The sequence below is a fragment of the Hordeum vulgare genome, chromosome 7H (assembly GCF_904849725.1).
Source record: "Hordeum vulgare subsp. vulgare chromosome 7H, MorexV3_pseudomolecules_assembly, whole genome shotgun sequence".
Lineage (NCBI taxonomy): Eukaryota > Viridiplantae > Streptophyta > Magnoliopsida > Poales > Poaceae > Hordeum > Hordeum vulgare.
This window is the reverse complement of record NC_058524.1, coordinates 259,086,247-259,158,335: the sequence shown is the minus strand read 5'-3', so window position 1 is coordinate 259,158,335 and position 72,089 is coordinate 259,086,247.

Genomic DNA, 72,089 nt, shown 5'->3' with positions numbered 1-72,089 from the left:
ACCTTGGAGCCTGTGTTAGTGTTATGCCTCTCTCTTTATATCGTAGACTTGAATTGGATAAGTTGACACCCACTGAAATGTCTTTGCAAATGGCCAACAAATCAACTGCTTTTCCTATCGGCATTTGCAAGGATGTGCCTATTGTGGTTGCGAACGTTACTATCTTAACGGACTTTGTTATTCTGGATATTCCCGAGTATGATGCCATGGCGGTCATCCTTGGAAGACCCTTTTTAAACACTACAGGGGCTGTTATTGATTGCAACAAAAGCAATGTCACTTTCCATGTTAATGGTAATGAGCACACCATGCACTTTCTGAAGAAACAATATCGAGTTCATTGCATCAATGCTATTGAGAAATCTTCATCAATTATTATTGGAAGCTTTGAATGCCCTATACCTACTTTCAAGATGAAGTATGATTTACTTGTTGGGGATATGCACATCCCCGTTGAGGTAACCTAGTGATTATTCAAAAATTCTCCGATTTATGTGATTTGAATTTTTTTTGTCAAGGAAACTTGATCAACCTCATTGACGGATTTCTTTTGATGACCATGAGATGGATGAATCTAGATGTCACAACCTTCTGTTCCCAACTTTTACTTTCTGTTGTTTAGAAGAAAAATGATAAATTTAGCTTTATTTTTCCTGTTTTCTACGTTTTCCGTTCAATAGAAAAGTTACCCGAAAATATAAGTTCTCCAAATGCCCTGAAATTCAAGTATGATTTTTTCTGGAATATTTTAAAATTTCTGAGATAGAAAGCTAGTCATGGGGATGCACTAGTGGGCCACAAGCCCAGGAGGCGCGGCCACCCCCCTGGCCATGCCTGGCAGTCTTGTGGGTCCCACGTGGCCCCCCTCCTCTTATTCTAGCTCCCTTCTCCTTCGTTTACCTCCAGAAAAACTCATTGCACAGCTCAAACACGTGTTCTTGCTCTTCTTGCTGTATTTTTCGATCACCTTGTGCAAAGCCCCATTCACCAAACTGTTTTTTGGGAATTGTTCCTTGGTATGTGACTCCTCCATTGGTCCAATTAGTTTTTGTTCTTGTGCATTATTCGTTGCATAGTTTTGCTGCCTTGGTGACCCTGTTCTTGAGCTTTGCATGTTAATATTAGTTGGTCCCAAGTAATTTCGATGCGTGATATGGCCTCTAGGCACTTGCAGGAGTAGTTGGTATGAGTTCTGTTGAGCCTTCTTCACTTTTCTTTTGAGTCACTAAAAATTTCGGAAAAAGAAGATGTTCAGGAAAAACTATAATGGTGGTTCCTCAAGCAAAAGGGGTCCCCGTCTCGTGATTCGGGAGCCCGATCCTTATCAGCCGAGGAACGCACAGGTACAACCATGTGAATGGCCTGCCGATGAATTCATGATTGATGCAGGTTTCAAGGACGAGTTTGATACATTTGTTCACAACGGCGGGCTCGAAGAATTCATCTCCAATAAATGTGAATAGTATACTTCACTCACTGCCTCTTTTGTTCGTAGATTCAAATTTTCAGTAGGCCATGACACATCCATACTGTTTGATCTTTATGCCAAATCGGTTACCATGGATTTAGAGGATTTTAATAGAATTTGCAGGATACCTGATTGGGGTAGGCCCAATGATCCTCCTATGTCTTTGGTTAGAGATTTTATTTCTAGTATAACTGTTGGAGAAACTAGAGATATTACGCAGGCTACCATGGGGACCATTCATTTTCATGCCTTACATTATTTTGCCCTCTTCATAGGTAGATGCATTAACGGCAAGAATGAGCATTGTCACCTCTGCGCACCTGACCTTAGTATTCTTAAGAGCGCAGTAACGGGTGATAGAAGTTTTAACATGGGAGCTATAATTGCGAGGAGGCTAAATAATAGTGCTAATTAAGGGGATTTCTTTGGTGGGATCTATGCCACTCGCATAGCAAATTTTCTTGGAATACCCTTCCACGAAGGAGATCCCCCGCTCCATACAACTTTCCTTGATCACGCCGCTATGATACGTTATCAGCTCCTTGAGATGGATAATTAATCCCTCCTATACCAGTTAATATTTAACCGACAGCGTGTTTTCCATATTACCCTTCCTGCTCCCGCCTTCTTTGACTTTCAGGTAAAATGGATATATTACATAACCAGAGGAGAGGCACAGGAGTATGAGAGGGAGGCGACGGTTGCTCGCCTCCGTGAGGCAGCTATTCAGGCGGTAGCTGTCGCGTTCCCGTACAACCCCCATTATGTTTTTGGATATCGCCCGGACCAGCCGCGGGAGTAGACCAACTTAGGCCAAAAGCCTAAGCTTGAGGGAGTACGTGTTTCTCACCGACTTTATATTCATGCTCACACATTCACTTTGTTAGTCGGTGTTCACACTTTGCCATTGTATCATCCATGCTAGTTTATTTCTTTTTCTCGCTTTCTTCTCGTGTGCTTGTTTAAATTGACAAAAACAAAAAACAATAGATGTAAGTTTACTTTCCATCTTGCTTAGTGGTAATTAAAAAGAAAACCCAAAAAGATTTCTCGTTCTTCTTTTGCTTGTTGGGAGCTTTCCCGTGTAAATAGTTTTCTTTTTCTTTGGGTCGAGGTAGAAGATCATGATTAAAATGTTTAGTGGCTCTCATGTGCACTATTGTTTATCTGTCAAAGAGCCATATTACTTTGTCTTCTCTTCTGAGTTTGCTTGTAGATTCTAGCTTAGTCCAATGCACGAACACTCTCATTATTATTGACATCTTTCGGTCGTGCAAGTGAAAGGCAATACTGATGATATATGATGAAGTGACTGAGATTGGAAAAGCTGGTATGAACTCGACCTATTTTGTTTTTGTAAATATGACTAGCTCATTATTCCTAATACAGCATTGTTATGAGAGAAACATGTTTGCAATGACAACTTAGAGATCATAGTTTCTGATGCCATGCTTAATTAGCTAGGAGCTTATAATGGTTTGTCTTGGATGCCAACATGAATTTCAAAATAATTATGACGTAGTATGATAGGATGGTATCCTCCTTTGAATGATTCAAGTGGCTTGACTTGGCACATGTTCATGCATGTAGTTGAAACAAAGTCAACATAGCCTCTATGATATTCATGTTTATGGTGATTTATATCCTACTCATGTTTGCACTCAATGTTGGTTAATTTCAATGCATATTGATAACTGTTGTCGCTCTCTAGTTGGTCGCTTCCTAGTCTTTTGCTAGCCTTCACTTGTATACTGCTTGTGCATCCACTTCCATAAACCCAAAGTTGTTCCATATGAGTCCACCATACCTACCTATATGCGTATCTACCTGTCGTTCCAATTAAATTTGCATGTGCCACTCTCTAAATCTTCAAATAATAATCTGTTTTGTATGCCCGAACCGCTCATGTGGTGACAGGGGGCGGTCAGTATCTTCCATGCTAGGCGTGTTATCCTCGATACGTGTTTATTCACTATCAGTCACGAGAAAGGTGCCGGTAATCGGAATGCCCAGTTGCATGCTCAAATCGAAAATATAATTGCAAACAAAACTCCCCCTGGATTGTTGTTGGTATGGACGGCACCCGAGGATTCAGCTAGTCGTGGAGTGTGATTGATCGTTGGTGGGGGAGTCAAAACTTTACTTCTTTGTTTGGGAACTGCCTATAATATGTGTAGCATGGAATATGGTGAAAACTCTTGGTTATCGCGTTGACAATGAGAGCATACCACCCAAAATTATTTATCTCTGTTTTAAAAGCTTGAGCTATGGCACCTCTGCAAATCAATGCTTCGCTCTGCAAAGGGCCTCTCTATTTACGTTTCTGTTGAGTCATCCTCTTCTTATAAAAGCACCAGTTAGAGAGCACCTACGTCATTTTTATGCTTTGCTATTAATTGATATTTAGTATGACTGTGGCTGGATCTTCTTTGCCATGAATTACAATGTTCAGTCAGCCCTTGGTCTTTGAAGGTACTCCGCATTTATGTTTTGCGGTCTCAGAAAGGGCTAGCGAGATACCATCTGTTAATGTTGTATTATGATTGTTTTGATTGAAGTGTTGATGTTTGAAACTTATTATTATTGCTCGCTAGTTGATTATGTCATTGATATGAGTACATCATGAGACCTAAATGTTATTACTTATGTGGTTAGCTTATGATCTTGCTGAAAATCTGAATATGAGTTAGACATAATTACAACAACAAGATCAAACATAGTTCGTAAAAGTTTTTCTTTTGTTTCTTTCAGTTTGTCAACTAAATTGCTTGAGGACAAGCAAGACTTTAAGCTTGGGGGAGTAGATACGTCTCCATCGTATCTACTTTTACAAACTCTTTTGCCCTTGTTTTGGACTCTAATTTCCATGATTTGAATGGAACTAACCCGTACTGACGCTGTTTTCAGCAGAATTGCCATGGTGTTGTTTTGCGCAGAAATAAAAGTTCTCGCAATGACCTGGAAATTTACAGAGTATTTTTTGTGGAATATATAAAAAATACTGGCGCAAGAATTACCTGGAGACACGGAGCCAGGAGCCCACAAGCCCACGAGGGCCCCCCTAGGTCGCGCCTGGCAGGCTTGTGAGGCCCTCATGGTTCCGCAGCCTCCAACTCCAGCTCTATATATTCTCTCTCGCTCGGAAAAAATAGGAGATAATAGTTCATCGCGTTTCACAACACGGAGCTGACGCCCCACCTGTTCTTCCTCTGAAGGGCAGATCTGGAGTCCATTCTGGGCTCTGGAGAGGGGAAATCTACGTCGTCGTCATCACCAACCATCCTTCATCGCCAATTCCATGATACTCTTCATAATTCGTGAGTAATCTCATCGTAGGCTTGCTGGACGGTGGTGGGTTGGATGAGATCTATCATGTAATCGAGTTAGTTTTGATGGGGTTTGATCCCTAGTATCCACTATGTTCTAAGATTGATGTTGCTTGTCACTAGGGCCCGAGTGCCATGATTTCAGATCTGAACCTATTATGTTTTCATCAATATATGTGGGTTCTTGATCCCTTAGTTTCCATTAGGACCCCGCTGCCACAGGAGAGATGGAGAATAGATGTCATGCAAATTCTTTTCCATAAGCACGTATGACTAAATACGGAATACATGCCCACATTTCATTGCCGAACTGGAGCTAGTTGCATATCGCCCCATGTTATAACTGTTACATGATGAATGTCATCCGATATAATTATCCATCACCGATCCAATGCCTACGAGCTTTTCCTACTGGTCCTTGCTAAGTTACTTTACCGCTACTACTGTCACTACTGCTACTGTTACCGTTCCTACCGTTACTATCACACTACTTTGCTACTGAAACTTTGCTGCAGATACTAAGTCTCTCAGGTGCGGTTGAATTGACAACTCAACTGCTAATACTCGAGAATATTCTTTGCCTCCCCTTGTGTCGAACCAACAAATTTGGGTCGAATACTCTACCCTCGAAAACTGTTGCGATCCCCTATACTTGTGCCCTTGTTATATGAGATGTTCCAAGAGATGTTATATGAGATGTTCAAGAGATGAAATTGGGATTTCATGCTAGTGCCCTTGTTGATAGGTATGAGACCTTCGACAAGATTCTTTGTCTACAAAGTAAGGGAGAAAAGCTCAATCATTGAGCATGTTCTCAGATTGTCTGAGTGCTACAATTGCTTGAATCGAGTGGGAGTTAATCTTCCAAATGAGATAGTGATGGTTCTCCAAAGTCACTTCCACCAAGCTAATAGAGCTTCATGATGAACTATAACATATCAGGGATAGATATGATGATCCTTGACCTATTCGTGATGTTTGAAATTGCAAAAGTAGAAATAAAAAAGGAGCATCAATTTTTTATGGTTAGTAGAACCACTAGTTTCAAGAAGGGCAAGGGCAAGAAGGTATAGTTCATGAAACGGAAAACCAGTTGCTACTCTATTAAAGAGACCCAAGGTTGAACCCAAACCCGAGACTAAGTGCTTCTGTAATGAGGGGAACAGTCATTGAAGAGTAACTACCCTAGATACTTGGTAGATGAGAAGGCTGGCAAAGTCGACAAATGTTTATTGGATATGCATGATATTGATGTGTACTTTACTAGTACTCCTAGTAGCACCAAGGTATTAGATACCGATTCGGTTGCTAAGTGTTAGTAACTCGAAATAAAAACTACGGAATAAACGTAGACCAACTAAAGGCGAGGTGACGATATGTGTTGGAAGTGATCAAAAGGTCACAAGGTTGATGTGATCAAACCTCGCACGCTCCCTCTACCATCGGGATTAGTGTTAAACCTAAATAATTGTTATTTGGTGTTTGCGTTGAGCAAAGACATGATTAGATTGTGTTTATGGCAACACAGTTATTCATTTAAAGAAAATAATAGTTACTCTGTTTATTTCAATAATACCTTCAATGGTCTTGCACCTAAAATGAATGGTTTATTGAATCTCGATCTTAGTGGTACACAAGTTTATAATATTGTTCCCAAAATATACAAAGTAGTAATGATAGTACCACTTACTTGTGGCACTATCGCTTGAGTCATATTGGTGTATAACTCATGAAGAATCTCCGTACTGATGGTTATTTGGACTCACTCGTTTTTGAATCATTTGAGATATGCAGACAATGCCTATTGGTGTAAATGCATGAAGAAACTCCATGGAGATGGATTGTTGACACTCATTTGATTTTGAATCACTTAAGACATGCAAATCATGCTAGTCGGGCAAGATGACTGAAGGCCTCGTTTTCAGTGAGATGGAAGAAGAAAGTAACTTATTGGAAGTAATACATTTTTATGTATGCAGTCCAATGAGTACTCAGGCATGCAGTGGATATCGTTATGTTCTAACTTCAGTGTGAAGTTCAAGATCGTCGTGACAAGAGGATAAAAATGTCTACGATATGATCATAGAGATGAATATCTGAGTTGGAGGTTTGGTACACAATTAAGACAATGTGAAAATTGTTTTACAACACATGCCGCCAGGAACACCATAGTGTGATGGTGTGTCCGAACGTCATAGTCGCGCCCTATTGGATATGGTGCATACTATGATGTCTCTTCTTGAATTATCATTATCGTTTTTGGGTCAGGAATTAGAGACAACCGCATTCAATTTAAATAGGGCACCACATAATTCCGTTGAGATGACACCGTATGAACTATGGTTTGGAGAAACCTAAGTTGTCGTTTCTTAAAAGTTTGGGGTTGCGATGCTTATGTGAAAAAGTTTCAGCCTGATGAGCTCGAACCCAGAGCGGATAAATGCATCTTCATAGAATACCCAAAATAGTTGGGTACAACTCCTATCTCAGATCCGGAAGCAAAGTGTTTGTTTCTAGAAATGGATCCTTTCTCGAGATATTTTTTCTCTCGAAAGAATTGAGTGGGAGGATGGTGGAAACTTGATGAGGTTATTGAACCTTCACTTCACCTAGTGTGTAGTAGGGCGCAGGAAGTTGTTCCTGTTGCTCCTACGCCAATTGAAGTGAAAGCTGATGATAGTAATCATGAAGCTTTAGATGAAGTTACTAAAAACCTCGTAGGTTGACAAGGTCACGTACTGCTCCAGAGTGGTACGGTAACCATGTCTTGGAGGTCATGTTGTTGGACAACAATGAACCTACGAACTATGGAGAAGCGATGGTGGGCCCAGATTCCGATAAAGGGCTGGAGGCCATGAAATGTGAGATATGAACCATATATGAAAACAAAGTGTAGACTTTGGAAGAACTACTTGATGGTCATAAGAGTGTTAAGTATAGATGGGTGTTTAAAAGGAAGACAAACGATGATGGTGAAAAGTCACCATTAAGAAAGCTCGACTTGTCGCAAAGATGTTTCCTGCAAGTTCAAGGTCTTGACTACGATGAGACTTTCTCACTCGTAGCAATGCTAAAAGTCTGTTGGAATTATGTTAGAAGTTGTTGCATTATTTATGAAATCTTGTGGATAGGATGTCAAAACATTGTTTCCTCAACGAATGTTTGTATGTGATACAACCTGAAGGTTTTGTCAATCCTAAGGATGCTTACAAGTATGCAAGATCCAGCGATCCTTCTATGGACTGGAGCAAGCATCTCGGAGTTGAAATATATGCTTTGATGAGATGATCAAAGTTTTGGGTTTTATACAAAGTTTATGAGAAACTTGTATTTCCACAGAAGTGAGTGGGAGCACTATAGAATTTCTGGTTAGTATATGTAATTGACATATTTTTGATCGGAAATAATGTAGAATGTCTGGAAAGCATAAAGGGTTGTTTGAAAGGAGTTTTTCAAAGGAAAACTTGGATTAAGCTACTTGAACATTGAGCATCAAGTTCTATGGAAATTGATCAAAGCGCTTAATAGAACTTTTAATGAAATGCATGCATTGACAAGTTTTTGAAGGAGTTCAAATAGATCAACAAAGAAGGAGTTCTTGGCTGTGTTGTAAGGTGTGAATTTGAGTAAGACTCAAAGCCCGACCACAGCAGAAGAAAGAGAAAGGACGAAGGTCGTCCCCTATGCTTTAGCCATAGGCTCTAAAGTTTGCTATGTTGTGTACCGCACGTGATGTGTGCCTTGCCATGCATCTATCAAGGGGTACAAAAGTGATCCAGGAATGGATTACTCGACAACGGTCAAAAGTTATCCTTAGTAGTGGACTAAGGAATTTTTCTCGATTATGGAGATGATTAAAGATTTTGTCATACAGGGTTACGTCGATTCAAGCTTCGACACTAATCCGCATAACACTGAGTTGGAAACCGGATTCATATAGTGAAGCAATCATTTGGAATATTTCCAAATAGCGCGTGGTAGCAACATCTATAGGAACACATAGAGATTTCTAAAGCGCACACGGAACTGAAAGGTTTAGACCTCCTGACTAAAAACCTCTCCCACAAGAAAGACATGATCGAACCCCACAACTGTATGGGTGTTAGATTCATTACAATCACATAGTAATGTGAACTAGATTATTGACTCTAGTGCAAGTGGGAGACTGTTGGAAATATGCCCTAGAGGTAATAATGAAATGGTTATTGTTATATTTCCTTGTTCATAATAATCATTTATTATCCATGCTAGAATTGTATTGATTGGAAACTCAAATACATGTGTGGATACATAAATTACACACGTACTGTCCCTAGTGAGTCTCTTGTTGACTAGCTCGTTGATCAAAGATGGTCAAAGTTTCCTGGCCATAGAAAAGTGTTGTCACTTGATAATGAGATCACATCATTAGGAGAATGATGTGATGGACAAGACCGAAATTATAAACAGAGCATATGATCGTCGTAGTTTATTGCTACTGTTTTCTTCATGTAAATGTATCTGTTCCTATGACCATGAGATCAAGCATCTCCTGGACACCAGAGGAATACCTTGTGTGTATCAAACGTCGGAACGTTTCTGGGTGACTATAAAGGTGCTTTGCAGGTATCTCCGAAGGTGTCTATTGGGTTGGCATAGATAAATACTAGAATTTGTCACTCCGTGTAACGGAGAGGTATCTCGGGGGCCACTCAGTAATACAACATCACAACAAGCCTTGCAAGAAATGTGACTAAAGAGTTATCCACGGGATCTTATATTACGGAACGAGTAAAGACACTTGTTGGTAACGAGACTGAACTAGGTATGGAGATACCGACGATCAAATCTTGGGCAAGTAACATATGGAAGGACAAAGGGAACAACATACGGGATTAACTTAATCATTGACATAGAGGTTCAACCGATAGATATATTCGTAGAATATGAAGGAGAGAATATAGACATCCAGGTCTCGATATTAGTTATTGACCGGGGAGTGTCTCAGGTCATGTATGCATAGTTCTCGAACCCGGAGGGTCTACACACTTAAGGTTCGGTGATGTCTCGGTATAGTTGAGTTATAGGTGTTGGCGATTGAAGTTTGTTTGGAGTCCCGGATGAGATCTGGATATCACGAGGAGCTCCAGAATGGTCTGGAGGTACAGATTGATATATAGGAAGTCCTGTTTTGGTCATCGGAAAGGTTTCAGACTCATCGGTAGTGTACCGGGAGTGTCGGGAGGGTACCGGGGGCCATCGGGAGGGGTGTATCGACCCAAAAGACCTCATGGGCTATGGGAGGAGTCAAACCAGCCCATAGTGGTCTGGCCAAACCAACCAATAAGGCCCATGCGGAGAGAGGTGGGAAAAACCCAAAGGATGGGAAGGATTCCAAGTAGGAAAGGAATCCTACTAGGACTAGGATTGGAGGTGGACTCTTCCACCTCCACCTAGTTCGGCCGAACCCCTAGAGGGTTTTTTGGCTGCCTCCTCCCCTCCCTCCCAACTATATATACTAGAGGATTTAGAGGGAAGAGCAGACCCTAATTGCCACGTGCTCCCTCTACTTCTCTCTATATCTGTTTCTCCTCTAGTCTAGTTCGGTGGTGCTTAGGCGAAGCCCTGTCAGAATAGTTCACCACCACCACCACCACCCCGTCGTGCTGGAGAACTCATCTACCTCTCCTCCCCTGTTGCTGGATTAACAAAGTGGAGATCTTCATCGAGATGTACGTGTGCTGAATGTGGATGTGCCGTATGTTCGGCACTAGATCAGTATGGATCATGATGGGATCGTGGGAAGGACCGTGATGAGATCCCGGGACGGGATGTGATTTGAATCCCTAAGATATTCTACTACATCAACCGTGTTATATACACTCTCTTAGCAATCTACAAGGGTATGTAGATTCACTCTCCCCTCTCATAGATAATTGTGTGTGCGTAGGAATTTTTTTGTTTCGCATGCAACTTCCAAAAGTCCTTCCGATATGCCAGGAATCCCACACAACCTTGTCGAGGATAACCTCGAGATAATTGAAGGCTTCAAGTCCGGCAAAAAGGCCCTCCGTCATTTTTACGAGCCCAAGCGTCATGCCATGGTTTAGGGATTGCAAAGTAGCTCCAAGCTGGATTCATCAGAGATATAAAATAAGTTGAATGGCTAGCTAACCTAGTCATGGTGCCCAACAAACAAAATTCATGGCGCCTTTGCATCGACTTGAAAGAAGTCAACAAAGCATGCCCCAAAGATCCTTTACCACTACCACGAATTGATCGAATTGTCAATGGCACGGCCGGGCTTGACTCATTAAATTTTATGTAGGCCTATTCGGGGTATCATCCGATAAAAATTAAAGAATTTGATCAAGTCGCCACAACCTTCATAACACCATACGGGTCATTATATTACAACACAATGCCTTTCGAAAATAAGAATGTTGGCGCCACATACCAACACATCATCCAAATATGCCTAGAAAAACAAATTGGCAAAAGAGTGGAAGCATATGTGGATGATGTGGTTGTCAAAACAAGAAACATCAACCACCTGGTTGACGACCTTCACAAAACATTCGCTAGCCTAGAAGTATATAAAAAATCTCAATAAGGAGAAGTGTTTCTTAGTAGTACATGTGGGTAAACTTCTTGGGTTTAACAAATCCCGTAGAGGGATAGACTCTAACCTTTATGAAATCTGAGCCCTAGCTCGAATAGAGGTGACCATCGAATTGAAACCCATCCAAAGGCTGGCAGGATGTGTGGGTGCTCTGAGCCAATTTATCTTTCGCCTCGGGGATAAAGATTTAACTCTCTATAAGCTTGTGAAGCAAACCAAAAAAATTAAATGGACAAATGAGACAGGCACCGCTCTGGAAGAGATTAAGTCCCTACTTGCCACTAAGCCAATAATTGTTGCACCTGCATGTAGTGACGCGATATTACTATACATAGTGGCTACAAACCAGGCCGTCAATATGGTCCTTATTATCGATCGCAACATGTAAGGCCATAAATTCCAGGTCCAAATACATGTATACTATGCTTTCGAGTTGCTCACTCTGTGCAAAGCGAGGTAGCCTCACTATTGAAAGATAGCATATGCAATATCCAAGGCATCTCAAAAACTGAGGCATTACTTTCAGGAATGCTCGGTCATCTTCGCGTCCGAGGTTCACCTTAATGATATAATAAAATACAGGGATGCCACGGGACAACTCGCCAAATGGGAAATAGAACTTCTGCCCTTCGAAACTGCATGTTGCCATCCGAGATATTAAATTATAGGTACTAGTCAACTTCATGGAAAAATATACGGAGGTAAAGCTCCCTCGAGAGCATAGTACATACTCTCATTGGGCCAATGTACTTTGACGACCCCAAAATGCTCGCTGGATTAGGATCTAGAGTGGTCCTTACATCAACTGTCGACGACAATACTCAGTATGTACTACATATCATGTACACTGACTCGAACAATGTTCCTGAGTATTAGGCACTTCTGCATGGCCTGTGGATAGGAAGTTCAATGGGAGTCTCATGCATGGAAGTCCGAGGTGATTATAACCTCGAATCTCGCAAGTTGTCAGTGAGTTTGACGCAAAGGACCCCAAAATGGCCACATACGAGAATGCAGTTTTGACGATCTCAATCCAGTTTGAGGGACTAGATCTTCACCATATCTCGAGGGATAACAATCAAGCTCCGGTGCTTCCTCACCAGGATGGGTGCTAGAGATGACCCCGTCCCTAAGTTTACCTTCCTCGAAAGGCTATTTAGGACATCAATGGTATCACAAGAAGGGGGGTCCTATACCCATGTCTGAGAAAACCAAACACACACTACAGTAGGGAGGTTCAAAGACGACACATCAATCAGAGACTCTTTGCCTAAACTGTGTGCGATCGAGCCATCACAAATGGTATAGTTATAGCTTCATCGCCAATAAGGAAAACTATGTGCAGTGACTAGTCCATCAGGCAAGACTGAGATTAGACTAGCGTGTGTGATGCAGGGCATACATTCGGTTCTTATGAACTATTTGCAAAAAGACAAGATAATACAAACGGTTCACAAAATACACATGTGTGCAAAGTATGGCATACAGTTCGCTCTAACAAACTGTTTGAGTTGATACAGCTAGAACACAAATGAGTTACCATAACAAAGTGTGTGTGATACCTAGCAAACAGTTCATTCATCGGAATTGTGTGGGATGGCCAATATTAACCCAAACAATTCATACATACAAGTTGTATGTGTTGTGGGCACATGGTTGCTGCTAAACAATTGTATGAGATGTGATTTGCTCTGTTTGCACAACATCTATGCTCGGACTACAGAACACCCCAACATTATTGTTGCATAAACAACTTTAACATCCAATTACATAAATGACTGCACAACACGTATACATTCCTCAATGTAAATTTACAATAAGTAGATGATCACTAAATCATATTGTTCTTCTGATGACAGTTGCCACCAATACTCTGATTTTGTCTATCTCTCGCCATCTACAGGAAGGAGGCACTTCCTCATGTCAACGATTCTCGTGTACATCTTGTTGCTTGTGTATGTGTACTTGGCCGCATACTTGATGTGTTCTTCATCCAGTTCGTTCATCTAGGCCTAGTGATAGACAGAGTTTTCCTTTCCGCACACATACTTCATGTCTCTGTAGTAGGGATCGATCATGGTCGCGGCAAGGTCAAACAAGGAGTCCTTTTGCTTCTTCTCCATGCCGCCCCAGACCGTGTACTGACCATGGATATTGACAACCTTCTCGCAGGACAAACCTGAAGTCTTGAGGACCTTGAGATCGTTAGTGGTGTCCACCATTGTGATCTTGTAGTCAGGGTTGTTGACAAACCTAGCGAAATGCTCGCAAGGACTTGTGGCCATGCAGTAGTGGTATACGAGCACGTAATGGCGCAGGCACAACTGGGCGACGACAACCATCTGATTATGCCCGGCATGATCGTCGGTGTACTCGAGGTCGAAGTTGACCACTTTGTACTTGTTGTCCTCAGCAAGCAGTTGATCCAACGTGTTGATGAATTTCTCCACAATGACCGATTTATTGGTGTACACTGTCGAGAGGTCTATTTTGACAATACTGGCAAAGTGCCGCTTGGCGTCGACCAGCACCATTGGATCCGCACGGGAGGATTAAAGCAATGAATAGATGTGCATCCTCTCTCTCTTATTTGTTATCATCGGTGTGCTTCTTGTGTTGTATGGTGAGATCCAAATGTGGAAGAGATGAAGGTAAATGTGCATGGAATAAATGGGTGGGCACTAGACAACATGGAATTTGGGCACGTCCGCATGGCAGTTTTTTGAACGCTTAACTGTATGGGGCGCATGTATAACTGCATTGTGGCGCCTGGTGTGGTGCAATGATTCCGTGACAACAGACCTTCCCCTGCAACGGCACCAGAAGAACGCTGCTAGCACTTCCTGGCAATAAAACTAGAAGAACGTTGTTGACGGCCCACCAGCGCGTGGGATCGCAGTAGTTTTCGAGGGTAGAGTATTCGACCCAATTTTTTGATTCGCCAGACAGGAGGTGAGAGAATACTCTCGAGTATTAGCAGCTGAATTTATTAGATTCAACCACACCTGAAAGATTAGTATCTGCAAGCAAAGTATCTGCAAGCAAAGTAGTATGATAACAATGGTGTCAGAAACGATCTGTTGATGGCAGACTATTCCTAACGATTGTATCAATTGCGCCAGAAGTTACCCGTGGACGGAAAATATTCTTTCCCGTCAACGGCGCGAGCAAAAGAATTGTAGCAGGTAGCAGCAGTGTAACGAGTAATAGCAGTGTCAAGGAACAACAGTAGTGACAGCAGTAGCAAGTAGCAACAGTAGCAAGCGACATTAGTAGCAACAGTAGCAGCAGAGCAAGACACGTAACAGCAGCAGAGCAAGTCAAGTAACAGCAGCAGTAGGACAAACTCGTAGGCAATGGGTCGGTGATTTGTTTGCATGATATTCATCATGCAACAGTTATAACACAGAGAGATATGTGGCTAGCTCCCGTTCGTCAATGTGCTGTAGGCATGCATTCCGTGTGTCGTCATACGTGCTTAGGGAAAAGAACTTGCATGACATCTATTGTCCATCCCTCCCGTGGTAGCGGGGTCCAAAAGGAAACTACGGGATATTAAGGTTCTCCTTTTAATAAAGAACCGGACCAACGCATTAGCACTTGGTGAACACATGAACTCCTCAAACTATGGTCATCACCGGGAGTTGTTCCGGTTATTGTCACTCCCGGGTTGCTGGACCATAACACATAGTAGGTAACTACAACTTGCAAGATCATATCTAAAACACACATATATTGGTGACAACATAATAATTTCAGATCTGAATTCATTGCACTCGAGCCCTAGTGACAAGCATTAAGCATGGCAAAGTAGTAGCAACATCAATCTCAGAACATAGTGGATACTAGGGATCAATCCCCGTCAAAACTAACTCGATTACATGATAGATCTCATCCTACTCATCACCGCCCAGCGAGCCTACGAATAGATTACTCACGAACGACGAAGAGCTTCATGTAATTGGAGAGGGAAGAAGGTTGATGATGACAATGGCGACGATTTCCCCTCTCCGGAGCCCAAAACGGACTCCAGATCTGCCCTCCAGATGAAGAACGGGATGTGGCGGCGCCTCTGTATCGCAAACGCGACGGAATCTTCTCTCTTGATTTTTTCTGGGACGCAAGTGAACTTATAGAGCTGAGATCGAGGGCGGCAGAGCCACGTGGGCCCCACAAGCTTGCCATCCGCCACCAGGGGGTGGCGGCTACAGGGCTTGTGGCCCACTGGCCCACCCCGTCAGGTGGATCTTTGTGCAGGTATTTTTCATTTTCCAAAAATATTCTCCGTAAATTTTCAGGACGTTATGAGAACTTTGATTTCTGCACAAAAAACAACACCAAGGCAATTCTGCTGAAAACATTGTCAGTCCAGGTTAATTTCATTCAAATCATGCAAATTAGAGTCCAAAACAAGGTCAAAAGAGTTTGGAAAAGTAGATACGATGGATACGTATCAACTCCCCCAAGCTTAAAACCTTGCTTGTCCTCAAGCAACTCAGTTGACAAACTAAGAGAGAAAGAAAAACTTTGACGAACTCTGTTTGATCTTGTTGTTGCAACTATGTCTAACTCATAACCAGAATTTCAGCAAGATCACAAGTTAACCACATAAGCAAGTAACACAAAGGTCTCACGGTAAACTAATATCAATGGCATAATCAGCTAACGAGCAAATAATAATGAGTTCCAAATACCAACACTTCAATCAAAACAAGCATGAAGCAATATGAATAGGTGGTATCTCACTAGCTCTTTCTGAGACAGCAAAACATAAATGCAGAGCACTTTCAAAGATCAGGGGCTGACTAAACATTGTAATTCATAGTAACGAAGATCCAGTCATAGTCATACTCAATATCAATCAAAAGAAAAGCATAAAAAATGATAGAGGTGCTCTCTAATTGGTGCTTATATAAGAAGAGGATGACTCGACAGGAAAATAAATAGACAGGCCCTTCGGAGAGGGAAGCATTGATTTGCAGAGGTGCCAGAGCTCAAGCTTTGAAAACAGAGATAATAATTTTGGGTGGCATGCTTTCATTGTCAACGCAATGACCAAGAGTTCTTAATATCTTCCATGCTACTCATGCTATAGGCGGTTCCCAAACAGAAAAGTAAAGTTTTAACTCCCCCACCACCAATCAATCACACTCCACGGCTAGCCGAATCCTCGGGTACCGTCCATACTAACATCAATCCGGGGGGAGACTTGTATTATAGTTATGTTTTCGATTTAAGCGTCGAACTGGGCATTCCAATTACCGGTCCCTTTCTCGTGAATGATAGTGAATAAACACATGTCGAGGATAACACTCCTAGCATGGAAGATACCAATAGCCCCCTGTCACCACATGAGCGGTTCGGGCATGCAAAACATATTATTTCTTCAAGGTTTAGAGAGTGGCACATGCAAATTTACTTGGAACGGCAGGTAGATACCGCAAATAGGTAGGTATGGTGGACTCTCATGGAAAAACTTTTGGGTTTATGGAAGTGTATGCACAAGCAGTATTCCGCTTAGTACAAGTGAAGGCTAGCAAAAGACTGGGAAGCGACCAACTAGAGAGCGACAACAGTCATCAAGATGCAATGAGTTTGACTAACATTGAATGCAAGCATGAACATGATATAAATCACTATGAACACAAACATCATAGAGGCTATGTTGATTTTGTTTCAACTACATGCATGAACATGCGCGAAGTCAAGCCACTTGAATCATTCAAAGGAGAATACCATCCTATCATACCACATCATAGTCATCTCAAAATCTATGTTGGCATGCAAGACAAACCATTATAAGCTCCTAGCTAAATAAGCATGGCATCAGAAACTATGATCTCTAAGTTGTCATTGCAAACATGGTTCTCTCACAACAAAGCTGAATCTGGTTTGACAACCTAGTCATATTTACAAAAACAAAATAGATAGAGTTCATACCAGCTTTTCAGTCTCAGTCACTTCATCATATATCATCATTATTGCCTTTCACTTGCACGATCGAACGATGTGAACAATAATAAGAGTGCTCATGCATTGGACTAAGCTAAATCTGCAGGCAAACACAGAGGAGAACACAAAGTAATATGGCTCTTTGAAAGCTAAACAGGTATGCATGCAAGAACCAATAAACATTGTAACCAATATCTTCTACCTTGACCCAAAGAAAAAGAAAACTATTTACACGGGAAAACTCCCAACAAGCAAAAGAAGAAAGAAAAATCTTTTTGGGTTTTCTCAAAAGGACACAAAATAAGAAAAGAAAATAAACTAGCATGGATAATAAGTGGCAAAGTGTGAACACCGGCTAACAAAGTGAAATCATAAGCATGAATGTAAAGTCGGTGAGAACACGTACTCCCCCAAGCTTAGGATTTTGGTCTAGCTTGGTCTACTCCCATGGATGGTCCTGGCGAAACCCTAAATCAAAATTGGTGTTATACGGGAGTGCTGCAGCCACTGCTTGAATAGCTGCCTCACGTAGTCGAGCAGTCGTCGCCTCCCTCTCATACTCCTCTACCTCTCCTATGGTTATGTAGTATCTTCGTTTTACCTGAAAGTCAAATAAAGAAGGAGCAGGAAGGGTAATATGGAAAACACGCTGCCGGTTAAATATCAAGCGGTATAGGAGGGATCCATGATCTCTCTCAAGTAACTGGTAGCGTGTTAGAGCGACACGATCAAGGTAGGCTGTACGGAGAGGAGGGTCTTCTGAACGGATGGATACTCCAAGAAAATTTGCTAAGCGTGTAGCATAAACTCCACCAAAGAAATCCCCCTCACTGACATTATTATTCAGCCTCCTTGCTATTATAGCTCCCATATTGAAGCTCCTATCACCTGTTACTGCGCTTTTAAGGATACTAAGGTCAGAAGCGCATAGGTGACAATGTGCACCCTTGCCGTTAATGCACCTGCATATGAAGAGGGCAAAGTAGTGCAAGGTAGGGAAATGGATGCTTCCTATGGTGGCCTGTGTGATATCTCTGGTTTCTCCAACAGTTGTACTGGACACAAAGTCTCTGACCGAAGACTTAGAAGGATCATTAATACTACCCCCATCGGGTATCTTGCAAATCCTATTGAAATCCTCCAAATCCTTGGCGTAGGATTTATCGTACAGATCAAACAGTATGGATGAGTCACGACCAACTAAAAATTTAAATCTACGCACGAAAGAGGAAGTGAGCATAGCATACTGTTCACATTTATCTGAGAGGAATTCTTCTAACCCGACATTGCGGACAAGTGTATCAAACTCATCCTTGAAACCTGCTTCGATCATGAACTCATCGGAAGGCCATTCACATGGTTGTACCGGTGCGGCCCTTAGTTGAAAAGGTTCGGGCTCCCGAAAATAAAGACGGGTACCCTTCTAACTTGAGGAACCACCATGAAACTTCCTCCTGAACATAATTTCCTTTTGCTGAAATTTTTGAAGTTCAAGAGAAAAGTGAATGAAGACCAACCACACCTTGTAGCAACTACTCCTACTAGTGCCTAGAGACCGTATCACGCGCTAAAACTACCTGGGACTAGCTAAAATCAACATTTCTATCTCAAGAACAGGGTCACCAAGGTAGCAAGAATACAAGAAGGATAAAGCACTAGAGCAAAAACAAATTGGACCAATGGAGGAGTCACTTACGTGGAGTAATTTCCCCAAAACGGTTCGGAGAAGGGTGCTTTGAGCAAGGAGATCGAAAATCACAGCCAAATGAGCAAGAACACGGGTTTGAGCTGCGAAACAATTATTTCTAGAGGTGGAAGAAGAGGATGGGAGCTGGAACACGGCCCAATATTTTTCAAATATTGCAGAAAAAATCATACTAAATTTTCACGACCATCGGAGAACTTTTATGTTCGAGGTATTTTTCTCCGGGATGCTAAAAGAGAAAACAGGAAAACTAAACTAAATCTATCATTTTTCTTATTAGCAACAGAAAATGAAAGCTCAAAACAGAGGTAGGTGACTCTTTGATTCATCCATTTCATGGTCATCTAAAGAAATCCGTCAATGGGGTTGATCAAGTCCTCATGACAAAACCTTCTCGAATCGCAAGAGAGAACGGAGAATTTTCGAGCAGCCCCTAAGTCACCTCAATGGGGATATGTATCTCCCCAAAAAGCAAATCATACTTCATCTTGACACGAGGAATAGGGCATTCAAAGCTCCCAATAAGAATCAATGAATTCTTTTCGATAGCATTGATGCAATGTACTTGATATCGTTTCTTCGGAAAGTGCACCATGTGCTCATTACCGTTGACATGGAAAGTGAAATTGCCTTTGTTGCAATCTATAACAGCCACTGCAGTATTTAAAAAGGGTCTTCCGAGGATGACAGCCATGGCATCGTTCTCGGGAATATCCAAGATAACAAAGTCAGTTAAGATAGTGGTGTTAGCAACCACAACAGGGACATCCTCTCAAATGCTGATAGGGAAAGCAGTTGATTTGTCGACCATTTGCAGAGAAATTTCAGTGGGTGTCAACTTATCAGATTCAAGTCTACGATAAAGAGATAGCGGCATAACACTAACACCGGCTCCAAGGTCACATAAGGCAGTTCTTACCTACTTTCCTTTAATGGAGCAAGGTATAGTGTACACTCCGGGATCACCAAGTTCCTTAGGAGTTCCACCTTTGAAAGTGTAGTTGGCAAGCATGGTGGAGATCTCAAGATCTAGTGTCTTCCGTTTATTAGTCACGATATCTTTCATGTACTTGGCATACGGAGACATCTTGAGCATATTAGTTAACCGCATTTGCAGAAAGACGGGTCTTATCATCTCAACGAAGCGCTCAAAATCCTCATCATCCTTTTTCTTGGATGGCTTAGGAGGAAAGGGCATAGATATCTGAACCCATGGCTCCCTTTCTTTACCATGCTTCCTAGCAGTGAAGTCATTCTTATCGTATCTCTTAGGTTGTGGGTTATCAGGATGAACTGTAGGTTCAGTCTCCACATCATCATTATTGCTAGGTTGAGCATTATTATGAACATCACTATCCATATTGTCACCAGGTTCATCTTCATCACCAGATTGTGTTTGTGCATCAGACGCAGAAATATCATTATGTTCTTCAGGTGTGACAGTATTTGGTGAACTAGCATGTAGGTTTCTGTCATCCTTCTTCTTCGCCTTAGGATGACTGGGTGTATAAGCATTGATTCCTTGAGAATCTTGATCAATTCTCTTAGGATGACCTTTAGGATACAAAGGTTCCTGAGTCATTTTGCGTCCTCTAGTAATGACTCTGACAGAGTTGTCATTTAATTCATTGAGTAGGTCATTTTGATCTTTAAGTACTTGTTCTACCTGAGTAGTAATCATAGAGGCATGTTTACTCTGAAGCTTCAGATCATTGACATTTCTGTCTATACAAGCACTTAGATGGCTAAGCATACGAGTACTTTGTTCCAAATGTCTGCTAACATAATCATTGAAACTCTGTTGTTTGGCAACAAGGTTGTCAAATTCATCAAAGCATAGGCTAGCAGGTTTGTCAAAAGGAATATCACTTTCATCAAACCTACACAGATAATTCACTTCTACTACTTGTATCAGGTTATCGAGACAATGGATCTCTTCGATAGGTGGTAGATTTTTGACATCTTCAGATCTAATGCCTTTCTCTTACATAGATTTCTTGGCTTCTTGCATATCTTCGGGACCGAGGAATAGAATACCTCTTTTCTTAGGAGTTGTCTTAGGAGGTGGTTCATGAATAGTCCAAGCATTATCGTTGATCAAGATGTTATTCAGTAGAGTCTCAGCTTGTTCTACAGTTCGTTCCCTAAAAACACAACCGGCACAACTATCTAGGTGGTCTCTAGAAGCATCGGTAAGTCCGTTATAGAAGATATCAAGTATCTCGTTCTTCTTAAGAGGGTGATCAGGCAAAGCATTCTCTAGCTGGACGAGCCTCCCCCAAGCTTGTGGGAGATTCTCTTCTTGGAGTTGAGCAAAGTTGTATATTTCCTGCAAGGCAGCTTGCTTCTTATGGGCAGGGAAATATTTTTCACACAAGTAATAGGACATATCATGGGGACTACTCAAATAGCAAGAGAGGTGAACCCGGCTTTATCGTCATCCTTTAAAGAGAAAGGAAACAACTTAAGGATGTAGTAGTGGCGGATCTTCTTCTCACTAGTGAAATGGGTGGCTATATCGAGTAGTTTTGTAAGATGGGCTACGACCTTCCCAGACTCATAACCATGGAAAGGATCCGATTCGACTAGAGAGATTATCTCAGGATCGACAAAGAATTCATAGTCCTTATCGGTGATAAAGATAGGTGAAGTGGCAAACTTCGGGTCCTATTTCATCCTAGCTTTCAGAGATTTTTCCTCCCACTTGAGAAGTAATTTCTCAGCATCATAGGCATCCTTACACGTAAGAAAATCCTCAGCTATCTCTCCCTCCATAATGTAACCCTCAGGTATATCAGGAAATTCATATCTAGGAGAGCTAGATCTAGCAGGAGCAAAAGCAGGTTCTATCTCAATAGTATTGGCAGTTTCAGAAGCATCACGAGCATTGGCAGTAACTCTAGCAATATGAGCATCTAGGAATACCCCCAGTGGAACATCAGTCAATGTAGTATCTCTAGCAGTATCCAGCATATCATCATCAGGCAAAATAGCATCTCTAGCATCATCAGGCATAGGATCTCTAGCATCATCAGGCAAAGCAGTATCATGCATAGCATCTCTAGCGGTATCAAGCATAGCATCATCAGGCATAGTATCAAGCATAGAATCTCTAGCAGTAGCATCATAAGCATCATCAAGCACAGGCGACATATCAAGATTTCTAGCAGGAGGTGATGTCGCAAACTTAGTCATAACTGAAGGCGAATCAAGTGCAGAGCTAGATGGCAATTCCTTACCTCCCCTCGTAGTTGAGGGCAAGACTTTGGTTTTTGGGTCCTTTAGATTCTTCATAGTGATCAGCACATATAAATCCCAAGTAACTCAGAGAATATAGCAATACCTCCCCGGCAACGGCGCCAGAAAAATGCTAATTCCGTGACAACAGACCTTCCCCTGCAACGGCACCAGAAAAATGCTGCTAGCACTCCCCGACAATGAAACTAGAAGAATGTTGTAGATGGCCCACCAACGCGTGGGATCACAGCAGTTTTCGAGGGTAGAGTATTCGACCCAAATTTGTTGATTCGCCAGACAGGAGGTGAGAGAATACTCCCGAGTATTAGCAGCTGAATTTATCAGATTCAACCACACCTGAAAGATTAGTATCTGCAAGCAAAGTATCAGCAGCAAAGTAGTACGATAACAACGGTGTCAGAAACGATCTGTTGATGGCAGGCTATTCCTAACGATTGTATCAATGGCGCCAGAAGTTTCCAGTGGACAGAAAGTATTCTTTCCCATCAACGGCGCGAGAAAAAGTACTGTAGCAGGTAGCAGCAGTGTAACGAGTAATAGCAGTGGCAAGGAACAGCAGTAGTGATAGCAGTAGCAAGTAGCAAGCGTAGCAAGCGACAGTAGTAGTAACAGTACCAGCAGAGCAAGACAAGTAACAGCAGCAGAGCAAGACAAGTAACAACAGCAGTAGGACAAACTCGTAGGCAATGGGTCGGTGATTTGTTTGGATGATATTCATCATGCAACAGTTATAACACGGAGAGATATGTGGCTAGCTCCCGTTCGTCAATGTGATGTAGGCCTGCATTATGTGTGTCGTCATACGTGCTTAGGGAAAAGAACTTGCATGACATCTATTATGCATCCCTCCCGTGGCAGCGGGGTCCAAAAGGAAACTACGGGATATTAAGGTTCTCCTTTTCATAAAGAACCGAACCAACGCATTAGCACTTGGTGAACACATGAACTCCTCAAAGTATGGTCATCACCGGGACTGGTTCCGGTTATTGTCACTCCAGGGTTGCCGGATCATAAAACATAGTAGGTAACTACAACTTGCAAGATCGGATCTAAAACACACATATATTGGTGACAACATAATAATTTCAGATCTGCAATCATGGCACTCGGGCCCTAGTGACAAGCATTAAGCATGGCAAAATAGTAGCAACATCAATCTCAGAACATAGTGGATACTAGGGATCTATCCCCGTCAAAACTAACTCGATTACATGATAGATCTCATCCTACCCATCACCGCCCAGCGAGCCTACGAATAGATTGCTCACGAACAACGAAGAGCTTCATGTAATTGGAGAGGGAAGAAGGTTGATGATGACGATGGCGACGATTTCCCCTCTCCGGAGCCCAAAACGGACTCCAGATCTGCCCTCCAGATGAAGAACAGGATGTGACGGCGCCTCCGTATCGCAAACACGACGAAATCTTCTCTCTTGATTTTTTCTGGGATGAAAGTGAACTTATAGTGCTGAGATTGGGGGCGGCAGAGCCACGTGGGCCCCACAAGCTTGCCATCCGCCACCAGGGGGTGGCGGCTACACGGCTTGTGGCCCACTGGCCCACCCCCTCAGGTGGATCTTTGTGCAGGTATTTTTTCATATTTTCCAAAAATATTCTCCGTAAATTTTCAGGACGTTTTGAAAACTTTGATTTCTGCACAAAAAACAACACCAAGGCAATTCTGCTGAAAACGGCATCAGTCCAGGTTAGTTCCATTCAAATCATGCAAATTAGAGTCCAAAACAAGGGCAAAAGAGTTTGGAAAAGTAGATACGATGGAGACGTATCATGCAACCACATGCATAGGGCGCCCCAAACATGGAGGTACGCTGGCAGAGCGCGGAGTGCACGAATCCAAGCAAAGCATGCCACGGCTGCCTCAACCGTCCGCCTCATGCGTAGAGCAGTTTGCGATGGAGCATAGAGAACGGCCATTTGCTATGTAATAAAACACAAACGGTTTTTATTATTAACTATTTGTGTACTTTTCACCATGTTGCCTACCAAGGATTACAATGCCCGCTTCGGCATCGTGCATGCATTTTTCTGGCCTCCCCGTTCCCGCGCAACCGCGCATGTTCCATCGCAAGGTTCCCGCCCGGCTTGCCGGAATCCTACAAACCCCCAATGATTGGCCGCATACTTTACAAACCCTCACGGCCAGCATCTGCACGCTGCATTCATCCCCTCTCTCCCTGTAGCATCTCTAATTTGCTTCTCCCCCAATGACCAATGGCACCCATCCGTCGTCTATGCTCCTTCACTCCGCCAAAGGACAACTGAAGCTAGGAGGCAGTAATGCATTGGCGGCGGACTCCCCAGAAGCGTGTAGTGCGTGTGGCGTCCTTGTTGGGTGTGCGCATGCCACCCACCATACACTCTGCCATCATTGCCAAAGGCAGTTGCTCACATCGACTACTCTGGCTGCCACCCCATCATCGACCGACGTTCTCGCCACCACACGTTCATTCGCCTTGGCCGCCACCCCACCGTCAGCCGCCAAGGCCATCATTCGATCCACCACCATGGCCTAAATGCAGGAGGAGGTCGCCGACAAAGGCCAGATGTTCGGCTTTTGTGTTAGCGGCCTTGCACGCTATATCAACTTCCTACAAGAGGAGGAATAGGGCCAAGACGAGCATGCAATAAGGCTCAACACCTATGTGGCCCAGAAGACGCTTTGAGCTGCGGAGGGTAGCAGTACAAGGCGACAGATTCGACTCCTCCAGCTCGCGAGTAGGCTCCTCCTCCTCTGACTCTTACTAAATGCATTGAGTAGAGGAGAGGCTGCTGGAAGTAGTACAAATCCCCTCCATACTACTAGTATTGGGGGCTATTTTGTTCAGTTCATCTAATCATAAATATGGTTGAACTGTACCATGTACCATAAATTAGCTAGTATATATTGTTGAACTAGCTATTTCAGTACGTGGTTGGCAACAACTGGGGAAAGGTTTGTTCGGTTCAGCTATCGAGTTGAATCTTTTGTAGAAAGACCACTGCTTCATGTATGAATGAGATCCATGTTTAGTGAATTTCTGTTGCAAAATTGCACCCTAGTTGTAATTTTGTTCCTGCAAAATTTGACAAATGCGAGTGCTACAATATTGACAAATGCCAAGTTTCCTAGATCCACAGATGCAATTGTTTCCAATTTGTCCAATGGTAATTTACCCAATACGACACATGCAAATCTAAACTCATCGTATGCACTAAGCACACACGTCATCATACATGACCATTTGCGGTGACGCAGTGAACAATCCTTCACGCCAAATTTTGGGTTGGCTTAGTAGCAAAGGAAATTTTTCCCTCGGTCTGCATACGCTACATCCTAGCCAATATAGAGTGCAACACATGGCAGTATGTAAACAGTCAGTAGAATGTCTATCATTTATATATAATACTCCCAATTGCGGTGGTAACATGAAAACATTTTGTTCCAAAAAGCCTTTGTCGCCTTCTCTCAAAGTGGAAACGAAAATAACATAACATATTTGTGATATATGATGAGGCACTGCCAATATAGACCTTGTGACTATAGTTAAAATTTGAATTATGTACATAAATACAAATAAAACTCAATTAGTGTATAAAAAAGCCAAACAAACCCTTAATAATGTCATATTTTTGTAGTACACAACTATTGGTCTATCTTGTTTCCAGAAAAAAAATCAAGGAGAGAAGAGGCGTCGCATGTCGTTTCACTACATGTGACATGCATGTTCCCTATCGGAACCACGTAGCTTATTGTGAGAAAGTCTCCCGTTTGGAAGAGGCATGGGATAAAACATGTCCATGTTGGTATTTTTTTTATCACGACATATGTGTGACTTGTCATAACACCATGCCAAGTGTCATGAATTTCTCTTTAGTTTTTGATTTGTGGGAATTCAAAACCAAGTTTCACAATGTTTACGATCAAGCCAGGATGCTGAGATGTTTGAAATTCATTCCAATTTCTTCAATGGGACCTAACACATGCATCCGGGGACACATATATGATTGTTGAACCCATTTTGGCGCACTCGACCTTGTGATTATAGATCAATTTTGAATTATGCACATTAAATACACAAAAAGACCCATTAATGTATTAAAAATTGAGATGACCCATTAATTTATTATTATTTTTGCACTTCCCTCCTATTTTTCTATAGTGTTTCTATAAAAATTGAGGAGAGAAGAGGCATCAGATGTTGTTTCACCCGCATATGTGACATGCATAATGTTCCCTATCGAAATCACAAAGCTACTTGTGAGAAGCTTTGGTTTGTAAGAGGCTTGGTGCGAGAACATGTCCAAGTTGGACAACTTTTGAGCACATCATATGTATGCCCTTGTCATGACACCATGCCAAGTTTCATGAATTTCTGATGATTTTTGGATTTACATGAATTGTAAAAGCAAGTTTCTCAATGTTTGCGGCTGGGCCAAGTCAATGAGATATTCTAAATTCATCCCCGTTTCTCGCATGGGACCTAAACATTCATCTCGAGACTCATATACGATTTTTCAACCAATTTTCATGCATTGGACCTCGTGATTATAGTAAAATTTGTATTATTTATATTAAATTGCTAGAAAACCCAATTAATTTATTAAATAGGCCAAAAAATGTGGAATTTTCCATTGTTTAGCATGATAGTCATGTTGGTTTATTGTGACTCTAGAAATAAATTCATGGCGAGAAGAGACATCGGATGTTGTTTCGCACATAAAAGGTGAACGTTCCCTATCGGAGCCAAATGGCTTTCTTTTAAGAATCTCGAGTTTGTAAGAGGCTTGTGCCAAAACTTATCCAAAATTGGGCCATTTTCTACTACAACAGACAACAGGGCAAGGCCATGACACCATGCCCAAGTTTCATGAATTCTTGATGAAGTTTGGATTTGCACCAATTTAAGAACCAAGTTTCCTAATGTTTGTGGTTGTTCCAAGATGCTGAGATGTTTGAAACTCATTCCCCTTCTTGCGTGGGACCTAAACATGCATCCAGGAAAACATATGTAATTTTTTAACATATTTTCATGTCCTCGACCTTGGGATTGTAGTTTAAATTTGAATTATACACTTTAAATACCTAGCATACTTATTTTATATATTAAAAAGGCCAAACAAACCAAAGAAAAATTTCATAGTTTAGCATGTTAGCCATGTTGCTCTATGGTTACTTTAGAAATAAATTCAAGGCGAGAAGAGCTAGCGGATGTTGTTTCACACATAAAAGGATAACATTCCCTATCGGAAGCACACGTCTTTCTTGTGAGAATCTTTGGTTTGTAAGAGGCTTGTACCAAAACTTGTTCCAAATTGGGATTTTTTTACCACAACACACAAGAAGGCAAGGTCATGACACCATTCCCAAATTTCATGAATTTCTCACGATGTCTGGATTTGCACGAATTTCAAAACCAAGTTTCCCAATGTCTGCGACCATTCCAGGACGCTGAGATGTTTGGAATTCATTCCCATTTCCTGCATGGGACCTAAACATGCATCCAGGGAAACATATATGAGTTTTCAACCTATTTTTATGTGTTGGACCTTGTGATTGTGGTTTACATTTGAATTATGCATAGTAAATGCCTAGAAAACACAATTCATGTATTAAAAAGGCCAAACGAACCCTCGAATATTTCATAGTTTAGCACAACGGTTATGTTGCTCTATTGTGACTCTAGAAATAAATTCAATGCGAGAAGAGACAACAGGTGTTTTTCCACTCATAAAAGGTGAACGTTCCCTATCAGAACTACATGGCTTCTGAGAATCTTCAATTTGCAAGAGTTTGTGCAAAAACTTGTCCCAAATTGGTATTTCTTACCACAACACACATGAGCAGTGACATGACACCATGCAAAGTTTCTTGAATTTCTCACGATATATTGGACTTACTGGAATTTGAAACACATGGATTCTCAATATATGTGGCCAAACCAAAATACCGAGAGGTTTGAAATTCCATCTCTTCCATGGGACCAAAATATGTATCGACACACATATGATTTTTATCACATCCAGGTGTCTCTATCTAGCATGTTCTTAACTACAATTCATATCTGAACTATGCACATGAAGTGTCTAAAAAACTCTTAAATGTCTAAAAAGGCCCAAACAACCCTGAATAATTCCATATTTAACAGACACTCCTATAGTTGCACGTTCGCTGTAGATCAATTTTATTGCAAGCCAAACACCATCGATTGCCAATGTAACTTAATTTTTTGTTTCATAACAATGTGAAAGTCAAGTATGTCGCTAATAGTTCTTGATCATGAAACGTGTGTGATGTGGTATAAAATATCTTGGGACAATCCTCATATATATGGCTTACACCGGAAGCTTCATCGGCTATAGTCTAGTGTTGGCGCATTAACCACACAGTCACACTTGCTCCCCAACACCACTGTGCTGTTCAAACATCACCGGTGAAAGATGGGGACATGGATCTACAGCGTGAAGGCAACTTCGGCAACCTACTCCGGCCCAAGCGTGGCCGCATCAGCCATCAGCACGCTCATGACCCACAAGTGTAGGGAATCTATCATAGCCTTTATGATAAGTAAGAGTGTCGAACTCAACGAGGAGCAGAAGGTACTGACAAGAGATCTTGAACAAGGAATAACTACAAGCACTGAAAGGTAACTTTTTATGGGTTTTCTGGTATAAGCAACAAGGACATAAATTGAAGGAAATTAAATGCTGACGAGGTGCACCAAGTGGCCCAATCCTTTTGAACACAAAGGGTAAGTCGGGGGACTAAACTTATAAAGACTTAGGCATTCCTGAGGACACATAGGAGAGATAGTCAAGTGCTTTCGCCATATTCCGTCTAGTACTATATTTTGTATTGATAAGTGTTATGTGGGTGAATCTTTGCTAATGCACTGTCCTATCTAGGACAAGTACACTCTTATGGTTAAACACCTTGCAAGAATCCGCAAATATAAGAGAGAAATTAAGGCAAAGCCTAACCATAGCAATAAACTTTAGGATCCAACACTCCTTCGTGCAAGAGCATGCGAACTGGGGTTCAGGTTTATGTCACTCCGGCAACCCACCATAAGAATTCTTTATACACGATGCATTCCCCTTGGTTCTTAAAAATTTTAAGTGTTATGTAGTAGACGTTCACATAACACCACTAGAATAATAACACCACAACTTAAATATCAATCAACACATATTACTTCAACATCATATGACTACTATCAACAAGACTTCTCCCATGTCCTCAAGAACTAAAGGAACTACTCACAAGACATAAAAGAGATCATGATCAGAGAGGATGAAAATATGATGAACAATCTGATCATAACAATAATTCTCCAACAAAACTCAATAGCATTCACCACAAAAGAGTAATCTACACCGGTAGAGTAAAGGGGATGAATAGTGCAAGGTACAACTCCGATTGCAATGGTAAAGTGAGATGGGGTGAAGATGGAGATGGTGCTGGTGATGAAGATGATGGTGATGACGATCTCGATCATGCCTGTGACAATGGTGATGCGGATGAGAACGATCTCCCCCTTCGGGAGGAGTTCTCCCCGGCAGAATGTGCCCGCCGGAAAGGTCTTTTATTCTTTGTAGGTTTCCGCCGCAGAGCGGCGGTGGAACTCTCAAAACTCTCTTTTCCCCCGGGATTTTCAGGTCACGAGGGTCATATAGGCCAAAGGGGGCACCGGAGGTGGGACCCACCGCCCAGGCAGCCACCTGGCGCGGCCTAGGGGCGTCCCGCGCCACCATGGCGCTTGGGTGCCTGGTGGCCCCCCTCCAGTACTTCTTCGGCCTGTCTTCATGATTTGTTCAGAAACTTCTTCCCCATAAATTTCAGCTCAGTTGGAGATGTTCTAATATAGAAACTCTTCATGCTCTTTTCACCGTTGAATCCTGCGTCTGCTGTTTCGGCACCGGAAAGTTGTAAACTGTGTAAAATAAGCCAAAACACTAAAAGAACAGCATCATATTGTGAAATATATCAATGAATAGAGACAAATTATGATACAAAATAGTGATGCAATTTGGACGTATCTCACGCTCACAATATGCATGAGTACGGTGGCAATCTCTGACAAGGAGGCTGCTGCCGTCGAAAGGGAAGCTTCTGCAGCTGAGTTACGGCAGCAACATACGCGGTCGGGATAGCAAATGGCGAGAATGGCACATCAGGTGTCTGTTGATCGGCGGCTCCCATAGCCCTGATGGCAACTACCCATGCCTATCTCGAGGGAGGCTACATCCAGTTCATGTCGGTCCCCACACAAATAGCACTGACCTTCTATGACATCAGTTGACAACCTACATCCGAAGAGTTGGCAATCGCAGAGAGCACTGAGGGAGCTGTCCATTCGTCGGTAGAATATCTTGCGGAGATGGAGACCGTTAATTCCCATACTACAGTGGCCCACACCCGACTCGTGGCAGGCTTCTCCAAAGAGATGGCGGTCACAGGCTGTGATGTACTTGTGGAGTATGTGGCGATGGATGTGATACGTCCATTTTGCATCATGTCTTGTTAGTGTTATTTGTATTATTTTTATGCATTTTTCCCCTTGGTGGTGTAATTCTACTGCCTTTTCTCTCGTAATATGCTAGGTTTATATCTGTCACACCCTGTGTTTGTACCAGTTTTGCCACATGTTGTTTTATAAAAATTGGAACTAATTAAAACTTTCTACATGTTTGTGATGGTTGATTTTTGTTGCAACTTGCTTGTGTGGTTGATTGAGTTTTGAATCACTATAGTTGTGCTTGTCTCTAAAACCCACCTCTTTGGCTCCAAGCTGTGGCACAATGATCATGTCACGCGAATAAGACCAGAAAACCATTTTAGTAAATTATTATTTTAACAAAAGGCTTTTATTAAATTTAAGTCCTCCAAAACCCCTAAATTGGGATTTGCACTTCAAGTCCCCAATTTAGGAGAGATGTTTTACAAGTTATTTTCATATTTTATTTAAATAGTTTTCCTGAGGACACAAATGGTATTTCATCAGGAAATATTATTTTCTTTCTTTAAAAATAATTGAGAAAATCTAGGGAAACTCATTGGACATGTATTTTCCATACATAAGAGTTTCAACACATGGTCATGTTCAAAATATTGGACAAAACCCATAAAAACACTTTTTGTCTATTCCAAGCCCTTGAAATTTCCCATAGGAAATATTCTCAATAAATTTCAGGAAAATTCTAGCAAGTCACACCTGATAAATGTGGCGATCCTAGAAAGTTTCATCTCAATCCAAGTTAATTTGATCCACCTATTAATCCCAAAATTCTTTTTGTCCAGAACCAAATTTGATCCCAAACTTTTCAAGAGTGATCGAGCCCCCAAATAAGGATGCTACACCAAGTTATGCATTTCTGGGAGTTGATTTGATCACCTTGGTCCATAGAAATCTCATTTTGTCCATTTGTAGGGTTTTCATGTTTACATTGTCAACTTTTCTCAAATGAGCTCAAACTTGGTGAATCCTATTGCAAGTGGTGAATCTCATTGCAAGTGGTGAGGTTTATCTCGCTCAAACCAGGATCAAACACCTTCTGCTGATTTGGTAAAACTGCTACTTTCACCCCTTACACAATTCTCTTTCACTCCAAATTTTATCACAAGCCTACAATATTGCCCTTCATTTGCAACTGAGAGATCTAGCTCTGGTTCAATGTTAGGGGAGGACAGCAACCCCAATTAAGCCCGTGATTCACCCTGGGATAGACTTTGTCCCCCTCTTCCTTTGACCACAGCCTCCCTCCTCGGCTCCAAAGCATCCAAGGGGCACTCCACATGCCCCAAACAAAGTGGACAGGGAGGAATGTGTCAGAGCTCGCCAACAAACCGTGGCATGCAAAAACTATGCTATGAACGCGCTACACTGTGCACTCGCATTGTGGGCAGCCAGCCCCGACAAGCTCTGGCCCCCTCCGCCTATCCCCCGAGACCCCCTCGACGGTAGAGACCCTATGCGTCCTGCCCCTCTTCTCACCCCTTCTCCTCCCCCTATGAAGCATGCCCATGGCCGGCCGAATCGGCCAGATGGTGCTTGCCATCGTGGCACGCGAGGAGCAAGCTCCCTCTCCTCCTCATCTTATTCCCAACACCGGACATTGTCCAGGAAGACTGCAGACACGTCCCAAGTCCCTTCTCCTCCCCTGGTCGTTGCCACATTCTCACCAGTGCACGAGCTCTGGGTGGACTGTGCCCACACTATATAATGCCATTCCGTGCCTCCCTCTCCCTCCCTTCGACCTCCTTCTACTACTAGTCTCCCTCCTGAACCACCGACTCCTTGCCAAAGGCCCCCGGGCTCGAGATGGAGCTCCGGATCTGCCACATCGGGATTCTGGCAATCCCCGGGTACAAGGCTGCTCAGGCTCTCTTTTCTTCTCCGTTGGAACCGCAGAAGCTCCTTAATGCTTCTCCCCCTCCCCCTTGTTATTTTGCTACAGGACTCATCCCCAACGACCACCCTCCTGAAGCGCCTTCACCACGGGACCTCGCCGCCCGTGACTCGCTACACCTCAACCCCTCCCAACAATACACATCGAACGGCGGGACGATTCTAGTTCCATTTGCGTCATCACCAAGACCAGCCATGCCCCTGCTCGCCACAGGTGAGCTTTCACTATCTCCTGTGGAGAGGTTGAAGACGACCCCGGAAGGGGCCGACTTTTCATCCATTTCTCCCCCTCCATCCATGTCGTGGCCCAGCGGTCAGGTTTAAACGCTCGAGCCACGCGTGCGCCGCATCGGCTGAAGGTATAAAAGGCCTTGGCATCTTGGATGTGGCCGCTTGGCGTGACCTGATTCCCCTTTGCGATGGCTCTGGCGAGCCGGTTTGGTCAAAAATGAATAGTGGCCTTTCTTTTATTTCTTTTCCAGACCTTTCAAAAATTGCCGATGTTTTAATTTTTGTCCAAATTCAAATATTCCTCCACCACAAATCTTGTAATATTATGTAGTATTTTAGGGTGCCACTTGTGTAATTTTTACAATGGGTTGCATGCCCTATTTTATTTTAGAATCCCTATTTTAGGCATTTTACTATCCAAAAATAAAACCCAATAATTTTTACATAACCTATACCCATCCTAGTATTTTACAAAAATGGTGTGACATTTTTCTGAATAGATTATTTTCTCTGTATTTGGTTGAGTGCTTATTTCTGCCCATTTATAAAGCGACAATAGATTGTGTTGCTGACAAGGGACTTGGACCAGAAGACTTTGAAGACCCTAGAGACTTTGTTGAGCAAGGCAGGCAACCCTACATTGTCTAAGAGAATACTTTTGTGCATTTCATATTTAGCATTTTATTCCGATGCAAAGGACATGTTGAATCGGTAACTGCCTCGGTGAAGTGGTCCCGTTAGTTCGTCGATGGCACTTGCACTTGGGCATAACCCTACCTACCTATGAGGGTTGTGCGGGTGGGTGTAGTTAGGTTCCTAGTAGTGCTACGCATGGGATTGGGTCCATGCATGGAGCCAGTAAAATAAGATGATTTCAAATGTTTTATGAAAACCCCGTCGGGTGCCAATAATTACCGAGGGCGATGTGTTGAGCTAGGTAACCTCTTGATAAGGGAGTGGTATACCGAATCCACATGTGTGAGTTGTTTCTAAAAACTGGATTAGATTTAATATTTCACGACCGTCCCAACCTTACATGTAAAACAACAATACCTCTCATGATTCGGGGCTTTGCTGATTACTATGGTCGGTGCTAGTATAGAGCCTGCATTACTAGTGGAGGGAGTGACATGGTCACTCTCGAGACGGGGTCATGCCAAGAAAGGGCGACCATGGGCTGTTTTCACAAACACCGGGCACATCGTTGCATGCCCTCTTGGATGATACGTGTGATGTACATCACGAGGGATTGTCACCAGTGAGTGGTCTCTTTGCTATTATCATCATGGGAAATGTGATGTTCCGGTACTTACCTCGGGTATGAGAAATGTCGCGAGTCGTGTCCTGGCACGAAAGTTTCCCGATTCTTGTGGGTAAAGCGTGCAACCTCTATAGAGTGTAAAACTATTTGAATAGTCGTGTCCACGGTCAAGCATAGTTGGGTGGTGCTGCTTAAACTACGTCCAGGAATTTTCGTGTAAAACAAGTGTGTGTTGGGGGGAATGGTGGTAGTATGAATGATGAGCTAAGTGAGATGACTTGGCATGATGGGTGAACAAGGGTTGTTCGAGCCTCAATTCATATTGAAATATGTATCCCTTTCGAGTGGTTATCACTTACATTATGATGCATGTTGCACGAGAAGTTGATCATGTTATTGCAGTAGGGGAAACTCTCACTACTAGGAAAAACCTTATAGGCAGTAGCCTATTAGTAGCGCTGGAATGTAGAAAGCGCTGCTGCTATTTAGCAGTAGCGCTGGAAACAACGCAGCGCTACTGATAATGTCCTTAGCAGTAGCGCATGCCTCGTCATCTCCGCTACTGATAAACAGGGACCAACGAGGCCACCCGCAGTAACTATAGTAGCAGCGCCGTTCCTAAACCTGCGCTACTGCTAAGGTCAATATCAGTAGCGCTGCGTAGCATCCAGCACTACTGCTAAAAGGGGCCCAACGACGTAACCGCAGTAGCTGTAATAGCAGCGCTGGCGTGGTAAAAGCGCTACTGCTAAGTACAATAGCAGTAGCCCTCCACTAAACCCATTTCTACTGTTATGTTGATTTAACACCCGCCATGCCTAAAAAAATCCTAACTCTCCACACTCCCCCACCCCCTCTCTCCTTGATCTCAAGCCGTCGCCGCCGTCGTCATCATCGTTGTCATTGCCGCCGCCTCCCTCGCCGCTGTCGTCGTCATCGCCGCCGCTTCCCTCGCCGTCGCCACCGCCCACCTCCCCTCCCACTCTAGTAAGCCCCCTTCCCCTCTCCCGCTCCAGTAAGCCCCCTCCCCATCCCGCTCCGGTAAGCCCCCCTCCCCCTCTAGGCGCCGCCGCCCCCCCCCCCCTCCCGCTCTAGGCACCCCAAGACTGCTGCCATTTTGATTTTAGGGCCATCGGTTCAACATGTCATCTTGAGATGCATGTTAATAAGAAAATCAAGATATGTTTGTTGAAGATGTTTTGATGTAAGTAGAAAGAAGGAAAAAAATCATGTTTGTAAATTTCATGTAAGTAGGAACATTAGATTTGAATTAGACAACCAATGGTTTCGAACTACTTATTGAAACTTTGGAGAGGAAAAAGGGCACACACATATTTCACCAACCTACAAATATCATCCTTTTGTTGGTGTTAATGCATAAAAATATCATTACTTTGGAGAGGAAAAAGGGCACATACATGTTAATGCACATTAGGTGTTAATGCTACAAATATCATTCCTTTGGAGAGGAATTAGACAATCAATGGTTTCTCACTTTGCTTGCTAAGTTGTGCTAAGTTTTGCCGGAATGTCCGAGTGGACTATGTTTTGCCTGAATGTTGATTCATTTCCGTTCCGGAAATTTCAGGCGCTCCATATGTCCACTATTTAGCAGAAGTGATGCAGAAAATTTCCGTGAATTTCGGCATGACTAGTGCTAGTAACTAGGACATATGGAGTGGTTGGGAATTGCCGGAAAGGGTAATGAATCAACATTTCGGCAAAACATAGGTCCCTTTTTATTATTCATGTTTCTGTTTATATATAGATGTCCTTCGGATATAGTGTCACGGTTGTTGTTTACACATTTACCACATTAAAATAGGAAATGTCTGACGATGAATATTGGGAGTGTGAACATTGTGGCGACTGTCGGGGTATGTGCGACACGCCTCACCTGCGAGACGATAGGTTCTTCAGCATGGAGCTTGACGAGAATGGAGATATGTTCCTCCCTTGCCATGCAAGAAGATATGTGTTGGAGAGGCTCGGTTTCGAAGACCATGAGAGAATTGAGAGGAGGAGCGCTAACCTGAGGACCATACATGGTCACACATTTGTTATCAAAGTATTTAATTCAGTTTTTCAAGCAGAATTTGGGTGCCCAAAATGGGAAGATCTTTGCAAGGCATATGGATTTCAGGAGGGTATGGAAATAACCTTCGATCTTTGTTCTGAAGATAATATGCGAGGCAACATCTACATTTGGGTGGTTGCCGATATGCTTCCTGTTTTACCACCATGTGAATTCCTCAACAATATTTGTCAAGTAATTTGCATTCTATATTTAGAAATAGTTGGTGTTTATCCATATACTAAATTTGTTAAATTATAATTTACAGCTTATTTCGTTTCTTCGAGTGAATAATGGAATTAATTGACATGACACACTACACGTGTGGATCACATCTAACTTGGGAGGAGAAGGATGTTCTTCTCTACTTTCTTGTTGGTGTTCTGGTTTCTAGGGATACCTTCCCGTATAATTTTGGAATTGGCCAAAATTATAAATTTTACATGCCACTAGTGCATAGGTTGAGGCCGGATGACATTCACCGAAATATCTTGGTAAGAGTTTCCTAATTAAGTACGCTCTACTATTGCATAAATGGTGTTGATTACCTTGCTAACTAGGTTATTATTATGTTCTTCAACAGCAACTGCCACATGATGTAGTGCCTCTATTGATTCACCAAGAAGGTCAAATGAAAATTAACAGCCCCGTGAGGGCTGAGTTCGATGCTCCATACTCTAGTAAGCTCAAATCAAAATAAAAAAGGCTCCAAATTGAAGCATGGAGAGAAATAAAGAAGGAGCGCAAGCCACAAGTTGGAGACCGTTGGACCTCTGTGCTTCATCATGTAGACATTGGTGTTATTATGTTTTATGACATTATACCTAAGAACGAGGACTAGGTCTTATGAGAGACAAGTTCTTCTGGTTTATATTAACTTGACATGATCGATTAGGTCATATGATGACTATTATGATGTTTCGTTGTTTTACTATATGTGGATATTATGATAACTTGGTATATGATTAAGATGATGATGAGTTGTTAGATGAGTACTTAAGATGATGAGTTATATGACATGATACTCCCTTTGTCCCATAATTCTTGTCTTAGCTTTGTCTAGAAATGGATGTATCTAAAGACAAGAATTTAGGGACAGAGGGAGTACTTTATGTGTATGACGTGGTACAAATTATGCATGTTTATTATGATATGATGAAACCACTGTATAGAGCATGCACAAATACATAGGGGGGACATAAATACGATGCGAATTAAATATTAAAAGCAGGAATATTAGCAGCAGCGCTGGAATATTAGCAGTAGCCCTGGAATATTAGAAGTAGCGCTCTACTTATACCAGCACTACTACTAACATAGATACGAGTAGCACTTTCAATCCAACGCTACTGCTGAGAGTTAGCTGTAGCACGTTAGCAGTAGCGCTGGCCCCATCGCTACTATTAAGGGTAAAACCAGCGCTACTACTAGGGTTTTCCCTAGTAGTGTCCGTTTTCTGCCAATTGCCTATTAGTATCATATCATGTTTCATTATTTCCTTGTTCCGCATAATGGGTTTCTTGCGAGTACATTCAAAGTACTCATTGGCCTGCGATGATTATTTAATTGGCCACGCATGGAAGATCAGGAATTTTGAAAAGAGTTCGTCGGTGATGAACATGCGAACTAGGACACTTCCTAGTCAGAATGTCTATAGGTTAAGGCAGATGGCATGGGTTCACACTTTCATTCAAGATGGTCATTGTTTGTTGTGTTCGGTGTGTCGGCCTTCGACACCCTGTGTATGTAAGACTTGTCCATCATGGGCCTTATTTGTATAAAATTGTATGTACGGATGTAAGACTCTTGTTATTCAGCTTCTGGGTGTTTACTGAGCATTGATCTCTAGGATCACTGGACACGTGCCTTCAGTTATCAGGACTACAAGTTAGGGTCCCCACAGAGCTGGTATCAGAGCCATCCTAACCGTAGGAAGCCTTATCTAGCAAGTACGTCGGATAGAATGAACCCCCTTCCAAAAACTATACCTAGCCTCTATGCTTTGGAGTTTCTACATTTCTTGCCTCTTCCACTCCATTTTTCAAACTCTTTCATGACACACTCTCCTTAAACCTTGTAGATGGCCATCGTACCCAAAAACCTCCTAGCATCTAAATTTCCCCTACTCCTTGCGGACAACCTGGAGAAGTGTGAGATTCGTCGATCACCCATTTTCCTGTACCACGATCATTGGGTCAATGCCACCACATAGGAGTACCACGTTCATATGGTCGTGAAAGAAAATGACTCCCTAACAAGTTGGTTCTTTGAAGGACCACACATGGAGGCACTGGTGTTAGTAGTCGAGAGAGCGGCGCGGAAGGCGCTCATCCACCTTTGTGAGATCCTTCGTGAGATGGCCGATGAACCGGCCACTCGCCACTTTCCTTTCATGAATGATGATGTTGGAAGGAGTTGGACGTTGACCCCATCCCCGGAGGACTCAACGCAGCTTAGATTCCAGACCTACTTTAGCCTCTCCACCGATAGTCTTGCTCACAACCTGATCAAGGAGTCCATGAAGCTTCGATAGGAACTTCACCACACCCGCTAGCAACTCCGTCAAGGTAAGATGAATCCAGGCAAGATTAAGAAGGATGGAGCCCCCGAGGGTTAACCCGCTATCGCTTATCAAGGACGAGTACCCCTAGCTAGAGATACACCCACACGACGTCTTCGCATGAGTGCGAATGAGTATCGTGAGGTCTTCACCGCTCCACCGGCGAAGCATCGTCGGGACGGACCTCCCTGTTCCTTAACTCCTTCGACGGGAGTCGATGCCCGTATAGATGATGACCAGGCAGAAGACCCAAAGGAGCCTGAGTACGAGACCGAACACTCCACTACTTGAGTCCAAGAAACCCTAACTGAGGACAAGCTATGACCCCTCATGCGAAGTTGAGTCTGTGTAATGGTTCGTATGAAACCATGTGTGCTTGTTGTTTGCTTTTATATTTGTGTTTCCATACAAGTCGCGCTTTTGCCGTAGGCAACATGTAAGCGACTATATCGCCTAATATATCTCAAGGTTATGCGATGAGTCTTTCGCCCCTTTGTTTGACACACTTGCACTCTACCAACCCCCTTTAGGCTCATTTCCCTCTTGTTGATATTCCTTTCGTCTATTCCAGTTGTTTGACTTGGCTATTCCAAATAGGATGGTGACTGCTACTCACACGAGTACTTTTGGCAACCCCAATACCGGCGACTCTAGCTAGCAGCCAGAAGTCGGTGGGTCACTAGGAGCAGCCACAAGGCGATATTCCCCCGTCACTACCTCCACAAGAGAACTTTACTATGGCTTAGTTTCTCCAAGATCTTTGGGAGGAACGCCAAGCCAACACTACCGCTATCCAGCAGATGGCTCAGGTTCTCGTGAACAACCAGCAACAGGGCTGGAATGGCAATGGTCGTTCCACTCTATCAACGTTCATGTGGTCTTTGTCCCTGGCCTTCACCGAGAAAGTTGAACCTTTGGATGCTGATGACTGGATCTGTACCATCGAGGACCTCCTTGCATTGGTCAACTGCAATGAGGACCATGAGAAGGATCTCTATGCCTCTCACTGCCTCAGAGGTACTGCCTGATCTTGGTGGGATGGATTCAAAGTCATCCAAGGCGAGCATCTAATCACTTGCGATGATTTCAAGCAAGGATTTCGTATTACCATATTCCTTCTGAGATTATGGCCATCAAGAAGCGGGAGCTTCGAGCGCTGAATCAAGGAAGTGGCTTTGTCAAGGAGTACATGCAGAAGTTTAACCTCTTACTGAGGTATGCACTTGATGATGTCAGAACTGAGGCTGCCAAGATCGAACGCTTCATGGAAGGGCTTCAACAATCACTGCAGTATCAACTTGTTGTGTGTGACTTTCAAACCTTCTTCGAGCTGGTGCACAAGGCTCTCATGCTTGAAGATAAGCATCGTGCGATCAAAGACACACGCAAACACAACATAAACAACATCGGTAGTTCTAGAAACGAGAATACTCACCCCTGACAATTAGCCATAGTGAAGTCAAACTACCAACCTGATCAATCCAGGAATCATGCACCTCGTTTGAGCTACAAGCCTAAATTGTATGCCAACACCATGCAGGCATACAACCCTCCCAATAACAACAATGGCACCAAGACCAACAACTTCGGGTAGTTCACATGCTTTGGGCGTGGTCATCCTGGACATATCTCGAGGTAGTGCCCCAACAAGAAGCCAAATGCACCATGGCCCAATGCGGCAAACTAGGGGCAAAGTCGTGGAGCGCCACCCAGGAACCAAGATCCCCGCAACCTGCCAAACAATGGAAAGGCCGTGTGAATTACATCTCTCCTGAGGAAGCCCAGGAGAACCCGGATGTCATACTGGGTATGTTCCTTCTCAACTCAATCCGAGCAATAGTTCTGTTTGATTGTGGTTCTTCGCATTCTTTTGTTAGACAAAAGTTTGTACTAGAGATAGGCTTGGAGCCTATGCCTTTGAGTAGTCACATGAAGGTACAAAACTCAGGTGCAGTAATGAGGACCAAGCTAGGGTGTAGAGGAGTTGGGATCAACATCAACAGGGTAGACTTTTTAGCATATCTCATCGTCCTAAGGTCGCAAGGCTTGGACGTAATCCTTGGCACAGATTGGTTAACCAATAACCAAGGCATGTTGGACTATGCCAAGAGGACTCTTACAATGACCAATAGCCAAGGAGTTGAGGTCTAGTACGTTCCCAACGATACCTCCAATCAAGCCCCTCAAGTTAATTGCCTTTCGGGAGTTGAGATGTATCAAGTACCAGTGGTATATGAATACTTAGATATCTTTCCTGATGGGCTGCCCAGGACACCTGGTCGTGACATTGAGTTCATCAATAGGCTAATGCTCGAACTAGGACCCATCTATAAGAATCCCTATAGAATGGAATCTGAAGAGTTGGCTGAACTGAAGAAGCATCTAGCTGAGCAACTCAGAAAAGGATTCATCCGTCCTAGCACCTCTCCTTGGGGATCGCCTGTTATTTTTGTGTCAAAGAAGGATGAAACAATCAAGATATGTGTTGATTACCGTTCTCTTAGTGAGGTCACAATAATGAACAATGTGGGGACCCTGACTTACGAGTCGAGATCGCTGAATGAACGTGCGCAGTGATCCTAGAGATCAATGCTCACCGAACACACAGAAACTGAATTACAAGAGTCTTACATCCATACATACCATTTGTTACAATAAATGACCGTTGCGGTCAAGTCTTACATATATAGGGCCTTGAGGGCCAACACACCGAACTTGACCAATAGCGGAAATATTGGTCGAAGGCGTGAACCCATGCCATCCGCCTTCACCTATAGGCATTCTGACTGGGAAGTGTCCTAGCTTGCAGGAACGTCACCAAGTTACTCTTCACCATATCCTGACCTGTCATACCTGGTCAATGAAATAACCAGTGGCAAGCCAATGAGTACTTTGAATGTACTCGCAGACAGCCCATGACGCGGATAATGCAGTATGTACGATAACAAGTAATATGCAGTATTGGTCGATAGAAGCTTAACTGTCAATAAATATGATCATAGATGGATAGGCAACATAAGCTAGATGCTATTTAGAAGAACAGGTTACAAATATCAACATATCTGTTTAGGGCTGAACACTCTGGTTCACCCGATATGCCAAGTCACCAAACTTGGTCATATCCACTCTTTCACATAACTCCTTGAACACACACACACACACACACACACACACTTGGTTTATGCAGAAATGACTAGACGTAGTTTAAGCAGCACCACCCAACTGTCCTTAACCGTGGACACGACTATTCAAATAGTTTTACACTCTACAGAGGTTGTATGCGTAGTTTAAGCAGCACCACCCAACTGTCCTTAACCGTGGACACGACTATTCAAATAGTTTTACACTCTACAGAGGTTGTATGTTGTACCCATGAGATCCGGGAAACTTCTGTGTCATCCACGACTCGCAGTATATAACATAACCGAGGTAAGTACCCTATCAATGCCTTTCCCCTCACGATACTAGACAGAGAGGTGCACTCGATTGGTACCCAACCCACATGATGTACTTTTTACGAGCACCGACCCTTGACAATATCATGCATGCGGGGACCAACGGTGTGCCCGGAACACGTAAAAACGGCATAGTCGCCCTAGCTGGCACGACCCCGTCATGAGAGTGACCACACATCACTCCCCCACTAGTAATGTGGCTCTTTGCTAGCACCGATGAGAGTAATTAACAAAGCCCCGTCCCATAAAGGGATAATGTGGTGGCACATGTAAGGTTGGGACGGTCGACACATCATAAATCTAATCCCATTTCCGAAACCACTCACACAAAAATCCCCGGTGCACCACTTCTCCAAATGTGGCCACCCATCTCATCATCACCCTCGGGCATCAGTGGCACCCGGCGAGGTTTTCATAAACCTTTGATTTATACCATCATCATGCTTATGCTTCTACCATGATTAGCTCTACTTATCAACAAGATATTAGCGTGATCATCATAGGTGATAGGATCATGCTCAAAATGCAAGTGCTCCGGAGGAGTCATCGGAAACATCATATCGATGATTTACCGAATATTTATGATCATATCCATTCGGAGTGGATTTGAATCCTCTAGGATTTTTGAAAGGGGGCTAGAAGCACCCCAAATCTGTATTTAAATATAAATACAGTACAAAAGTTGTTTGGAAAATTGTGCAAAGCACACCTCTGGATAGATCTTGATTTTTGGGACCTGCAGAATTTTGAATCAACCAAATTGGAGTTAAAATGAATTTTCTATAGAATATTCAAGTTTCTGGAAAAGAAAAAGCAAAGAAGGGGGGCCACCAGGAAGTCTATTGCGTGCTCAGGGCGATAGATGGCCACTGGGCCAGCCCATCTGCTTGGGTTGCTAGAGAAGGGCCACGACGAAGGCGCACGTCGCCCTTTACGCTTCCAGCACGGGAGGAACCCGCCTCCACTTAAAACGGCTGGGTCTGGCCACCAAGACACTTCTGGCGGGGCCCGCCCATCATATGCTTCTTCCTCCCCTCGCTCGAGCTAGGGAGTGGCTGGGAGGTAGGGCAGGGCCGTCCCGGCGATCCTCCTAGTGTATCCAGCCATCCTAGGCGGCTTTTCGGCCACTGGCTGGCCCTGGGGCCACCCCGCACCCCCGTGGCGGCTCCATTCCTGCGGAGAGGCACCTATGGAGCGGATGCAACCGCGGTGGGATCCAGCGGCAACAGCGGTGGAGGCTGTTCTCCCGAACACCTAGAGGAAAGAAAAGGGAAGGGAAGGAGCTGCGGTGAGGCTTCAGGGCCCTGGGGCTCCACTGCGCAGCTGGAGGAGGAGAGGAGGGGCTGGCGAGCCGGGAGTTGATGCTGCTCCAGGAGGGAGAGCTTCGGCCATGGCAAGGCAGTACGAGGAGGAGAGCATGGGAGAGAAGGGGAGGTGCTCAGCAGGTTGCTGGGCGGGAGGAGAAGCTGAGCGGGAGCCAGAGAGGCTCGAGGGAGAGGAGATGAGAGGGGGAGAGGGAGAGAGTGAGCTCGAGAGCTCTCGGGTGCCCTCGTGCATGGATGCCACTCGACCCAGAGGGATCTTGGAACCTAGCTGGTGAAGGGGATTGCTTGGAACAGGCAAAAGGAGATGCTGAGACATTGTGAGACATGGAGTGGCTGCCTGATTCAAGCTGTGGGGCAAGGTTCAGGTGCATAGCACCAGTTTTGCATGCCAGGGTGGTGGCCACAATGTCCACGTGTGCGTACACCAGCAGCTTGACTAGTCAAAGGTGTATGGGATGTGGGGCATGTTATCTGGAGGGTGAGTGAGAAGTTTGGTCTCTGGTAGAGTTAGTTTGAATGGTCTTTGACTGAGGTTAAGTTTGTAACAGCAAACTTGGAGCTAATAAAAGTGGGTCGCAAATGGAGTGTCCTGGGGAAAAACACTGTCTCGCGGTGTTAGCTATGCAAGGACTACAACGCTACCAAGTTTGAGCTCAAGAAGAGGAGGGTAGCTAGTACTTGTTGTACAAAGCTACATTTCAGCCAGAAATCTAGTTGTCGATGTGCTGGTCATTTTCTCCACATGAGCATGCCATATCTTGGTATGAAATGATTCCTTGGGATGCTAGGGACCCTCTGGAAACAGGTGGGGGCTTTGGATTAAGCTAAAGTGGGGCCAGAGGGGTAAAAATGGTGATCCAAGGGTAAAATGGAGGAATAGTTACATGGAGCCTCTCTCCAATAATTGACGAGAGGTCATGGAAATACTACTGGACGTAAAAGATAACTATATGGAGCTTTGGTAGAAAGTTGAGCTCAAGGGTAAAAGTGGGAGGGGCCAAAGTAGCCATTGAAGTGAGTGCACACAAGGTGTTTGATGAGTGTTAGGATGGACTTCAATTGATATGAAATTTAACACGATAAAATAATAGATGAAAAAAAGCTTGGACACCAGATTTGGGATTTGTTGGAGAAGGTTCCAATTGTAGACTTGGAAAACCCATGAAATGGGCACAAATGGCCTTCTGCTTACAAAGCTATTCAAATCAATTCCCACAAAGCCAATATTTGGTGTGGGGCATTATTTGAGCATTAAGGCATGCCCAAAAAGTTTGGGGTCAATTGGAGAAACTTTATAATGTAAAGTTTCCCAAAGTCAGAAATCAACAGAGAGGGTTTCGAGGGGCTTGGGACAAGTTCTTCTATTCTCCTTGATGTACCACTTGGTGTTGATGCATTATTGAAGTATCTGAACATGTCTACCAAATTTGAGCACAATTGGAGGCAATTGACAATGTAGAGTTTCTCAAATTTTGATCTGGATAGGTAGGGTTTTAGAATAATTAGGGGAATCAAATCAACTTGGATTGAGATGAAACTTGGCAAGATCATCAAATATTTCATATGTGAGATGCTAGAGTTTTACAGGAATTTTTTTAGAATATTTATTATAGAAATATTCCAAAAGCTTGAAATAGGGAGGAAGGGTTTTGAAGGGGTTTGCCCAATATTTTAACATTACCATGTGTTGAAATTCAAAGAATAACCAGTTACACCAAATGATGCAGTCAAAACAGCCAAAACCACACGTGTCACCCAAGTTAATTCACGCGGTTTTTTAAATCCCCGTGTGAGATACACACGAAATACATGCATGACCATCATTAAAACCATCATACTTGTTGATCATCGATGAACTGATCGGATTAACCAACCAAAGTTGGCCTCTATCATTATGTATGAACCGAGGAAAAAGCCTGTGTAACGGTTGGTCGAATATATATGTCCACTGAGTTTCCCTAAATTTTCTCAAATATTTTCAAAGCAATAAAAATAACTTTCCTTCATAAGAGACCATTTCTGGCCTCATAGGAAGCCATTTAAATAAAATAGTAAAATAACTTTAAAATAATAATATTGTGGTCTTGGGAACCCATTATTTAAATAAAATAATTGGTGCAAAATAAATTCCCTAATTTGAGGACTTGTAGTACAAATCCCATCTTAGGGGTTTTCAAAGCTTAACTCAAAGAAATGCTTTTTCGTGAAAATAATATTTTGTAAAAAATAATTTCTGGTCCAAAACACATGGCATGATCATTAGGCAGGAGTTTTGGGCTAAGGAGGTGAGTCTGGAGAGTAACAGAAATTATTGAGAATCCATCACAAGCATACAAGCAAGGAAGCAAACAATAGTCACTTCAAGTATCACAAGCATTCACAAAAAAATTAATTGGTCCTAATTTTTTAGAAAAGTCAAATCAGTCAGGAGAATTAAAATAGGGTGTTACAAACAAGTATCCACTCCCCAAAACTGAAGACCTGTTCGATCAGCTGAATGGTGCCAAGATATTCTCCAAGATCGATCTCAGGTCTCAGTATTACTAGTTGAAGATTAGACCCGAGGATATCCTGAAGTTGGCATTTGGGACCAAATATAGGCTATGTGAGTACACGGTCATGTCATTTGCGTTAACCAATGCCCCATCCTATTTCATGTACCTCATGAACAAAGTCTTCATGGAGTATCTCGACAAGTTTGTCGTTGTCTTCATCGACGACATACTCGTCTTCTCCAAATATAAAGAATAACATGAGCAACACTTGTGGATGGTGTTGGAAAAGCTTTGAGAGCACTAGCTTTATGTCAAGTTCACCAAGTGTGAATTCTTGCGGCACGAAGTTGGGTTTTTGGGACATGTGTTGACGACAGATGGATTGTCAGTAGACCCTGGCAGGATTGAAGCCGTGAATAAGTGCCAATCGCTAATCAACGTGAAGGTAGTCACGAGCTTCCTCAGGCTCGCGGGATACTACCGCAAGTTTGTCAAAGGGTTCTCAAGCATCGCCCGACCTATGAATCAACTCTTGAAGAAGGAAAATAAGTTCGAATGGACACTGAAGTGTGAGGAAAGCTTCTAAGAGCTCAAGAATAGGTTGACAACGGCACAAGTTTTGACAACCCCTGATATTCAAAAGGGGTTTGTGATATATTGTGACGCATCAAGGACCGGGCGTGGTGGTTTCCTAATGCAACAAGGCTGAGTCGTGGCATATCTATCCTGACAGCTACATCATCACAAAGATAACTCCACCACTCACGATCTTGAGCTGGCAACAATGCTTCTACCTTGAAGACATGGCAACATTACCTTCTGGGAAAGCGATGTGAGTTATACACAAGCCATAATAGTTTGAAGTATATTTTCACGCAGGAGGAATTGAACATGAGGCAACAAAGATGGTCGGAGTTGATCAAAGATTACGACCTTAATATTCAATACCACCCCGGGAAGGCCAATGTGGTAGCAGATGCCTTGAGCAGGACGGCGTGTTCCTTTAATGCTATGATCAAGGAAAGGCTACCCGCCTTGTATGAGGAACTTGAGAGGTTCGAGTTGAAGGTAGTTTCCCCAGGATTTCTAGCCAACCTTGAAGCGAAGCCAATATTGTTGGACAATATCAAGGAAGCTCGAAAGGGACACGAGATCATCAAAGGCATCAAGAAGAAGATCAAGGATGCCAAGCCCCTAGGTTCTAAGTTTACGAACAAGGAGTTGTATAGTTTGGGGACCGCATTTGCGTACCCAACAAGGCCAAGCTCAAGAACCCAATCATGCAAGAAGCATGTGTCACTCCATATTCCATCCACCCTGGAGGAACCAAGATGTACCAGGAATTCAATGCAAGATTCTGGTGGCATGGCATGACGATAGAGATAGCCTCTTATGTCGCAAAATGTGACGTGTGTAAGAGGGTAAAGGCTGAGCTTCAGCGACCCGCTGGACTGCTACAATCTCTCCAAGTGCCTGAATGGAAGTGGGACAAAGTCGATACGGACTTCATCACTGGTCTACGTAGGTCGAGCAAGGGACATGATTCCATTTGGGTCATTGTCGATCACCTGACGAAGGTGGCCCACTTCATTACCGTCAAGACGACCTACACTGGGAACCAGTTCGCAAGTCTTTACATCAACATGATTTTAATCCTCCATAGAGACTCTTAGGAGATCGTGTCAGATCGTTGAACCCAATTCACCTTGAGGTTCTGGAAGAAGTTTCATGAAGTTATGGGAACCAAGCTATCCTTCAGCACCACTTTTCACCCTCAGATCGGAGGGCAAAGGGAATGAGTAAATCAGATACTCGAGGACATGCTCCGTGCCTGTGTCTTTGCATGTGGAGCCAAGTGGGAAGATTCTTTGCCCTTTGTCGAGTTAACCTACAACAACAACTATTAGTCCAGCCTCCAAATGTCACCATTTGTGGTGTTGTATGGTAGCAAGTCCCGCACTCCCCTCAACTGGTCAGAAACCGAAGAAGGGATGGTCTTCGGACCAGATGTCCTTTGTAAAGAAGAAGTGAAGGTTCAACTTGTCATGGAATTCCTAGATGACACCAAATCAAGATAGAAGAGCTACGCCGACACCCATCACGAAGACATGATTTTCCGTTTTGGGGACTATATATGTCTATCTTCGAGTTACACCTCTAAAAGGAATGAAGCTCTTCCATCTAACGTGAAAGCTTGCGCTAAGATACATAGACCCCTTCAAGATCACTGATAGGCGAGGAGAAGTTTCCTACCAGCTGGAGCTACCATCCGAACTTTCAGATGTGTACAACATTTTCCACGTGTCGCAACTCCCCAAGTGCCTCCCAGTTCCCAATCACCCTGAGCTCTACAAGGATATCGATCGTTGTGCCATCGATCTTCAGCTAGACCTCACTTGTCGTGGGAGACCAAACCACATCCTGTATAAACCAGAGCGTTGCACAAGATATGCACCATCAAGTACTACAAGGTCAAGTGGAGCAACCACACTAAAGTAGAAGCAACATGGGATCCGAGTTTCCTTCTCTTTTTAGCGCCTAGCCTAGGAATCTCGGCGATGAGATTCTTGTCACGTGGATAGGTCTGTCAAACCCTCTGTTTGTACCACTTTTGCCACATGTTGTTTCTATAAAAAATGGAACCAATTAAATCTTTTTGCATGTTTGTGATGGTTGATTTTTGTTGAAACTGGCTTGTGTGGCCGATTGAGTTTTGAATCACTATAGTTGTGCTCCTCTCTAAAACCCACCTCCTTGGCCCCAAGAACTTGCCCAATAATCATGCCATGTGAATAAGTCCAGAAAACCATTTTTGTAAACTATTATTTTAACTTTCATTTAATTAAGTCCTCAAAATCCCCTAAATTGGGATTTGCACCGCAAGTCCCCAATTTAGGAGAGATTTTTACCCTAAGGATTTTATTTGAACCACAAAAGACTTCCTAAAACCACAAAATTATTATGTTAAAGTTAGTTTCCTATTTTATTTAAATAACTTTTCCTGAGGCCAAAAATGGTATTTCACAAGGAAAAATATATTTTCTTGCTTAAAAAATAATTTCGAAAATTTAGGGAAACTCACTTGACATATATATTCCATACATAAGAATTTCAACACATGGTCATGTTCAAAATATTGGAAAAAACCCCTCAAAAGTCGTTCTGTCTATTCCAAGATTTTGAAAGATTTCCATTGGAAATGTTCGCAATAAATTCAAGGAAAATTCTGTCAAGTCACACTTGATAAATGTGGTGATCCTGCAAAATTTCATCTCAATCCAAGTTTATTTGATCCACCTATTAATCCCAAAACCATTTCTGTCCAGAACCAAATTTGAGAAACTTTACATTGCCAAGTTTATCCAATTGATCCCAAAATAAGGATGCTACACGAAGTTATGCATTTCTTGGAGTTTATTTCATCACCTAGGTCTAGAGAAATCTGATTCTGTCAAATTCTAGGGTTTTTCATGTTTACATTGTCAACTTTACTCAAAAGAGCTCAAACTTGGTAAATCCTACTAATTTTGCCCATCAAATAATCTTGTTAAATTTCACTGCAAGTGGTGAGGATTATCTTGCTCAAGTCAGCATCAAACACCTTCTAGTGATTTGGTAAAATTGCTACTTTCACCCCCTTACACCATTCTCCTTCACTCCAAATTTTTATTACAAGCCCATAGTGTTGCCCATCATGTGCACCAGAGAGATATAGCTTTGATACAACGTTAGGGGAGGACAAAGACCCTAATTAAGCCCCTGATTCACCCAGGCAGAGAGTTTCTCCCCCTTTTACTTTGACCATAGAATCCCTCCTCGGCTCCAGAGCATCCAAGAGGCATACCCACATCCTCCAAACACTACAGACAGGAAGGAATGCGCAAGAGCACGCCAGCATGCCGTGGCATCTCAAAACTGCGCTCTGGGCATGCTACAGTGTGCACCCGCACTATGGGCGGCCAGCCCCGACCAGCTCTGGCCCTCTCTAGCTGTCCACGGAGACCCCCTCGATGGCAGAGACTGTGCGCCACGTCGTGCCCCTCTTCTCTCCCTTCTCCTTCCCCATACAAAGCGTGCCGCCGACCGACCGAATTGGTCAGATGATGCCCGCTACTGCGGCACGCCAGGAGCCAGCTCCCGCTCCTCCTCGTCCTTTTCCCAACTCCAGACATGCCCATGAATACCGCAGATGCATCCCCAAGTCCCCTCTCCTCCCCTGGCAATCGCCATGGTCTCTCCGTGCACAACTCTGGGTGGACTATGCCTCCACTATAAAACGCCTCCCGGGCCTCCCTCTCTCTCTCTTAATTACACTCGTGAACCACCCACTCCTCGCGAGAGGCTCGCGAGCTCAAGATCAAGCTCTGAATCCGTGGCATCGGGATTCTGGCAATCCCCGGGTACAAGGCCGCTCCGGCTCTCCTTTCTTCTCGATTGGAACTGCGACAACTTCCTAATGCTTCTTCCCCTCTCCCCTGTTCTTTTCCTACAGGATTCGGCCCCGGCGACCACCCTCCCAAAGTGTCTTCGCCACAGGACCTCACCGCCGGTGACTCGCTGCACCTCAGCACCTCCCTCCACCATCCATCGAACGGCGGGATGACGCTGGTTCCATTTCCGTCATCACCAAGACCATGTGTGCCCCTCTCCCTGCCGGTTAGCTCTCCATCTCTCCTGCCGAGAAGTTGAGTAAGATCCCAACAAGGGCCCAGCTGTCATCCATCACTCCCACTCCCTCTTTTGCTGATCGATGGGGCCCAGCAGTCAGGTTAGCACGCGCCATCGCGCGTGCACCACGTTGGTTGAAGGTATAAAACGCCTTAGCAGCTTTGATGTGGCCTCCTAGCGCGGGCTGATTCCCCTCTGGGCAGGCTTTGTTGAGCCGGTTTGGCCCAAAAGGAATAGTAGCCTTTTCTGTTATTTCTTTGTCTAGAATCTTTTAAAAATTCCCTAGGTTTTAATATTTGTCCAAATTCAAATACTCCTCCACCATAAATCTTGTAATATTATGTAGTATTTTAGGGTGCCACTTGTGTAATTTTTGCAATGGGTTGGATGCATTGTATTACTTTAAAATCCGTGTTTTAGGCATTGTAACACTCTTTTAAAATAGTTTCTATTATTTTTTACAGTCCCAAAATAAAACCCAATAATTTTTATAGAACCAATACTCATCGTAGTTTTTTGGAAAAATGGTGTGACATTTTTCTGAATAGAGTATTTTCTCTCTTTTTGGTAGAGTGCTTATTTTTGCCCATTGATATTGTGATGATAGATTGCGTTTCTATTGAGACACTTGGACCATAAGACTTTGAAGACCCCAGAGACTTTGTTGAGGAACGCAAGCAGCCCCTTGACCATGTCTAAGAGAATACTTTCATGGATGTCATATTTAGCAATTTATTTTGATGCATAAGACCATGTTGAATCGGTAACTACCTCACTGAGGTGTTCCCTATAGTTCCTCGATGACACTTGCACTTGGGCATAACCCTACCTACCTATTAGGGTTGTGTGGGTTGGGTGTAGTTAGGTTGCTAATATTTCTACGCATGGGATTGGTACATGCATGGAGACAGTAAAAGAAGATGATTTCAAATGTTTTACGAAAACCCCGTCGTGTGCCACTAATGCTTGAGGGTGATGTGTTGATCTAGTTAACCAGTTGATAAGTGAGTGGTATACCAAAGCCAAATGTGTGAGTGGTTTCTAAAAAACGGATTAGATTTAAGATTTGACGACCGTTCCAACCTTACATGTACAACCACATTACCCCTTATTGGACGGGGCTTTGCTGATTAATGTGGTCGGTGCTAGTAGAGATCCTCCATTACTAGTGGCGGGAGTGAAGTGGTCACTCTCGAGACTGGGTCGCGCCAAGAAAGGGCGACCATGGGATGTTTTCACAATCACCGGACACACCATTTAATGCCCTCGTGGATGATACGTGTGATGTACATCACAAGGGATTGTCACTAATGAGTGGTGTCTTGGGAAAGGTGATGTTCGGGTACTTAACTCGGGTACGAGAAATGTCGCGAGTCGTGTCCTGAGACGGATGTTTCCCGAGTCTTGTGGGTAAAGTGTGCGACCTCTACAAAGTGTAAAACTATTTGAATAGCCATGTCCACTGTCAAGGAAAGTTGGCTGGTGCTTCTTGAACTACGTCTAGGAGTTTTCACGTAAACCAAGTGTGTGTGTGGGAGGGGGGGATGGTGCTAAGATGCATGATCAGCTATGTCAGATGATTTGGCATGAAGGGTGAACAAGGGTTCTTCAACCCTCAGTTGAGACTGAAATATGTAACCTGTTCAACTGGTTATCACTTATGTTATGATGCATGACACACAAGAAGTCGATCATGTTATTGCACTAGGGAAAACTCTGCTTTCCGCAAATTTCCTATTAGTATCATATCATGTTTCATTATTGCCTTGTTGCCCATCTTGGGTTGCTTGCGAGTACATTCAAAGTACTCATTGGCTTGCCACTGGTTATTTAATTGGTCAGACATGGAATAGCAGTAATTTGAAGAAGAGAACATGCGAACTAGGACGCTACCCTTTTAGAATGCTTGTAGTTAGGGTAGATGGCATGGGTTCACGCTTTCATTCAAGATGTTCGTTGTTAGTTGTGTTTGCTGTGTTGGCTTTCAAGGCCCTATCTATGTAAGAATTTGTCTTAATGGTCCTTATTTGTATCATACAGTATGTATGGATGTAAAACTCTTGTTATTCAGCTTCTGTGTGTTCAGTGAGCTTTGATATATGGGGTCACTTGACACGTGCATTCGTTGATCACAACTTGCAAGTCGAGGTCACCACGAGATCAAGTGGGAGAATGCCGGGAGATGAAATTATGGTACCGAGAAAGCTACGTCGGAGATACCTATTTTGGACATCTCCAACTAGGCTGTAGATTTACCAAGATTTGTTTTATAAAAAAAAATATTGCAGCGAAGAAGTACCACAAGGGGGCTACCAGGCACCCACTACACACTAGGGCGCTAGAGGACCCCCTAGCACGACCTGATGTCTAGTGGCCCCCCTGGCCCACCTTTGACGATCATCTTCTGGTATAAAATCACTCTTACCCTAAAAAATTAAGAGGAGGACTTTTGGGACAAAGTGTCGCCGTCTCGTGGCAGAACCTGGGTAGGAGCACTTTTACTATCCGGTGGAGCGATCCCGCTAGAGGAACTTCACTCATGGAGGGGGAAATCGAGGCCATCGTCATTACCAACAACCCTGTCATCTTGGGAGGCCAATATTCATCAGCACCATATCCTCTCACAACACTAGTTCATCTCTTGTACTCAATCATGAACGGGAGCCTCGGATTGGTACCTGGGGTGTGTCTAGTAGTGTTGAATACATCTTGTAGTTGACGATTTATGGCTTATTTGGTGGAAGATCATATGTTCAGATTCATTATGTTATTTAATACCTCTCTGATCATGAACATGTTTACCACTTGTGAGTAGTTACTTTTGTTCTTGAGGCCATGGGGGAAATCATGTTGCAAGTAGTCATGTGAATTTGATATTCGTTCGATATTTTGATGATATGAATGTTGTGATTCCCCTAGTGGTGTTATGTGAACATCGACTACATAGCACTTAACGATCTTTGGGACTAAGGGAATGCATTGTGGAGTATTAATTAGAGGCTGGGTTGCCAGACTGACAGAAACTTAAACCCAGTCTAGCCACTACTCTGTAAGGGGCTGATTTGGATCCCTATGTTTAATTCTATGGTTACACTACAGGAATCACCTTCTTTGCCGTCTACCATCACAGACGGCAAAGACAAATACCCGGACGGCAAAGACAGTACCACAGACGACAAAGATTGTCACGACCGGCAAATTTTCTGCGTCAGCCTACGACGGCATAGGACATTCTTTGCCGTCTGCCCCCCCAAAGCGGACGGCAAAGCTCTTTGCCGTCAGCTTCCCTGAGGAGCAGTCGGCAAAGAGCTTGAGACGGCAGCCGAGAGGCGTTGCCTCCGTTAGGGGTTAACGGAGGCTCTTTGCCGTCTGCCTGCTGGTCAATCTTTGCCGTCTGCCCTACTGAATATCTTTGCCGTCTGCCGTGTCCTCCCCTCCCCCTCTCTCCACTCCTGCCCCTCCTTTGTGCCCTCTTCTTTGCCGTCTGCCCCCCCCAGCAGGCAGACGGCAAAGAGCCTACATGGCCAGCTGCTACTGCCCAGGAAGCACAGCTGGGTGCCATGTGGCACCTTTGCCGTCTGCTGGCTGATGGCAAAGGCCTTTGCCATCAGCCAGCAGACGGCAAAGAGCCCATATTGTCACTGTTTTGTTTATTTTATGTTATTTCACAGCAATAATATATATAATTCATAGCACATATATGATATATAGTTCACAACACATATATGATATACATATAAAGTTCACCAATGTCATTTGTTCATCAATGGACATCCATATATCGAAAGAAACCAACATATACAAAGTTTCATCCATATATATATACATATAGTTCCACATATATTGTTCATCAACACATTGTTCATCAACACATACAAAGAACCAACACATTGTTCATCAACTCAAATAAAAAAGGAAATAAAGCACTCCAACGCCAGCTTCCATGCATGTAGTACATCCAATCTGCAAAATGGGAATAAGAAAGTAAGTAGAAGAAGAACAACAACATATATGACAAATAAGCTAAATTGAAGAAGAAAGAGAAGAAGCAATAAGAGAACAAGGAGAAGAAAAACAAGAAGGAGGAGGAGGAGGGGAAGGGGAAGGAGAAGGAGAAGGAGGAGGAGAAGGAGGAGGAGAAGAAGAAAAAAGAAGAGAAGAAGAAGGAGAAGAAGGAGGAGAAGAAGGAGGAGAAGAAGCAGAGAAGAAGAAGGAGAAGTAGGAGGGCTCCTTCTCCTTCTCCTTCTTCTTCTCCTCCTTCCTTCTCCTTCTTCTCTTCTTCTCCTGCTCCTTCTTCTTCTTCTCCTCCTCCCCCTTCTTCTTCTCCTTCTCCTTCTATTCTTCTTCTCATCTTCCTCTTCTTCTTCCTTCTCCTTCTTTTTGAGCTAAATATTCCAATTATGTCATCTGAGAGGAAAAGAAGCTAAGTATATAATATTCATGAGCTAACCAAGGTTCTTATGCCATTTTGAGCTTATTACGATATTTTGGAACTAAATGGGCTAACTATGTCATTGTTGGGTTAATTAAAGCAAGGATAATATGAAAGAGGAGAAGAAAGAGGAGGAGGAGGAGGAGAAGAAGAAGAAATCAAGAAGAAGGAGGAGGAGGAGAAGGATAGAAGGTCCTTGGCCTTCTCCTCCTCCTCCTCCTCCTCCTCCTCCTCCCTTCTCCTCCTCCCTTCTCCTCCTCCTCCTCCTCCTCCTCCTCCTTCTCCTTCTTCTCTTCTTCTTCATCTCTTCTTCTTCTTTCTTTTCATTTTGAGCTTATTATGGTAGAAGAAGAAGAAGAAAGAGGAGGAGAAGAAGAAGAACGAGGAGGAAGAGGAGAAGAAGAAGAAATCAAGAAGAAGGAGGAGGAGGAGGAGGAGAAGGCCAGGGGCCTTCTCCTCCTCCTCCTCCTCCTCCTCCTCCTCCTCCTTCTTCTCTTCTTCTTCATCTCTTCTTCTTCTTTCTTTTCATTTTTCCTATTTCTTCTCCTCTTCTCCTCTTGTTGGAGCTAAATTACCTAATTATGTCTTTTTTGAGCTAAATATTCCAATTATGTCATTTTAGAGGAAAAGAAGCTAAGTATATAATATTCATGAGCTAACCAAGGTTCTTATGCCATTTTGAGCTTATTACGGTATTTTGGAGCTAAATGGGCTAACTATGTCATTGTTGGGTTAATTAAAGCAAGGATAATATGAAAGAGGAGAAGAAAGAGGAGGAGGAGGAGGAGAAGACGAAGAAATCAAGAAGAAGGAGGAGGAGGAGGAGAAGGAGGAGGAGCAGAAGGATAGAAGGTCCTTGGCCTTCTCCTCCTCCTCCTCCTCCTCCTCCTCCTCCTCCTCCTTCTCCTTCTTCTCTTCTTCTTCATCTCTTCTTCTTCTTTCTTTTCATTTTGAGCTTATTATGGTAGAAGAAGAAGAAGAAAGAGGAGGAGAAGAAGAAGAACGAGGAGGAAGAGGAGAAGAAGAACAAATCAAGAAGAAGGAGGAGGAGGAGGAGGAGGAGGAGGAGGAGGAGAAGGCCAGGGGCCTTCTCCTCCTCCTCCTCCTCCTCCTCCTTCTCTTCTTCTTCATCTCATCTTCTTCTTTCCTTTCATTTTGCCTATTTCTTCTCCTCTTCTCCTCTTGTTGGAGTTAAATTACCTAATTATGTCTTTTTTGAGCTAAATCATCTTGATCTTGTGATCGTCACGCACCTCGGCAACATCCAACTCCAATATCATCTTCTCCTCATCAAGGCTTTTACGGACCTTCGACAACTTATATATAATCTAATAAAAGATCTTTTGCGTCTTTCTATATGCGAAGAGAAGTAAGAAGGTTTACTATTGGGATAACGAAGATATGACCATATTTCTGATCAATTCAACAGACGAGATCGGATAGTAGAATAGAGAGAAGGATCTTCTACTTTCTGAAAATGATAGAGAGTTAGGAGAGGGTCTATGTTAATAGTGCTCTTTAGATAGGGAGAGGAAAGACGTAACTAGACCGTGAAAATAATATAATCTTTTACCGCTACATCCGCTGGAGAAGAAAACTCAGCAAAGGATATTCGTATCCTTTCTCTAGTTGAAGACTAATCTGGATATTCCCTAACATGCTTGACTTCGAGTTCTTGGAGTGACAACTTTCTTTATACACAAGGGTCCCTTACTTTATTACTTTTCCACTTCATTGATCTGAAAGAAGTGACAGAAGAAAGCTACATGCATATACCCCTGCCCTGGGGGAACAAGTGCCACCTCAACAGTTATATTCTAAATCGTTAAGCCTTGCAACCCTTTCTTTTGTATCAGACCTTTCCCGGTTTCCTTACTTTCCTTGCCACCTCAACAGCTATGAACACACACGTACTTGGTTGACTTGACGTCCCGTCTCACAACCGTGTAAGATCTAATAAACAAACAACTTGCTTGCCCAATCCCTATTGAGAGGATTTCTTGAGCTTGAACTTCCTTTTGTAGCTCCGCACAGAAGGACTTCTTTTCATCTGCAATGAAGCTTATACCACCACTTGGTGAGTAAGGCCTGATTTCGTCCCGTCCATAGCACTTCACTTGGTGAGTAAGCTTATACCACCACTTGGTGAGTAAGCTTATACCACCACTTGGTGAGTAAGGCCTACAAGGAGGGATATTGTGATAATAGTGACCTCCGGGCTACCATGTCAATTGTAAAAAGTAGTTGATTCGTGTCTTGCAGGAGAAATAATAGTGAAATGAGGACGTAAGCCCCCTAGGTCTTCCTCTTCCTTCTAAACTAATTGCTTTCGCTTGACTCTTCCAGGAGAAAAGTATAATAAGTGGTTATTGAGTTTATGGCGCCGCCGACCATCCAAAAAGTCAAAGATGGCGCCGGCATTTACTTATTATGGTCTCTTCTAATAGTGGTCCCTTGGTATTCAGGTTGTAAAATCCTCCTAGGAACGTCGATTGTTATACCTTGTTTTTGTAATGGTCTATCTTATTTAAAAAGCCGAAAGATAAACAAGCTCTTGGAACCGAAGGTATGTCTGAGCATTCTGGGCAGGTCGCAAGAAGCCGCTTTTAGAAGGTTTGTAGCAACCGCAATTTTTCACCATATTACCCGCTTCCAATTTTTCACCATGCCACCGCGGGACCGCTTTCGCGAGCTCTGCCTTCTCCGGTTTGGCCCCCCCATCCGTGGCAGCCGACTGGCAGCCCTCGGTCGCTTACCGTTTACCTCAACGGTCCAGGACTACGCCGACCGATTCCAAGCCCTCGCATGCCACGCGCGAGGCATATCCGGGACTTCGACGCCCTCACGATGACATTCTGGCGGCTGGGACGCCAAATTGGCCTTGGCCTCCTCCTCCTCCTCCTCCTCCTCCTCTTTATGTCTTTTTTGAGCTAAATTACCTAATTATGTCTTTTTTGTGCTAAATTACCTAATTATGTCTTCTTGGAGCTAAATTGGCTAATTATCTCATTTTAGAGGAAAACAAGCTAAGTTTGGAGGAGGAACTTATCGTAGTGGTCATCAAGGAGGAGAAACACCACGGTTGCTCGCGCCGGCTTCGTTTGGAGACGGTTGCCCTGGAGAAGGGTCGTGCGATGTCGCTCGGGAGTTATTCTGCAGAAAAGATATTTTGCAATGTCTCAGTTAGCATGATGACACTCAATTATTAATACTAGTTTATAATGAAACTCACCGTGCCAATCGAAGAGAAGACGGGCATCGGCAGAGGGACTTGACCGCTCTTCTCGCACAGACCCTGAAGAGTGGGTCGTATTAGCTAGTATTGAAACAAACATTACACACATGATTTGGCTAATGTGAAAAAAAACATACCACAAAAAGCTCGTACAGGGCCCGTTGACCCACCTCATTCCGGGCCCTCTCCTCCTCAAGCAATCGTGCCGTGCTCTGGTCCCTCTCATCAAGAGCAGCCTGAAGAGCAGCCTGGCTTGCCAATCTCTCTTTCTCAAGAGAAGCCTGGTTTGCCGCTCTCTCTTTCTGAAGAGCAGCCTGAAAAACCATTCCTCGTTACCACAGTAATGATCTATGGTGACACACATAATGAAATGGATGAAAGTGTTCTTAGTCCGTACAACTAACCTCGATGGCAAGTTCGACTGGCCGTGGACGACGCGTTATCTCAGGACAGTTGCTCGACTGGCGCGCCTTGATCTCCGGAAGAGTGAGTGGACAATGTATTATCCCATCTCCAATGGCTATCGAGCCATGGGGCCTCCCGCCACTAGATATCATCACCAGCTCTGGATCCAAAGGTTCATGGCTAGGGTTAAAGTCATCCCCTTTCGTAGTCTTCCCCGCGTCCCTGTATGCCACGAGCTTCTGGTGGGATGATATGTTGGTGAAGTTACTGGGATCATCCAGGTCAGACTCAGAGAATGCCTTCGCCTTCTTGTACGAGGCAGTATGGGCCATGCCATAAACGTCGTACAAGTGTGGCATCTCAGTCTTATTGTGATGCGCCTAAAAGAGAGGAACAAAATATTAGCATAAGAATGAATTGCATGAATCATGAAGCAAATCACATACCCAGTTTCATCCAAACTGAAGTAAGTTGGCGCTGCCTTGATGGTGTGGCACACCAACCATTTGGCTATGCCGATCCTTCGCATTATCGTGGACGGCTCGCTAGCTGCCTGTGCACCACTCATCAACCAACGCCTCCCAACAATCCATCTTATCCGCACACCATCTCGGGGGCACCTGTAAGTTATTAGAAAGAATTTTCAGCGCTACGCCTATGAATGAAATCAAGAAAACTACGTAGAAGGACTTAAGAATAGGTAATTACCTTCATGTATTGCTCCTTCTTCAGAAACTTTCCGCGGCAATCCTTCTTCTCCTTCTTAATACCACGCGTGGCGTAGTAATCTCGAATAGCCTGCGGCCGAGCCTCGTGGCGCAAGTTCTGTAGTAACCGCCTACACTCGACCTCGAGAACCCTGGCCGCCGCCTCCTCATATCCATCCTCACACCTATAGAAGGTCTGCAATCGAACGTGAAAACACCGATTAGTACAATAATGAGGTATATGCTTAATTTTAGATTCTGTAAAAGGATAATTTACCCAAAAGCTCCTGATCACCATCTCGGCCCTCGTGTGGCACAAGACACCATCTATAATCTCCTCCGGCGGGGCCTGCGCAGCCTGGTAGTGCTCCCAGGTAAATCCTAGTGTAGGAACCTGACCCTCACCAGGCAACGTGACAAACCCCGGGAAATTTGTCCGGCAAAGCACACCAAGGACGGAGTTCGGCCTGCGGAATCCAAGAGGGTGTACCCATCCCCTGCAGTATGATAAGGTCAGCGCATTAGATATTTGAACAAACTTGAGGCAAAAGCTAAAAAAAGGGTAAATGTACTTACCTATCTCCTTCAGGTTTTATCACCGGCCTCTGCTCGCGGGTAGCCGGGGCGACCGGGAGACGTGTACTACCACGCTTGTACACGGTAGCCGGGGCCCCTTCCACCTGCACATCGCCCTCGCTATCCGTAAGCTCATCCCCGCCATCCCCGCACCCTGAGCCACCCGGACCCTCGGTCCAATCTGGCAACTCGGTACGATCCGGCCAAGGCTCCCATCCGGACCTCTCCATGTCGGGTGAAGCCTCCGGAACCGTAGTCTCCTCCGGCTGCTCCTGGGCCGAATGCACCTCGACCCGAGGCTGCTCCTGGACCGGAGTCTCATGGGACGAATGCCCGTGAACACCAGGCTCCTGGACCGGAGTCCCCGTAGCCTCCTCCGCAAACGGGTCGACCATACTAGTCCTATGCTCGGGTGAATGAGCTGGTGGTGGTGGCGAGGACGGCTCAACAGTCCTCCTGGATCTTCCGCGGCCACCACCTCTCCCTGTACCCTTCCCCTTCTTCCCTACCCGACCAGCACCTCTACCAGCGGGCAATGCCGCTGACGAAGAAGAACCCCCGGCTGGTGTCGAAAGACTGTCTGCCAAGGCTCTACGGAGAGATAGGGGTGGAAGGGAAGTACCACCCCTCGTGCGGGGCGCCTGGGTAGAACCCGTCGAGCGCTCTGGACCCGCGCCCACCATCTTTCAACACCTGCCATGATAAAGATTAAAAGAAATTAGTACAACATAAAAAAATTGAATGACTGACATGAATAATAATATGTACATGAATAATAAATATTAAAATATATAGATATTATCTTATGTTGCCCGGCTCTCTAAGGAGCCGGAACCCTAGCCTCCGCCGCACCTAACCCTAGCCGCGACGGCGCGATCTCACCGGCGCGTCCGCTCCAGCCCTCGCTCCCCTCCTCCCTGCCCTTACAACCTACGCCGGAGGCCCGGTTGGAACCCTAGTCCTACCAATTTGGTATCCAGAGATTCCAGGCTGATCATGTCGCTCCCTCCACCACCGTCGCCGCTCAACACCACCACCGCCCCACTGCCGCAAACCACCACCACCGCCCCGCTGGGACCCAACCCCCGCCGCCGAGCGTCGCCCCCACTACCTACGGGCCGCCGTCGCTGCCGTGGGCCACCCCGGCCTTCCAGCCACTCCACGGAGGGGCGCCGCCACTGCCGCCGCAGCTGCTGCTGCAGCACTACCACGCCGCGGGCACTCCCTGGCCGGTGTGGCCGGCCACCACCGCGCCCCTGGGGGGCTGCCCCAACAGTCGCTACCGGCCACCACGGCGCAGGCGTCGGGGGTTGGGGTAGGGGGTCGGGGGTCGAGGTTACCTATAAAACTTTCCAGGTTACCTATACTACTTTATAAAACTTTCCATGTTCCATAAAAAAATATTTCATGCCGGGGTGTCGTCGAGATGTCGTGTCGGGGCGTCGTGTCGGGGTTTCGGGGCATCGAGTCGGGTGTCAGGGGTGTCGTCGAGATGTCGTGTCGGGGCGTCGTGTCGGGGTTTCGGGGCATCGTGTCGGGTGTCAAGGGTGTCGTCGAGATGCTGTGTCGGGGCGTCGTGTCGTGGTTTCGGGGCATCGTGACGGGTGTCAGGGGTGTCGTCGAGATGTCGTGTCGGTGCGACAACTACTATTGCGAGCTGTTGTAATATCCTCAACGTTGTGGCTAGTCCAAGCATAGGCGGCGACCGGAGGGCTCTACACGGTCAACTACAAACCTAACAACTAACCTAACACACAGTAGGGAATTAACAACTAACCTAACAACTAACCTAGCTCGAGGGGTAATACCACTAACAACTAACCTAATTACCACTAACAACTAACAAGTAACCTAACTAACCTAATTACCAGTACGTAACCACTAACAACTAACCTAACTAACCTAAGTAACAATAGGTAATTAACAACTAACCTAACTAACCTAATTAATGAATTAAACGAAAAAAGGAAAAAAGGACTCACCGAGGAGGAGGAGGGCCGCAGGAGGGGGTGCGCAGGGCGGCGGTGGGGTGTGTAGGTGGGGAGGTGGGGGGGAAGGCGGCGGCGGTGCGGCGGCGGCGGCGGTGGGGCGGCGGCGGCGCTGGGGGCGCTGGGGGCGCAGGGCGCAGGGGCGCAGGGAGGCCCGCAGGGGGGGTCGCAGGGCGGCGGTGGGGAGGTGGGGGGGGAGGCGGCGGCGGTGGGGCGGCGGCGGCGGTGGGGCGGCGGCGGCGGTGGGGCGGCGCCGGCGCTGGGCGTGCGTGGGAGAGAGAGAGAGTGCGTGGGAGAGAGGAGAGAGGTAGGCGCGCGGCGCCGTTAACTTTTCGGGGGTCCATCCCTTTGTCGTCTGCCACTGATCCCCTTTGCCGTCCGCCACGGACGGCAAAGCTACTCAGGCGGACGGCAAAGGGGTGGGTGGGGCCGGGGTGGGATGGGGAGAGAGGAGGGGTGGGGTGGGACAACTTTGCCGTCGGCCATCCCTACCTTTGTCGTCTGTCAGCAGACGGCAAAGAGGTGGCTGATGGCAAATATATATTTTGCCATCAGCCTCCTCTTTACAGTCTGTTTTTTGCCAACGCACGGTAAAGAGGTTCTTCGCCGTCTGCTCGCTGACGGCAAAGATTTGGCGGACGGCAAATATAGGAATTCCAGTAGTGTTAGATTATTCTTAATCCTTTTCTCATAGTTGCAGATGCTTGTGGGATGGTTAATCATAAGTGGGACGTTTGTTCAAGTAATAACAACACCCAATTACCAGTCCACCCACATATCAAATTGTCAAAATATAGGACACAAATTAACCCAACATGACTAAAGTGACTAGATGAAATTCCCGTGTGCCCTCAAGAACGCTTTGCCTATTATAAGAAATTGTTCCATCCTGTCCTTTGCCACAAAAGGATTGGGCTACCTTTCTACATCTATTGTTACTATTGCTACATTTCACTTGTTACAATTATCTTGCAATCAAACAACATGTTACCGCTATTTCGGTGCTTGCAGAAATTACCTTGCTGAAAACCGCTTGTCATTTCGTTCTGCTCCTCGTTTCATTCGACACTCTTACTTATAGAAAGGACTACTATTGATCCCCTATACTTGTAGGTCATCAAGACTCTTTTATGGAACCATTGCCGGGGAGTGAAGCTCCTTTGGTAAGTGGAATTCCCTAAGGAAAATTTTATATTACAAGCTGAAATTTACTATTACTTGTCACTATGGAAATTAATCCTGTGAGGGTTTTGTTTGGGGTATCTTCACCTTGACCGGAAACACCAAGAGTTGTCCCTCATCCTGCTGAACCTACTAAAAATGTTTATTATCAAATTACTTCGGGTATGATAGGGAAACTGCTAGCTAATCCTTATGAAGGAGATGGAACAAAACATCCCGATATGCACCTAATCTTTGTGGATGAAGTTTGTAGATTATTTAAGCTTTCTCTTTGGGGGGGAAGGCATTGACATGGTATATCGGGTATGATAGAGAAACTCCTAGCTAATCTATTTGAAAAGTATTGAGATGGTATATCGGGTATGATAGAGAAACTGCTAGCTAATCCTTATGAAGTCGAGAAGAAGGTTTTCCCTTTATCTTTGGGCGGGGGGAAGGCATTCACATGGTATAGGATATGTGATGATACATGATCTTGGAACAAGAATCTATTGCAATTGGAGTTTGACCAAAAAATTATCCTATGCATCTTGTTCATCATGATCGGAATTTTATCTATAATTTTTGTCCTCGTGAAGGAGAAATTATAGCTCCAGCTTGGGGAGGCTGAAGTCAATGTTATATTCATACAACAATCATGAGCTCTCGAGAGAAATTATTGTCCAGAAATTTTATGCTCGGCTTTCTCATAATGATGAAACCATGCTCGATACTTCTTGCTCTAGCTCTTTTATGAAGAAGACTATTGAATTCAGGTGGGATCTTTTAGAAAGAATTAAACGCAACTCTGAAGATTGGAAGCTCGACAAAGGTAAAGAGTCAGGTATAAAACCTTTGTTTGATTCTGTTAAATCTTTTACGAATACCAATAATTTGAATGATTTTACCACTAAAGACGGATTTGACTCTCAGATAGTTTAAATATCATCCACCTATGAAAGAAAAAATTTGAAGAACCAATTAAAGTTGATGCTGAAACTATCATTTACAATGTTGACCCAGTTGTACCTAGCCTATATTAAGAAACCAGCTTTCCCTGTTAGGATAAAGGAACACGTTATAGCTTCAACTTTGGCTAATAGAAATTATTTTAGAACAACCATACCCTTTGAGAAAATCAAGGTAGAACCTAGTACTGGTATGGTTAATGATCTCGTGGTAGAAAATATTGATGGGCATGTTATTTAATTCTGTCATGAAGTTGCTAGAATTATCAATAATAAGACTAAAGATAAGAATAGACATGTTGTTGGCATGTCTGTCGTTTCGGTAATAATAGGAGATCATTGCTATCATGGTTTTTGTGATATGGGTGCTAGTGTTAGGGTTATCCCATTTACCTTATATGAAGAAAACATGCATGAGATAGCACCCGATGAGATAGAAGACATAGATGTTACAATTAAACTTGCTAATAGAGACACCATCACACCACTTGGGATTGTTAGAGATGTTGAAGTCCTGTGTGGAAAAGTAAAATAACCTACTCATTTTCTAGTACTTGGCTCACCACCATATAATTATTGTCCCATAATATTTGGTAGACCCTTCTTTAACATTGTCAATGCTCAAATAGATTGCAAAAAGGAAACTGTCGGTGTTAATTTTGGGGGTATGTCTCATGATTTTCATTTCTCCAAGTTTAGTAAGCAACCCCATGATAAAGAATTGCCTAGTAAAGATGAAGTCATTGGTCTTGCTTCTATTTCCATCCTCCTATGGACCGGTTAGAACAATATTTGCTAAACCATGAAAATGATATGCATATGCGTGAAACAAATGAACTAGCTAATATGTTCTTTGAACAAAATCCTATCCTTAAGCACAACTTGCCTGTTGAAACTCTAGGAGCTCCTCCTCCACCCAAGGGTGATCCTGTATTTGAATTAAAGCAATTACCTGACACTTTGAAATATGCTTATCTTGATGAAAATAAGATATATCATGTATTATCAATGCTAACCTTATAGAGCATGAAGAAGAAATATTGTTAAAAACTTTAAGGAAGCACAGAGATGCTATTGGGTATATTCTTGATGATATTAAGGGCATTAGTCCCACTCTCTATCAACACAAGATTAGTATGGAACCATATACTAAACCCATTTTTGATCATCAACGAAACTGAATCCCAAAAATGAAAGAAGTTGTAAGTAATGAAATATTAAAGCTTCTAGAAGCAGGTATAATTTATCCCATAACTGATAGTAGTTGGGTAAGCCCGTTCATTGTGTCCATAAGAAAGGTGGTATTACTGTTGTTCCTAATGATAAAAATGAACCATTCCACAAAGAATTGTCACTGGCTAAAGAATGTCAATTGATTTTATCAAATTAAAAAACCACAAAGATTATTGAAGAACACATATTTTTGCTTTCTATATGGTTATTCCGGTTTCTCTCAAATACGTGTGTCACAACATGATCAAGAGAAAACCACATTTACTTGTCATTTTGGAACCTATGCTTCTAGACGTATGCCTTTTGGATTAGGCAATGCACCACCTACGTTTCAAAGATGTATTACTACTATATTCTATGATTTTTGTGAAAAGATTGTTGAGGTCTTCATGGATGATTTTTTCCGTTTAGAAAACCTCATGTTATTATTGCTTAAGCAACCTTGATTGAGTTTTGCAGAGATGTGAGGAAACTAACCTCGTCTTGAATTGGGAGAAGTTCCACTTTATGGTAAATGAAGGTATTGTCTTGGGTCATAAAATTTCCAAAGAAGGTATTGTGGTGGATAAGGCTAAAGTTGATACAATTGACAAGATGTCATGTCCTAAAGATATTAAAGGTATTCGTAGTATCCATGGCCATGCTGGTTTCTATAGGACGTTTATTAAAGACTTCACTAAAATTTCTAAACATCTTTCTAATTTATTAAAAAAGAATGTTCCTTTCATTTTCGATGATGATAGTCTAGAAGCCTTTGAAACACTTAAGAAAGCCATAAATTCTGCACCTATTGTTGATACACCTGATTGGAACTTTCCTTTTGAAATTATGTGTGATACTGGTGATTATGTTGTTGCTGCTCTTCTAGGACAACGAGTTGATAAGAAATTATATGTTATCCATTATGCTAGTAAAACTCTAGATAGTGCCCAGAGAAATTATGCTACCGCTGAAAATGAATTCTTAGTAGTTGTATTTGCTTGTGATAAATTTTCATCTTAAATTTTTTATTCTAAATTAATTGTTCACACTTATCATGCTGCTATTAAATATCTCTTGGAAAAGAAACATGCTAACCCTAGACTTATTAGGTGGGTTCTCTTGCTACAGGAATTTGATTTGCATATTATTGATAGCAAAGGAGCTGAGAACCCCGTAGTTGATAACTTGTCTAGGTTAGAAAATGTTCTTGATGACCCAATACCTATTTATGATAGATTTCCTGATAAAAACTAGTTCTGGTCAATGTTTCTCATAACACAACGTGGTTTGCTGATTTTGCTAATTACATTGTTGCTAAATACATACCACCTTGTTTTACCTATCAACAAAACAAAAAAATCTTCTTTCATTTACGACATTACTTTTTAGATGACCCACATCTTTATAAAGAGGGATTAGATGGTATTTTTATACATTGTATAACTGAGCATGAAAATGAACAAATCCTTCAGAACTATAACTCTGAGGCTTATGAAGGACACCATGTGGGAGACAGAACTGCACACAAGGTATTAGAGTGTGTATTTTATTGGCCTACTTTTTCAAATATGCTCGTAACTTTGACCTCTCGTGTGATGAATGTCAAAGAATTGGTAACATTAGTAGACGTCAGGAAATGCCTATGAATTATTGACTTGTTATTGAACCATTTGATGTTTAGGGATTTCATTATATGGGACCTTTTCCTTCCCATATACACATATTTTGGTTGCTATTGATTATGTCACTAAATGGGTAGAAGCTATTCCGACCAATAGTGTTGATCATCACACCTCTATTAAAATACTTAAGGAAGTTATTTTCCCATGTTTTGGAGTCCCTACATACTTAATGACTGATGGTGGTTCACACTTTATTCTTGGTGCTTTTCGTAACTTGCTTTCTAGATATGATGTTAACCATAGAACTGCAGATCCCTATCATCCTCAGTCTACTAGTCAAGTATCATTAACCAATAGAGAAATTAAATTAATATTGCAAAAGACTATCAGTAGGTCCGGAAAGAATGGTCTAAGAAACTAGATGATGCATTGTGGGCCTATAGAACAACATATAAAAATCCTATGGGTATGTATCCTTACAGAATGTTTTATGGGAAAGCATGTCATTTACCTCTTGATTTAGAACATAAACCTTATAAGGCAATTAAAGAACTCAACTATGGTTTCAAACTTGCCGGTGAAAATAGGTTATTTGATATTAGCTCATTAGATGTATGGAGAACCCAAGCTTATGAAAACTCCAAACAATTCAAAGGAAAGGTTAAATATGGCATGACAAAAGAATCCAAAAGAGAGAATTCAAAGTTGGTGAGTATGTTCTATTGTACAATTCTCGTCTTAGGTTTTTTGCAGGAAAACTTTTCTCCAAATGGGAAGGACCATATATCATCGAAGAAGTTTATCGGTCTGGAGTTATTAAGATCAACAACCCCGAAGGCACTAATCCGAAGGTGGTAAATGGACAAAGAATAAAGCATTATTTTTCAAGTACACCAATTAATGTTGAAACAAATATTATCCAAACCATGACACCAGAAAAGCACATTAGGGAGACCTTCCACAATGCTCTAGAAATCTTAAAAGGAAGAAGTATGTGATACGGTAAGTAAACATACTCAGAAAAATCCACAAACATATTTTCGATCAATTTTGGAATTTTTGAAAAAATAGGAAACTGAGAAACACACGGGAAGTCAACCTAGGTGTCCACTAGACACGAGGGCGCGCTAGGGGGGGTCCTGGCGTGCCCTGATGTCTAGTGGGCCCCTCTGGCGCCTTTGTGGCTCCGTTTTCTTGTCACACATGTGTCTGCTTTTGTAAAAAATCTCTATATATCTCCCAATGATTTGACCCCAGTACCATAGAGAAATCATTTGTTCTTGTTTTGAGGAGTTGGCAGATTTGAAAATTATGTCGTCTCAAGACTCGAAGGGAGAGAGCAACATCGTTGATTTTGTCGTGAACCCTAGAGAGGTGGATCGCTATGGTTGGAATACGGAGGAGGAAGACAAGGATATGAAATAAGCAAAGGGGGACAGCTCCAAGTAAGAGGAAGATCCACTGCCTCGACCCGAAGATATGCATGCGAAATTGAAGAAGTCAAGCCTCCCCAACAAGTACAAACCTAAGGTCCAATTTATCCCTTCCCGTTTTCTGCACGAGAGAAAAGCGGATTTATGTGAAAAGATATTAAAGCTAGAGTTGGAGAACAAGGATGTGAGGGAGCATAATTTTAGCCTCCGACGCAAGTTGGAGAATAAAAACACACCACCACTTACATCTTCACCGCCAAAGAAGGAGACTTGAGTACACGGGTATGGGAACTCCCCTTGGCTTGTACCAAGCTTGAGGGAGGTGCCCAGTATCGTATCACCATCACTCTTATTTATCTTTGTTCATCTTATAGTGCTCTTTAGTTATTTCATGATTTAGTCAAATAAAATTTTAGTTCGATCATTTTCTTTTGAGTGCTAGTTTCGTGATCTATCTATCTATCTATATAATCAAGTGAGAGTTATATAAGAAATTTGAGTTTTGATTCTTTACTTCCTTGCTGCAATCCAAATAAGGGAAAATAATGAAAAAGATCATATGCCAATCTTATAGTAAGTAGTGACATAACATAAGGAAAAGTGTAAGTGTGGTAAAATTTTATGAAGGTTGACAAACATAGCATTCGTCGGTGATGCAACACATGAAAGAATTAATAAGGGAAGAGAAGATTTACATGGAAATACACTATCCTTGACATCTTTTATGACGGTGAGCCCCCATTAATTATAATATGCCAAAATTGTTGACATTGGACAAGGAAGACAACGTAATGATTTATGCTTATTCACATTCACATAGAAGTTATATTGTTATAGATCCTCTAACATATGCTGCTTTCCCAATACCTTTGCTAACAAAACTCCATACTAAGTAGAGATACTACTTGTGCATCCAAAACCTTAAACCCAAATCCATGTTTCGAGATTCCACCATACCTACCTATGGATTGAGTAAGATCCTTCAAGAAAGTTGTCATCGATGCACAAAGAAATAAAAATTGCTTCTAAACATGTTCGATCATTTATTTTAAGGAAAATTAAGCGTTGTACAAACTTGTGATGCCAATAATAAAAGCCGTAGAGTGCATAATAAAGGTTTCCATCAGAAGGGGCAATATAATGTAACCTTTCTTTCCACTAAGAGATTTAGCATACAACCAAAAAGCGCATGACAACCTCTGCTTCCCTCTCTGAAGGGCTTATATTTTACCTATATGTATTTACTTTTTTGAAAGAGTCAAAGTATTTTCCTCTACTTCCTTTATCTTCTATTTGGAAAGCATCATGTGGTGGGGAAGCATGTAAACAAATATATCCCGCTGAATGTGGGTGGTCATGAGTTATTATTGTTGACATCACCCTTGAGGTGAATATGTTGGGAGGCAACACTATAACCCCTGGCTATCCATGTGTCCAATTGAAACCTTTTGCTCATATGTATGTGGTGGGTGTTAGCAATCATAGCAGACTAAATGATGGTTGAGTATGTAGACTTGCTTAATAGCTCCAATATGTGACCCTTCCTGATAATATGATGAATTGTTTTGCAAAGTTGACTGAGAACATTGATTGTTAGTTTTCAATAGAATTTATGCTTCATACTTCGATGTTGTGATGAATTGCTACTTGTTTATAAGAAGCCTTTATGATGAAAGTTACATGATGAAATTTGTGTGATGAAGAACTTTATGAAGTTTTGTTTATGTTATAATAATGAGCATGTTCATACTTTGTTTTTATCGAGTCCTCTCACTCAAAGCACGCAGTCATGATTTTGATTATCGGCTTTCGCTTGAGGGCAAGCGAGGTCTAAGCTTGGGGGAGTTGATACGACCATTTTGCATCATGTTTTCTTAGTGTTACTTATAGTCTTTTTATGCATTTGGACACTTGGTGGAGTAATTCTAATACTTTTTCTCTCATAATATGTAAGGTTTACATCAAGTGGGAATGTCGGCAGGTGGAATTCTAGACCTGAATAAGCTATGCCAGATATACCTATTCTACACCTCTCCAACTTGGCTGAAAATTTATGGAGATTTATTTTATAATAAAAGAAATACTGGAGCGAAAAAGTACGAGAGGGGGGCTACCAGGTGCCGACTAGACACGAGGGAGTGTCAGCCCCCCTGGCGCGACCTCATGTCTAGTAGGCCCCCTGGCCCACCGGTAGCGATCTTCTTCTTGTATAAAATCCCTTTTACCCTAAGCAAATTAAGAGGATGACTTTCGGGACGAAGCGCCACCGTCTCAAGGCGAAACCTGGGTAGGAGCACTTTTGCCGTCCGGTGCATAGATTCCGCCGGAGGGGGGGTGTATAGGAGATTTTTAGAATTTCATCACTGAGGAAATTCCTTTTGAAATTCCTCACTGATGACTAACTTACAACGGAAACAGTAAAGGATCAGGAGTGCAAAGTTTCACTATAGCAGTTTTTCAGTACGAGGAATGTGATAACAGATTGCACAGTAAGAAGGCACGCAGAAAACAGATGAGGATTAACTTGCGTGAAGAATTTGGGGTTGAGGAATTTTAGAGAAAGTCTTCAGCAAATTCTTCAAACAGTGACAGTGAAAATCATCAACACATAATCTGAGGAATATAAAGAGTTGAGGTATTAGAACCCGTTTCACAGTGAAGACAGTAGTTGATTACCAGTTCCAACTGTTGTGACAATTGTACATCTGGTTTGGAGAGGCTTGGTATTGAAACCAGAAAACACACAGTCCCGGGACACACAGTCCCTACCATATTCTCCTTGGGCTAAGAACACACAGTCCTCGCCCAATACTCGTGGTAAGTCTTCAGGGTAGACTAGCAAACCCTCACAAACTTGGTCACCCGGCGATCCACAATTGAATGCTAGATTGCTCTAGACCATGACGCCTAACCATCTAGAGGATGCACAGTCCTCAAAGGTAAAAGGCTTCAGTCCCACACAGGAACAACTTCTTTAGTGATGCTAAATCACTTGGTTTTCGGTTTGTGGTTTGGTGTTTGGGGTATTTCCTCACTGATGAATTACTCTCGAAGACTCTGATGAATTTTGGTTGCTCTTATGACAAGTGTCAGTTTCTAACGGAGCAGCCAACCAGCTAATGGTTGTGGGGGGGGGCTATTTATAGCATGGGAGCATCCCGACATGATTTGACACTAATGCCCTTAAATAATACGACCGTTGGTGTGGATAAGACCAATAATGTGGCGTGGCTATCGAAACGGTCGGGGCCCTCAACTGTGAGAGTCCTCATTTCACTCATATTCCTCACTTGAGGCTTTTGGTAGGATTAGGCTTGGATTGAGCATCATGAGGAAATTCATTCCAATGTGTTACCTTGACCCCCTTTAACAGTACGGTGTTCCTATTACTCAAGTGTGAAGAAAACAAAATAGAAATAGTAAATCTACATGCTTCAAAGTCTTCAGAATGATTTTCTTCAGGACACACCGAATTCCTCAATTTCAATATCTTCATGAGGAATATCAATTTCATCACAAGTTCTTCGCGATTCAAATCTTCAGCTTCCGACCAATTTCTTCA